The sequence below is a fragment of the Gymnoscopelus braueri genome (assembly GCF_963280865.1).
Source record: "Gymnoscopelus braueri genome assembly, chromosome: 13".
Taxonomy (NCBI): domain Eukaryota; kingdom Metazoa; phylum Chordata; class Actinopteri; order Myctophiformes; family Myctophidae; genus Gymnoscopelus; species Gymnoscopelus braueri.
Window position 1 is genome coordinate 35,266,716 of NC_137615.1, and position 57,286 is coordinate 35,324,001.

A 57,286-nucleotide genomic window follows, 5' to 3' on the forward strand; every position below is an offset into this window, starting at 1 on the left:
TTAACCAATTTCACAATATTTGCCAGGGATCTGTTTATGATTGTTGTATCAGAACGGCACAATATGTTTATATGAGTTCCACTCCAGGACAATGGCACTGGCCAAAGAAGCTACATGCAGCTCATTGTGACTGAGGTCCCTGCTCCTCTCCGTGGTCACTAAAGAGCCAAAAGATGGCAGAGAATCAGGCAACTGTGTCAGAATTCAGACACTAGACTCAAGCACAGGAATGAGCAGGCAAGATTTGTGGGGCAAAACAAGGTTACTAGACAAGAGGCTGAGTATAAAGGAACAGGCCACAGAACAGGAGCAGGATTCACAGAAACATTATCAGAAGGCTACACAAACAGGCTGGAAGAAACAGGCTTTTGGAAACAGACTTTTGGACCTACACTAGGTCCAATCGTCTGTTTCCAAAAGGAAACATATAGGTGTATCTATACGCTACAGTATGATTGGAAAATCAGTCAGATTGAACAAGGTGCACTCGTTTCCACCGACGGAGGCGTGCAGTCTGAAGGGGACTTGAACCACGAGAGGCACCGCAGAGTGAGCTTAGGCGAGCGAGTCGCCATGCAGAGCGTTGCGAAGTCACCTTCAGCTGGCTCAGCACCATCCGAGTTATGTCCCGATAGGGACAGAATCGTAAATCATCGTCCCCCCCAGTCTCGATACCTCCGTGACATCATTTCTCATTTTGACGGACGGACGGTTGGATGGACGGACCGGGAGGGGGAGAAAACGAGCCCTTCTTTTTCAATCTGACTGGTTTTCCAATCATACTGTAACATCATGGTCAGTATCATGGTCAGTATCATGGTCAGTATCATGGTCAATATCATGGTCAGTATCATGTCAGTATCATGTCAGTATTAGGTCATCATGGCCAGTATCATGGTCAGTATCATGTCAGTATTATGTCAGTATCATGTCAGTATCATGTCAGTATCATGGTCAGTATCATGTCAGTATTATGTCAGTATCATGTCAGTATCATGTCAGTATCATGTTCTGGTCAGTATCGTGTTCAGTATCATGTCAGTATCATGTCAGTATCATGGTCAGTATCATGTCAGTATTATGTCAGTATCATGTCAGTATCATGGTCTGGTCAGTATCATGTCAGCATCATGTCAGCATCATGGTCAGTATCATGGTCAGTATCATGGTCAGTATCATGTCAGTATCATGTCAGTATCATGGTCAGTATCATGGTCAGTATCATGTCAGTATCATGTCATTATCATGGTCAGTATCATGTCAGTATCATGGTCAGTATCATGTCAGTATCATGGTCAGTACCATGGTCAGTATCATGGGGGCTGAAGTGGGATTAGAGGCCAAATGTTGTGGACTACAGGAGCCCCCCTCCCCTTCAACAGGATTGCAGTGGACAGAGTGAGCAGCTGCAAGTTCCATGGGCTCAGATCAGAGAGAACCTGGGCTAGTCACACCATGTGGGAACCGTCGTCAAGATGACAAGACAATGGCTCTTTTTCCTCTGCAGGCTGAAGAGGTTTGGCATGGACTCCAGAATACTGTGCAACTTCTACAGGTGCCTCACCGACAAAAATAAGGAGGAAAAAAAATCTTTGAATTTGCCTCTGGGGGCCACCGCCCGATTCCCCGCGTATATATTCTCCTTCAGCCCTCCTCTTCCGGTGAACGTGTTGCTCCTTTGTTTTCATTCCCAATAGAGCGCCGAAGTCTGACGTAATTTACACATCCTTGGTTTGTCTACCTGGTTCGCGGTTTTCCACCCCCATTCTGAATCCCATAGTCGTATTTAACATCGCGTCAAATAAGAACTGTGTTCCAAAAATAAACAAATAACCCCGGCGGTTTTACTCTTATGGATATGTACAACTGACGGTGAGAAAACGATAATGTTACTTCCGCCGAATTAGTTAAATTTTCGCCAGAAACAGACTGTATCAAATATAAGTGACTGACTATCATAAACGATACAGAACCTCCTCCCTGACAATATCGCCGAGACAGTTTGTTTATTTTTGGACCACAATTCTTATATGAGACGATTCTATGATGACCCAATGTTACTCTCCATAGCGAAATTACTTTACGAACCTGGGGATGAGCGAGTGATGTCAGGACTTCTGTACTCTATAACAACAAATGAGGCGCAGTTTACGGAGCTAGTTCAGGCCAGGCAACTCAAGGGATTGTGCTAACCGATCAGGTGACTAAGTCACATGCACTCTTCTCCTGGTCGGTGGGTTATAAGTAATGCTCTGCCTACCTGTTCAGTCTGGTTGCGCTCTTCTGCTGCGATGACGTGCCGACGCTGATGCTGCTCTGCTGCTGAGATCCTGCCGGATCTGCTGCCCTTGCTTGCCTACGTATGCTGCTGACCATGAATAGTCTCATCCCACCGCCTCCCCGGCATCCACCTGTAGGCTCTGTTTCTAGATCCCCATGGGGGTCTTTATTCATTCCCTGTAAATGCTATTTGGCATGTAACATTTATGAAAATGTTATTCTTACAGGAGTGAATGGATTCAGATTCTGACGCCAAACTATGCTTCTTTATGCTTCCTATATCTATGCTCAAGCTTGCTCAATAAATATATATTCTAATCCAATCCAAGAGTTGTCTGACTGAACTCTACACATTGTAATGGTAAGTTGCTGACAGATTCAGGAGCTCTGAATCTGTCTTGAGAGATTACAGGTGCCTCATCACTGCCTGGTATGGAAATGCTCCACCCATTAGTGCAAGGCCCTACAGAGGTTGTTTAAAGCAGTGCAGCCCATCACCATGGACTCAGCTGCCAGCCATGAAGGACCTCTACACCCAGAGGAGTTGAGTGAAGGCCAAGAGGATCAACAGGGACCACAGTCACCCCAGCAAAGGACTGCTCACTCTGTTCATGTTACTGGAAAATTGGGGCCTGGTGTACAGTAGCAGGCTCAGGGACGGCTTCTATCCCTAGGCCATAAGACTCCTGAATTCAGAACAGTGACGTTGCTGATGTGGGATGTACGGACACCATTGCACAACATACTAGCACAGCACACGTGCATCCACAGTATTCAGTGATCAAGATTATACTGCACTGTTCACTTTACCGTCACTACTGCAACCATCGTGGGACTTGAGTTTAACATAATATGGTATGCTAAGCAAACACGTTTGCTAAAATAACAAAGGGTGAAGGGGCAGTTTTATATATTAGGGCGCATGTTGTTTTTACCATCTCAGCCAGCAAGAAAAGTTCACCGTATGGTACAGTACAGTACATACATATCTATTATGGATACACACTATGAATCAGGCTGTCGTTCCTTGCTCTTTAGAAGTGCGATGACGAGGGTTTGTCACACGCAACCTGGGCCACGGGGAGTCACAAGGAAGGAAGAGAGGATGGGTGTCAGATTTTAATGAGGTGCTATGTTATGCATAGGAAGGTGAGCCAAAGGATGAGTGCACCTTAGGGATGAACTCTATAATCAGAGTTACCATGCCTTATGCCTGTTGATACAGGACATCATAAGACATTATGATATGAAGATATATTAGACAATATTATAAACTCCTATAATGAATTATGCATACACCGTAGTAGTATAATGCGTTACAAATATATCTTTAATCGTTATCCGCATTCTTTGTCTCTGAATGTGCTCACAGGGGACAATAAGTATCTGTCTGTCTGTCTGTCTGTCTGTCTGTCTGTCTGTCTGTCTGTCTACTATCTATCAATCATAGATATGGGCTTCATAGAAAGTGTTACATTTTATTTTCTGCTTGCCCCTGGAGGTACATGTGCCCTAGTTTGAGAATTGCGAGGTCAGAGGGAGGTGAGCCTGGTTTTGTTTTTGTTACGTGTAATGCCACAGTAAAATCCTCAGTGTTATTTTAACTCTGAGATTTTGACCCTTTCGGGTCCACTTAGTTACATTCATGCACTCTCAGAGTTACACATGGATCAATTAACACTGAAGATTTTACAGTGAACAGTTAAAATAAGGTTATATTAGGAGGTATAATGAACAAGCTTACTGGTATAAACTTGAACATGCTGAAATTCTAAAGTGCTAATCTGACTGTGCCTAATGTTGTTGTTTTCTTGTGTATAAATCGCTAAGATGACACATATCATTCTAATACATCATCTGTACTTATGTAACATCTGCAATGATGAGGATGCAATTAGATAGCACGTCAAGAACATTGAAAATGCCCATCATCATACCATTATTAACAACTCACACATTTTTCACAAGTCAACCTGTTCCAAGGCAGCTTTTTAGCTGCTATTGACTGTTTGTAGCAGCTGAGAAACTGCTAGCAGTGGTCAAAAACATTCATATCTAACAGTTTTATAGTGCTTTGCTTTTAAGTAAAATTGTGTGAAATCCTGAGTGAAAATGTATGTGTCCAGAAGGTAGAAAATGACGGGTATGACAGGACATTTTAAATACTATTTTCAGGCCGCTAGACGGCCTTCAAATCTAGTCCTGTACTGCGTTGATCAGAGCAATGGTCACCGCGTTATGCCTATTTGAAATGTTAGACACTGCTGTTCAGTGCTGTAACAGTGCTGTAGTGGCCTATACAGTCTGTGTGCAATTGGTCAAAAGCCATAAACCCCTGAACAGCATTTGTGCCACGTTTGGTGCAGATTGGAAAAACAGTGTGCCTGGGGATCCCGGAACCCTCATGTGGCCCAGGGGCCACATCTAATGGCAGACCCCTGACCAGAGTCTGTGCCAAGTTTGGTGTGGATTGGAGCAACGGTGAACCTGTGGCGCCCAGGGGCCTCAGGGGCCGCCTTGGGGCCCCTGGGGGCCACACTTGTCCCCTGGTGTGGCTATTCTGATGAAAGACCCCTGACTAGTGTCTGTGCCAAATTTGGTGCAGATCAGACTGAGCAACGGTGCGCCTCGCAAGTCTGCATGTTACGTTTGTGACATCCGCCGTCCACCCACCCTGTCTAGGCAATTTTAATATAAGGTTAAGTAGGAAAGGAGCGATTTGGCAATCAATCAAAAGCTAAACCTATTAAATGTAATTTTGTTTTAGATAGATGAGTGCAGGCAGAATCTCTCTTTTCCAAGCACCTTAAAACCATTACCATAATTATTGGCTGTGTGGGAGATTCCATATATTTATTTATAGCCTAAATGTTACAGTAAAATGGGAGGTCAACTTAGAGCTCCAGTGTTTCACAGTCCGTAAAATAGATGAGACCATATCCCTCCACGTCAAATCATTATGAGGGTATTTAGTGCAGTGGTTCTCAAACGTTTCCATGTCAAGGAATTGATAACTGTTTGGCCGCGGACCCCCATCCGAAAAGGTTTTGTACCAGGGACCCCCAGAAGAGAAGATTTACTTAAACATTTTCCATGTCGATATGTACAAGGCTACAAGCTCCCAGCGTGGCACGAAGTAATGCGCTGTGAGCTTGTAGATCTGCTATTTTTGAATAGCCAACATATAAATGGATAAAGTGGTTAAAATGATTGTGATGCTATATCAAATACTTTTGCAGGGGACCCCCTGGAACCCCGTACCCCACTTTGAGAACCACATGCAGGCAATAATGTAACCAATGACCACGTCAAGAGCCACTACATAATTAAATACACCTTTTACAGAATAAATACAGTTCATTTGTCAGTTTTAATTAACTCTTGCTTACATTTACATTGAGTTTGAGTAGAAATATAACAGCTTGTTGCTCCCTCTAGTGGCCCTTCTTGGAAGTTGAATGATTATCTATTATTTTACACACACACACACACACACCCACCCACACACACACACACACACACGCACGCACGCACGCACACACACACACACACACACACACACACACACACACACACACACACGCACACACGCACACACGCACACACACACTGCAAAGTTTAAAGCTTAATCACGCTTGAGCAGTGGAAAGGCATGGAGTTTCAATGGATCATGGACACTCAATCATGTGTAACATCTGTATTAATAGCCGATAGTGCATAGGGTGTGCAGTTTGGGACTCTAAAATCTATACCCGTTACACAATCTGATTCATATGTTTACTATCGATAAACATACAATACAAATAAGCTAAAATGCTCATTTTAAAACACAGCCTCTTCAAATAGAACCGGCCATACAGGTCTATTAGCTTGACAGTTTTATCCATCCAGAACATTCCAACATCTGAATCAGAAAAACTCAAACATCACTCTTTGTTGGATAGATAGGCCCTCCTTCAAGCTCTGGAAGACAAACAGGGAGCAAATGACAGACGATCAAGGTGAGATAACTGTCATTTTATTTGTTATAGTGAAAGGCTAATCAACTTTTCACATACTTATAATAATGAAAAGTGTTACCATATATATTGCAACATTGCCTAATGCTGATTTCCATTCCCCCCTCCATTCCACTAAATAGCATATTACTTATTCATTTCTCAGTCTTTATCTCTATAGTTAATCCAGTTGTTCTGTGGATGATGCTCAAGGCGTTGGAATGAAATTACATATCCTTCAGTGAAATTATTTAAAGGTAGGGTAAGAGATATTTTTTTGTTAAAATAAGTGTTAAACATCTCTATATTCTGATAGTACTCATTGCTATAGACTAGAGTGTTTGTTCAGTAGCAGGAGTCTCCTGGTCTCTCCAGTGCTTTGGTAAACAGAAAACACATTTTCACCAATTTTATCCAGTCAGGAGAGAGAACTCACACAGCATAAACAAGTGAATTTGGAAGTGATGACAACAAAGAAATAAGCAGACAAAATTGGAACTGGAACACTATAAAATGTAACCTGATAATTGGGTACTCTCTCCTGGTTGGCTGATATGTTGCAACCCACCTGAAAATGTATTTTCTCTTTATTAAAGAGCTGAAGAGACATGGAGACCCCTCTTACTGAACAAACACTCTATAGCCATGATTACTATCAGAATATAGTGCTTTTAACCTTTTTTTTTCACAAAAAAATATCACTTACCCTACCTTTAATGTAGCAAGCTTTACCTTCTATGGGTGAAAGGTATTTTCTTTGCAATATCAACATGGCCTCTGGTTGTTGCCATGTCATCTTCTAGAAAGCAGCAGCAGAGAGGGAAGAAAAAATATGCAATAATTATAGTCCTCCATGTTTCCGTACTACTGCACAGTAGTTTAGAGCAGTGGTTTTTTCAAGTCAAGGACCCCCAAATTGTAATGTGTTCGGCCGCGGACCCCCATCTGAAAATGTTGTGTGCCAGGGATCCCCAGAAGAGAAGATTTATGTAAAAATATTTTTCAGACATTTTCAAAAATAGCAGATGTACAAGCTCGTCCTGGCATAAAATATTTTCTGATGGGGGTCCGCAGATAAAATGCATATTAATATGGGGGTCCTTGACATGAAAAGGTTTGAGAACCACTGATATAGGGGACTTTTTCAACTGTTCCCATGATCCTCTGAATATTAATAATAATAAAAAACTAACTAAACTAACTTGTTGAGCAGCATCGTCGTCCATGCTGTGAAGAGAGCAGGTTGCATACTGAGAATCTTCACTGAGGTTACTGCTGTCATGTTGGGCTGTGTCGTGGCTGTTGGCACATAGTGCTTCCAGCCTGTCCATAGCATAGGTCTTGTCCTGTGGAATATACCAGCCACATACACGGTTAACAATAATGTTGGTAGTAGTACACAAATATTGTATTGCAATGAATGCACTGAGGGCCGCACGCTCAAGTTTCTCCTTGGCTACGTTTTACCAAAGCGTGCACCATTTATATCGTCTCTGTCGGGTGGAAACCTTTTCAGGATTCAAATTCAAAAGCATCAAAAGTAGCAGATCTACGAGCTCAAAGGCCGGGTTTTGAGATTGCGGATCTGCTACTTTTGATGCTTTTGTGTGACGCTGTAGTGTGATCAAGTAGGGCGTTACTTTACGAAAAGACACAAGTTAGAAAATGGAGATAGGAGGTTTCTGCCTGACAGCAACGATATCATGCACTGACAACATAATCAGAATCAGAATTTAATGTTATTGCCACACCACAGACAGTATTACATTCAGAAAGAAGAAAAGAAGAGGGGAGCACAGGGCAACATAAGAGTTGTAAAGTGTATAACTTAACTTTGTCCATAATATACTATATAGCTACATGAAGAGTATAAAGTATACACTTTATACTTTATACTCTTCATGTAGCTATATTATCATATTACTATATTATGTTGCCCCCGTGCTCCCCCCTTTTCTTCTTGCTGAATGTAACAAAAACTATGGAGCTTAAACAAAAACTAATTTCAAGGTTGTTGTTTTTTTACTCTCAGTGGTTGTGATTTTGGTATTTGGAGGCATTATTAAATCTCTGAAATTCCCAGCTTTTAGTTTCATACCCTCCACCGCCAGGACACACACACACACACACACACACACACACACACACACACACACACACACACACACACACACACACACACACACACACACACACACACACACACACACACACACACACACACACACACACACACACACACACACACACACACACACACACACAAACATGTTTTCAGCTTACCATGACAGCTGTTTTTAAGTCCTCCCTCAGTGAGAGGGCCTCCTGATTGAGGCACTGCAGTTCTGCTTCTTTAAGCCTCAGAAACACCTGTGACACAACGTAGGTGCAAACAAAAGTCAACCACTTTAAACCCTATATGGTTGACCGGAGTCCCCCAGGGCTCTATACTAGGGTCTTTTCTGTTTTCTGTTATTGTGGGGAAAGCTTTCGCTGACAATAGCTGATCGACAAGCTCACAACGCATTGCAATGCATTGTGAGCTTGTCGATCTGCTATTTTCTGCCTAAGCTTTTCCCACAATACGGATGCTGGGGTTTTAGTGGATAACAGGTGAGAAGAGATATATGGCTACGCCCACCAGGGTGCACCTTTTTGATAGGCCAATATGGACCAGTTTTGTTCCTAATATATCTATTAACACATCTGCCAAATATGGCGCTTGTATCAAAAATGAACGATTGGTCTGATATTTTGAGCTATGCCGCCCCACTATAATGTTTAGCACCCATAAAATTGATCAGTCTTCTGCATTCTTTCTGAATAGATGGTGAAGTTGTGCTGAACGCTTACCCCAGTGATGTCACTGGGGTCAAATCTGTGCATGTAAAAACTCTTACACATGCTGTTTTTTGCTGCTACTTTCGGTGGCAGTGACACTGTCAGAAAATATGAATCCTTTTGATGTAACAGCGCCAGCGGCCACAGAGCGTATTGGCATGCCAAGCCAATGCTTGCCTGAACAATGTATCACAGGAATTGTAGGAACACAGAGGAAGGTTGAAACGGACAGTATTGATTGTAAAGACTGATAACCATCAACAATTATTTGAAATGCACATCAACAGCCTGATAGCGTCCCTTTAAGACACTAACCTCCATCTCATAGAGCTTTGCTTGAGTTGTTGCCTCAGGCTGTTTCCCCTTTGGAGAGCAGCGCATGTGGGATATCTCCTGTACCACTTTGTCAGTCATTTCCTGAGGGCAGGACAGGGATAAACTTGGATAAAACAAAGTGGTATTTGGAAAAATGTAATCAAAAATACTTCATTTAGCTGCAACAAGATTCCTGGTGAGCCATAGGGTAAATGATTGAGTATTAAATTAATTTATTTCTGCAGCTTTTTGGGCAGGAAGGGGTGAAAAAGTATAGTTTTTACCTGCGTTAACTTAATTCTATTGGAATTCTATTCCACTACATCTCAGAGTTTACTTTTTACTCCAACTCCACTACAATTAGGTGACAGCTTTAGTTACTAGTTACTAGTTGCTTAGTATATTTTGTATATTAGTATATTTTGATGCCAATACCTTTGTACTTTTAGTCAAGTAAAATGTTGAATACAGGCCTTTCACTTGTGACAGTATTTTTATGTTATTAGTTATTAGTTATTAGTATGTTAGTAGGGGTATTGCTACTTTTTTTAACTTTAATCAGAGTAGTTCTTCCATCACTGATGATTAACCCTGTGAAGTTGTGAGAGATGGCCCAGATTGCCAGCATGACTGAAAATGGCAGTCCCAGTTCCTCAAGTATTGCAGTGGTGGTTTAACTAGTCGCAATACCTTGCTGTGTCTTTCATAGGATTAGAGGAATTATATTAAAGGTACAGAAAGTAATTTGTATTTGTTGTTAAAGCCTCACTATATAACTTTTTTTTAATGAATAAAATGTAATTTAGTCCATTCTGTATGGTAGAGATTGCTAATAGAATATAACTTATACAATTGGGGTGGTTGTATTTTGTCTCCCTGCTCTTCTATTCAGACATTTAGATCATGTCAAAGGTCACGTCTCACCTAGACACAGATTCTAATACAATTCTTTTTGTATTTTCTGTTTATTTAAGAGCTGGAGAGACAGGGAGACCCCTGCTACTGAACAAACACTTCATTGCAATGATTACTATCAGAATAGAGATTTAACATTTCAAAATTTTTTGTTAACCAAAACAATATCACAGTATTTATTTTGCACAGGGTACTATTAGTAAGTAGTGTACCTGTTTGTCTTTCATCCACTGGTTTTCCTGTTGACACTGTGAGAAGGCCTGCCTCTCTGCTTCCAGCTGCTGACTCATGTGAGCGTTCTCCAGGCATTTCTGAGTGTGCTGCACCGACAGCGTCTCAAGCTCCTTTCGTAACAGCTGGATCTCCTTCCTGCAGTGACATCCAAGCAGTGGTGGAAAGTAACTAAGTACATTTACTTAAGTAAGTACTGTACTTCAGTAGAGTTTTGAGGTATTTGTACTTTACTTGAGTATTTCCAATTTCCAATACTTTTACTTCTACTCCACTACAAATATTGTACTTTTACTCCACTACAATTATTTGAAAGCTTTAGTTACTAGTTACTTAGCAGATTTGGATTATTATTACAAAACATACAAACATTAACCACTTCAGGCCTATATACATTTCGGCCATTGCCGATCTACAAGCTCACAATGCGTCGCATCGCGACGCATTGTGAGCTTGTAGATCTGCTATTTTAAAAATACTTTTAGACATTTTAGACATTTGAAAACTTGTGAAATGGGACATTCTGCATAATGAGTCTTTCTACTTTTGGTACTTTAAGTACATTTCGATACCAATACTTTTGTACTTTTACTCAAGTAAAAGTGAATTCCGGACTTTTACTTGTAACAGAGTATTTCTACATTGCAGTATTGATACTTTTACTTAAGTAAAACATTTGAGTACTTTTTCCACCACTGCATCCAAGACAGAGGTTCTCAAAGTGGAGTCTGGCGACTCCGCTTTGACAGAAAAAAAGCGGTCCAAGTACAGTTGTAACTCAGGTCTGTTTCACTAAGAATAGAGGGTTTAAGTTGTTAATCACTTTATTAGCCACATCTTTGTCGTACGGCGAATAGCGAAGATATCCAATCTACAAGCTCCCGTGTTGCATTGCTATTTTAGCAAATTTGTTTTGAAGTTTTTGACATTTTTAGAAAATGTCTGCAAATCTTTACCTATAATGACACGCCCAAAATAGGGACACCAGGGTGGAAGTGGTTAATTAAGCAATATTACACGAGAGGGTGTGCTTTACCGTCATTATTGGCACGCCAGTGATGCGGTCAGGAACGAGGCGAAGCCGAGTTCCGCAAGCACCACTGAAGTGCCAATAATGTAGGTAAAGCACACCCTCGAGTGTAATATTGCGATTATACAACAGTTACCAACAAAACACATCCAAATGTATTCATATTGTGGGGCAATTCATAATAAAAATGTTTCCCTGTAAAGAGAAGAGTTTTTAAATAGTCCCTGTAGCAGCGCTTTGAGGCACCGTCTCATCAACACAGCTGAGCTATCAATGCTTGCGCAGTGGAATGAATTCCAGTAGGCTATAGGGCATAGCAGTGGCGGCCATTTTCTGGTTCCACTTCAAAATACTCAATGCATTTTTCCCATTGACATTTCCAAAAATATTTATATCAATTAATTTAAGCCTAGAATCAAGCCATCCAGGGTCCTGGTGAATCATGACCATAAAACATTTTTTTCTGTGATTTTATTTTATTTTATATTTAATTATATGATATACTATATTTAATAAATACCCTTTGTTTTGCCGTTTTCAAAAAAGTTTTTTCACAGAATCAAACGTCTTATGGTCATGATCTACAAGCTGACAACGCGTCGCGATGGCGACGCGTTGTGAACTTGTAGATCGGCTATTTTGGCCGTGCGATACCTGGCTACGCGTTGTGAACTTGTAGATCGGCTATTTTCGCCGTGCTGTTTGTTTTCGTCTGTTTGTTTTCCTACCGTGGGACAGCGTGACATCACAGCACAGCTGTGCCATATGGTCTAATCAGGTGCGGACTGCAGTGCGGAGTGATTTATTAATGTGATTAGGCCCGTGCTATCATGCTGGTTTGAAGCACGGCTAGATAGCTATTTCAACCAATCAGATTGCTTGGTCGGAACTACCTGTTGTATAATAGTGATTCATTAACAGAAACCTTTATGGAAAAATCAGTTTAGATTAATCAGAAAGATGTTTATGAGGGAACGCAAATTGTCAGAGCGTCTAAACCAGTGGTTATCAACCTGTAGGTTGGGACCCCCAGGGGGGTCCCCATATGATTTTATTTTTTGGGGGGGTCCCCAGATGACAGTGAAGTGACAATTAAAGGACCTTGGTCCTTTAAGACCTTTTTAATACCTAAAATAAATTACCATTACAGCATCAAAAGTAATCAACAAACTATACAGTACTATAAAAACTGCATGATCAAACATTGGCCAATTTGTCAAGTAATATAAGAAAGAGGCAAAACATTTGAAAATAGCCGATCTACAAGCTCACAACGCCTCGCAACGTGAGGCGTTGTGAGCTTGTAGATCTGCTATTTTCACAATATTTACCGGGGGGGTCCCCAGTTCAAATATGATTATTTTGGGGGGTCACGGCCTGAAAAGGTTGAGAACCAGCATTGCAATTAATGAGCTCATATTAATTTACTATATTCAGTTCTCAAATTCCCTTACTGATATTCAGTGTGGAGTTGTGATATGTCAGCACTCCCCGCAACATGTTGAGGCCAGCAGCTTCTTCTCTCCAGCTCCTCTTTATGAGCCTTTCTCATCGCCACGATCGCTGTAAACAAAACATCTAATTAACATGTGCTTTCAGGGAAGGTGGGCAGGGGTCCCTGCTGTAGATAGCTTGGCTTAATTAATGGGGGTGACTAGTTCAAGGTCAAGGGTCATGAAATCAGCAATACCTTCTTCAAACTAAGAACAAAAAGGGTCTGATCGGGTGCTGCGCGTCGCACCACATGTTTTACCGGCTGAAGTGCTTTGTACAGAAGTGGTCCCGAGGGGTCCTTCAGGGCTACATCATGGGGTCTTGAGGGCTAAATGATTGAGTGAGGAACCAAATGGACTGTCGGTAACTCTGAGAGTCACAGACCTAACCCTAACCCTGATCCATTTGGTTCCATTTGTTCACACTCAAGAGTTATGTTTGAGAGCCACTGTTGTAGAGTACCTGTCACGGTGGCAGCGGTCTCCTCCTTCAACAGGTGGTCTTTCTGCCGCAGGAGTGCGGCCACCTCTCTCTGATGCTGCTGTTTCAGGTCACATACCAGCTTCCTATGCATTTCCTCCATAGCACTGAAACCTTGTTCACAGGATGCCTGCACATTCAAGCGTGAAGGAACATTCACATTTCTAGTGATAATCAAACCTAACTTATACTTAGTTGTGTGCGGTTGTCCCACCCCAAAAAATAGCAGATCTACAAGCTTACAAGCTTAAGCGTGACGTGTTGTGTGCCACTGCCTGTAGCATGTGTGCCTGTGATACTTGTGGCACTTAAGTATCTTAGTTACAAATACAGTACACCTCATAAGACATTATTTTTAAAAGGACAAAATTATCTCCTAGAGATACTATACTACTGTATTATCCAACTGCTAATGTGGCTTTGTCAGGGAAAAGGTATCTGCGTTACCTTCAACTTTTCAAAGTCTCTCTGGTAAGCCTCTCTCATAGCAACTGGATCTCTTTCCATGGTTCTGTACCCTGGCTCTTCTTTTGTTGATTTGACTTTCACATCCAGCCTGTTCATTTGTCCCTCTTTTGTCTCCCTGGATGAAAGTTGGTCGTCCCATCCCACCATTTTTAGTTCATCTGGTGCCAAGGCTGAATTTAGAGTCAGTTCTGATGGGGAAGTGGTATTTTCAGTGGAAGGAGCTGCGTCCAAGCCTGCTTTGTTCGGTGTATCTCTGTAATTGCCGGCAGACTTGGCATAGTAGCTGTGCAAGTGTTTCATCTCATCTTCGTGGATCAACTGCAGTTCCCTTATCTTCTCTTGGAACTCCATCTCCAGCGTCTGCATTCTTTCTTCATGGCGGTCTTCAATTTTCTGCATGTCTTCTAGTAGTCGTTTGTTCCCAGTCGCAGCAGCCATTATGTTCTGTTCTGCACAGTCTAGCTGTTCTCTGAGGATATTGTTGTCTTGCTGGAGCTGTGATATGGTGTTACTAAAGGCCTGCTGCTCATCAGTACGCACAATATTATTTTGTTGGCATAAGTCCTTCAGTCGGTCACACATCACCTTAATTCGCTGCAACTCCTGCTCAAAATCCAGGTACAGCCTGTCTGACATATAGATCAGCTTGGCCTGGTCCTCCACCCACTTCAAGTTTATTGCAGATTCCCAGCGATAGTCTTCACTATTCTTTGTGTCTGGTCCACCACAATCACATATGTCCTGGTGGAGTCGATGTAACACTTTGGCCCTTCTTTGCAACTTGGATATAAGTCTATTTAACCAGTCATGGTCTCTCACTGCCTCCACCCGGTTAACAGACTGGCCCTCGTCAACCTGCTTCCCATCCTGCTCCAAGTCTCTGCCATCTTGCTGCATTTGCCCCTCACACAGGGCCAGTTCTGGGGATCTAATGCCCACTAGACCCTTAGGTACGTAGAATACATCACCACCTTTCAAAGCGCCTTGCCAGAGATGTGTCATCACTTGGTCCTTTACTGGAAGGTCACCCAGAGACGTGCACTCATGTAGCCGTTGTAATGTTAAAGCAGCATAAATGAGCTCTGCTTCCGCACAGACCCTACCGATCGTACTTTCCACAGATTCGCCATTGCCACCATCTGTTTCACCCTGTTGGATGCGTTTCTTTATTTCTAAGGCTATTCTTTGTGAGATTATGCTTTTGTACTGTTGTGGCAAATCCCCCTCAGCTTCTCTTGACACTAACTGTAGATGGCCTATTGCACATGGACTCTGAAGGACAGACACCATTTTCTCCACTAGTCCTGCTTCTCTCAATAATGTTCTGCCAATACCCATTATATCCTCTGATGCATCGATTTCTACCTCAGTCTCAGGTAATTTATCATTCATCGCAGTGCAAGTGTATTGGCATTCCTGTTGCTGGTGTTCGGCGTCTTTCTCCCCTTGTCGGAGACACGCAGCAGCAGAGGCTAACTGTTTATCAAACTCAACAGCCGTATCTGTGTACATGCCGCTTTGTCCAGGGTTCTTGAGGAGTGGTTGAAGCCTTTCCCTGCAGGCCTCAACGCTTTCCAGCGCAAATTGAATTCTGTCAAGCAACACTTTGAAGCGATACTCGGTCTCCTGGGCAAAGCGTTTGCTCTGTTTAGCCTGGTTGTGAAGCAGAAGGCTGAGGTGCTGGGCGGTTGCTCGGCTCTGAGTGAGCTGGGAGCAGAGGTGTGGGTCTTGGCAGCCGACGTGACTCTGGTGTTCCTCCAGATTCTGTGTGACATCTCGTAGCTTCTCCTCTGTCACGTTCAATTTGGTCTCAAGGACTCGAATCACAGACATGAACTTCTCCGGGTCATCTCTTGCGCTCATGACGTGCCGGTATGACGGGTCGAGGGAGTGAGACCGGGTTCTTGCACGCTGCGTGTGAGAACCGTTTCCGTCTAGTTGTGCGACATCTACGTTGCTCAAGCTGCTGGACAGCTGTTTGGTGTGTGTAACCGTAAGCAGCGTGTCATTTACCTCTAGAGGAGGTTTAGTTGACTGCTGTTGTCCATTGTCATGCTGAACAGGCTCAGAAGAAGACAACCTCTCTAGCTGAGAAGAGGCACAGGTGCATACTTTCAACACATCACTCAGTTTCTCCTCTGTCTCCTCAAGACTATTCCCTAATATTTCCATCTTCAACAAAACTTCACTGAGCTCTTGCTCCTTCATGTCAAAGAGTCTCTCGTAGCCCTCCCGTATGTCCTGTGCATCAGCCTGGCTGCTTTTTACCTGTCCCAAAGCCAGCTGCAGTTCCTCACACACTCTCTCATATGAATGCTCCATGTTGTAGTAGTCTGTCTCCTCTGTTTTAAAGCGGTTCTGCAGCCGGCTCATCTCCCCGTCCGCCTCGGCCAACTGGTTCTGGAGCTCTTGGCAGCGACGGTTAATCTGCTCTCTGTCCTCTTGTAGCCTCTGCACAGAAGACACCGTGCAAGCTAGCTCCTCTTGAAGCTGTAGTTGAGCCTCATCGACTTGCCTGGCCCATGACTGATCCTTATTTAGGCTTTCCACCTGTTGCTCCGCCCTTTCCAGCCTGTCCCGCAGGTCCTGTGCGTGGCGCTCAGCCTGAGCCACGCTAGCTGCCATGCTCCTCCGTTCTCGCTCCTGGCTTTCTTGGAGAAGGACCAGGTGCTTCTGCAAGCGATCCTCTTTCTCGGCCTGTGCCTCCTCATTCGCGCGGAGCTGAGTGGACACCTCCTGAAGACATTCACGCAGGCCATCGGCCTCCTTCTGGAGGGTTTGGTAGTCCTGAGCTGCCTGTTGCTGCTGCTGTAACAAGCAGTTCTCGGTGTCCCTTCTCTGTTCTTCGCTGAGGTGCAGCTGGGAGCGGAGTGAGGCCATGGACCGCTGCCACTCCTCTCGCTGCTCCTGGAAGCATCGACGGTCTTGTTCTAGGTGGGCTTGTGCGAGTGCTGTGGCATCTCCTGTGACCAGTAAGTGTGCCTGCTGAGCTAGGAGGTCCACCCTCCGCCGTAGTTCAGCGTCTCTGGCTTCCTCCTGGCTCCTCCTCTGAGCCTCCAGCTCAAAGCGCAGGTCATGATTAATCTTCTGCAGTCGCTTCATCGCAATGGCTTGAGCTGTTGCGTTGGAGGTTGAAAGAAGGCCATTCTAAAGGACAACAATGAGGTTTTATTAACTCAAAAGGTACATTTTATAGGTTTGAGTTATAAAAGTCCCACTTATTGATATATTAAGCCAGTGGTAGTCAAACATTTTCATGGTTCATTTTCCTTTTCAAATTATTATTAATGTGTATTTGGCCGTGGACCCCATCTGAAAATATTTTGTGTTAGAAACCTCCATACAAGATTTGTGTTTTTTTCCCCCCTAAATGTTCCAATGACTTTATTTTCAAATAGCCGACAGTATAGGGTTAAAAGTGCATTTAGTTTATGCAAAGAAATACAGTATGAACTGTAAAATTATGATTTATATTGCACTCAAGCAAGAGCTCCAAATAATCTTAACAAATACTTAGATGATGGAAGCATAAGCTGACATCCACTGCTAAACATACTATTACTGATTGATATTTATATTGATTTTGGCGAGTACAATCTGGCCTCTACCTGTAAATTATGTCCCTCCTTTGAATGATATTCTCTTTCTTGTTGTAGCTGAGCCTGCAGACTCCTGTTAAACTGCTGGAGCCGAGACAGCTCCCTCTGCATTTGCTCCAGCTATAGAAATGAAGGGGAAAATGTTGACCATTGGAAACAGTGACAAACTGAAACCTAGCAAGATACACGCTTCAAATATACAGTAACACATATAAGGCATAAACATACATATTATTATATCTCTCTGCGTTTATGTGTACTGCATACCAGGGGGTAATGTTTTGGCACTTTTCCACTGCATGGTACTGGGCTGGCTGAACTCAACTCATCTCTTAGACCTAAGGCCGATTATACAAAATGCCTTCTAAATCAGTAGCTCTCTAACTTTTTCATGCAAAGTTCCCCCAAGTTGATGTGTTTGGCCGCAGACCCCCGTCTGAAAACCACTGGATTAGTTGATAATTTTCCATTTTACACATTAACACAAACACATGCCCACATATGCATTCATGCAGGTGTGCATGAATACACAATCTCACCTCTTTGCCAGTGTGCTCTTCCCTTGCTTTCTTGTGCTCAGGCTCAGCCTGCACTGTGTCTTGTGGCTCCAGTGTGGATGTGGAGCTGTCACCCCCAATTCCTTCTTCATACTGGGACCGTGCCAGACCCCGTGGTGATGCATCAGTCACACCTGATGGAATGAAGGAAAGAAAACATTTAAAAAACACTCTATCGAGTCATGTTGATATGCATAGTACCACTCACTGTATGTCATTTTAATTTATGACCCATTTTAATATCAATATATGATCATATTGCAGCTTTGTTTTTGATAGGTTCTTGATCGTAATCTTAAACCCCCTTGCTGTTAATCACACACAGATAAAGAATTTTACACGTGACACATGAGATCTCTTTTACTCGACGAGGATTGTGACCACCATGTAACTCACTTCACAAGGTCCAAAATCACAATGGCGCACTCCCCTCCGTCCAAGCACTTTATTAGAAAAGGGGAGGGGACAGAGGAGTACAGAGGAGTGGAAACTTACTAACTGATAAGGACTGTCAGACATATTACACATTGGATTAATACATTGTAGGATATTCAATTAAATGAATACAATCAAAGAAAGAACTTATATACACATTATATATATCTTTATAGCTGCATCTAAATGCTGTAAACCGATCCTGTCATTTCCTGCTTTTGTTCATTTAATTAATACTCCTAAAAACATCAATCACATTTTTCTTGCTTTCACATTTTCAAAATGGATATCATACCAGGATTTTTATTAATCAAACCAACAACTCAAACATTTGCCTCTTCGCTTCCAGTGGCCTTGGGACTAACTTTCTATGTCACTCTCAAATAGGGCTTGAAAGGAATACACACTCTCGTGTGGAGTGGAGCACTTGGGACAAATATCGTCATCAGTCTAAGACAACGCCGCATGTCTGCACGACCTTCTCATTGACCATACACTAATGGTCTTGCTTTGCGTCACTAACATTCTTGGAATTAATGTCATCTGAAATAAAAAAAACACCACATGTCCTTTTTATCAGAAACGCAGACCCCTTCACTCGCAGCAGTCAAAAGGTCAAGAGTCCATCTATTCTGGACGGCCATTAACGACGCTGACTCAAACTCACGGTTTTGGGCCTCTGGTCATTGTAGCATTGAGGAACAGGCTACGTCTATAGTTAATTGTCTCTACACGTAACATAAGCTTTCCCACTCCAAGATGGGGAAAGAGAGACAAACCAACCTTATTGGCACGGGATTACCAGTGAGATTGTATTTTTCTTACAACCTCCAATTCTTAGTTGATCTAAACAAACACGGGGGAGTCAGCATTAATGTCTGTTGACAATTGTGTTCGTTGATCTGACCCTTCTTCACAGAGCCAGCGTGGACATAACAAAGGTTAGGCTTCCGAGTGACATACAGGCTTAACAGTGCTATTTAGGGCGTATTTCAACTGATGGTACGGTTTACACGGCAAATAGCTGCTGTTAGTTCAAAGTCATTTTCTCCCAAGGCTCACCAGCGATATTGGATTTCGAGGCATGTCACTTCTCATGACCAGTTGTGTGAAGCAGACATATTTATGTGTGCAAACATAAACATTCACATTTTAGTCTTAGCGATTTGATTAGCGTAAAAATATACCCAGCATTTAGATTTAGACGGTGAGAAACATTTTCGTCAACACTCCTCGATTTACGAGTAACTTTAATAATACAAATATATAATACACTCATAGAAAATTAAAAAACTCACAAAAATACCAGGGGTGCAATTCTAGGTGTAATAGGAATGTGGATGGGGAATATTCTAATGGGAGTCTTCTCCAGGTTTGGGTCTGACCTGAGCTCTATCCGCTCGGCCCCACCCGCTGCTGGCTTTTTCACTCCTATTACTTAAATATCTGATAATGTTCGCACCAATTTACAGTGGCCTTTTGTGGATCCAAATAACACGTTTCACAGCAATTGTGTTGGTGACCAGGACTCGGAACGGACCCTCTCAGCGCAGAGTTGGTCCTGGTCCTGTCGCTTGATGATCTTTATCACGGCATGCAGATCACCAGTGCTTCAGTCCCTGTAGGGAGAGAGAAAAGACTAGACAGATAATTTGCACTTTGGACTATTTTCATGTAAAGCTCCACTAATGTGATGCATTATGGCTATGGCCGTTTTGACACATCTGTACTTCAATCTAGTTTTACAGTATCATCACTTTTCAATAAGTGGAAATAATAGTCTTACATATGGCCTTTCGTTACCTTTTCATTGTCTAAAAACATGTACAAAACTGTTTAGCATAATTTTGAAAATTATAAGTGTGAAAATGCTGCTTAATTATATATTATATGTGTACCATCCCTCCTGTTTGAGATATGACCTATGGTCATGACTCAACTTCAGATCCTAAGTGTGAAATGGTCTGTGACACTGGAGCCAGACATAACAAATGAAAACTCCCTTGGGAAGCGCGACTAGGTTCCTTGGCTATTTTGTCTGCTAGGCGTTTCCCAAGCGCAAAAATAAACAAAGTAGAAATGTATCTTCACTATCAGTGTAGATTCAGACAGTAACAACGAACTAGTGAGATGGGGTTGAGAACATAATAAAAAATTTACACAGGTTCCAGGTCTTAATGGGTTAAGAAACGTTGTACCTTGCTCTTTCAACAAGACATAAATCATTAAAAAAACTTCTTTAACTTCAGCAGTTTGGATAAAGGACTTAGTATAATCAGGAAGGGCCAACACAGAGGCCCAAAATGTGCATCATCTGTCTTAACTTAACAAAAACGTCTTCTGCTTACGCAATTCAAACTATATGGGGCATACTGCAAGGAGCTCTCTCTTATTCTTGGGTTTTGGTGCTTGTATCTAAGCTGCTCTTCTATCTGAATGTAAACAGTGGCCTGCTACTCTTCCCCCATACTTTCACATGTGGGAGATTCTACTACTAAATCAACACAAGAGATAACTTGAGACGAAACCTGACAACGTGGCCTTAACATTTAGCTATTTCCCTTGAGAAAATGGCTGGACTATTAACAAACTGATACTTAAATGAGTAGAAATACTTAAACAATGAGTACAGATACTTTAAAGTTCCCAAACTGAGTAAAAATACTTTAAATGAGTAGTTTGCCTCTGGGTCTCCTTTTTCTCTCTTTCTTGGCTTGACTTCACTGACACACACACGCACACGCATGCACGCACACACACACAGAGGCAGGCTCACTGGAGCGCATACACACACACTCTCCAGTACTCAGTCTCTGTCTCTCTGTCTCTTTTTCTCTCACGCACACATGTGAACACACACACACACATGCGCACACATGCGCACACACAGACAGTCAGACAGACACACATACAATCTGCACATTACAGATGTCAGACTCATGCATCACTTCTATAATATATATATTCTCACTCCTCTCACACACACAGTACCTGACACTCTCCAACGTAAGTGACGTCATTCCACATGCTCCAAACACACACACACACACAGACAAATTCCCTCTTTCTTCCTCTTCTCTCTCACCCATTTAAACATCACTCCTTTACATGTCGTTGTGCACCACGACATGGAAATTTGAAATGTTTAAATGATTACTGCATCTATTTGGGGCATTCATACAGATCACAAAAAATGCACAATCCACTCTCTCATTTACACATCTTTTAGACAAAACAAAACATGTTTTTCTTACTACAAAACTCTCTCTCTCTCGCTGTCGCTCTAATGCGCACAGCCTCCTACCTTCTTCTCTTCTCTAATCATCCCAGCCTGACATATTGCATGACTCGCAAAGAGCCAGTCCGAAGAGAAGATGGCCCTTACGACCACATATACAACATGAGTTGGGGGCCCTTGTTTGGCCTTTCTCTTTCCTCGTATCATCCCATCCATGTACTGTTGTGCTTGATATACAATCAGCCACAAAATGGCCTAAACGACCACACCTAAAACATGATCTGGGGGCCCTTGTCTGGCCTCTCTTCTTGCCCTGCTTTGGCTTCACTCCTTCGTTGGTAACATCGACTACAATCACTTGTTTCACAGGAGCACCTGTATCTTCTTTTTCCTTCTCCATATTAGCAGTCAATTACTATTATGTGGGTGAAAACTTAAATATGTGTGGTTATTATAATGTTCTGTTCAATGTGTAGAAATTATTTTAATCACTGTAAATATCTTGTTCTTATCCTAACTAAGTGTATTTCAACGTTTCTAGGCACTGCTGTATACTGGTCAAAAACTTTATCACACCCAAATTCACCACGTCCACCACGTGTAGACGTGCCCCAGGGAATCACGCACTTATCACTCACTTATCACATCCAAACCATACACCGTACACCCCTGAGATTGTTATGGGGGTTATACTAGATATATAGAATAAATATAGACAAGGCAGTTTACACGACTAGATTTCCCCGGAGGGGGCTGTCAGACCCACTGGCTTTCAACCACCGTGACAAACACACACTCAACTTGTACCAGTATACTCTTGCAGCTAATAAAATGCAGTGGCTTTCGCCACTACAACACAACTATAACTGTAGTTGCTTATCTATGCACAACTACAACACACTTGTCAATATTACACCTTAGTAATAACAACAATATGTCCACACCAGGACCACTTACGTGTTTCTTATAGGCGTGTGATCACGTTCAGATTTCGGCAGTCGTTCGTCGAAGAGAAGATTTCGGACTTGCTTGGGACACCGGCCTGGTGCGAATTTACACCCCAGGGCTTTGCAGGACCCTCTCAGATCTCTGGCTATCGATAGACTTGCGATGCGTCCTCTTCTCCTCTTCCAGAAACGACGTAGAAATCCGACACGAAGGACCAGTGAAATGATAGGTTCTTGATCGTAATCTTAAACCCCCTTGCTGTTAATCACACACAGATAAAGAATTTTACACGTGACACATGAGATCTCTTTTACTCGACGAGGATTGTGACCACCATGTAACTCACTTCACAAGGTCCAAAATCACAATGGCGCACTCCCCTCCGTCCAAGCACTTTATTAGAAAAGGGGAGGGGACAGAGGAGTACAGAGGAGTGGAAACTTACTAACTGATAAGGACTGTCAGACATATTACACATTGGATTAATACATTGTAGGATATTCAATTAAATGAATACAATCAAAGAAAGAACTTATATACACATTATATATATCTTTATAGCTGCATCTAAATGCTGTAAACCGATCCTGTCAGTTTTGCTGTCCCATAAAACCACAAGACATAACGACAGCTCAAACAATACATTTAAATGTGAGTTTTTATTTACATTTACATTACATTTTTTTATTTCTGTTCATGTTGCTTGGGGAAACAACAAGTACTCTGACATTTAACCTCCTTTTATTTCATTCTGTTCATTAACACATACTGTACCTGTCTGAGGAGGTCCAATGACAAGGGGGCGCTGATGTGAGAGGCTCCTCCCACAGTTTTGCCCCTCCTCCTCCTCCTCCTCCCGATTCAGCAGGTCCCCGAGAGACTGCGAGGACGATGAGAAAGGCAGAGAGGACGCTAGTGATGCCACAGGAGACAAGGAATCTGGTGACATCTCAGAGCTGCCATTGGTGCTGCCGCTCTGCCCTCTCCCTGGCTCCTGATTCTTTTTCTGTTGACGCGTGGCTTCTGTCCAGTCCACTGTTTTGTACCACACCTCTGTGTTGCTTTTCCTACGGGCTGTGTTTCCTACAGCCCCAACCGTCTGGGACTCTGACCGTTGGGACTTCAACGGAGTCCGTGGTTCTGGAATGGAGCTGCGAGAAAAAGCAGGATAGAGGAAATGTGGGGAATCTGTTATAACCCATTAAGATCTGAGGTCCGATTCCACAAATGCCTTCTAAACCAGTAGTGCTTTCAATATTTAAGAAATGTTCAAAAATAGCAGATGTACAAGCTCGCAGCGCGGCACAAAGTTACGCATTGTGAGCTTGTACATCTACTATTGTGTGTGTGTGTGTGTGTGTGTGTGTGTGTGTGTGTGTGTGTGTGTGTGTGTGTGTGTGTGTGTGTGTGTGTGTGTGTGTGTGTGTGTGTGTGTGTGTGTGTGTGTGTGTGTGTGTGTGTGTGTGAACAAAATGATATTTGGTCCGATCTGTATGGTAGAGAATGTAAATCCCTACCATGTCTCTACCCTGTCCAGTACTGTATAGCTTATCCATATATGATGATGACATATAAGTCACAGGCATAGCATAATCTTTGTTCTATGGCATTTAACCGTGCAAAACCGTACAAGAAAACGTACAAAAACATACAATATTTCATATGTTTTTCACTTGAAACTTGAAAAAGGAACATTTAAAACTCCCATGCCTGGTGACATCAGGGGTGAGAGTTGGCCTCACATTCTTCAGTACTGCCTGGACCCAGCTATGTTTGATGCCAGCGGTCATCGCACAGAGGCTGTACACTCCCTCTTTAGTCTGTGAAAAATAAATGACACACTCACTGTTTTTGTAATGAGAGATGGGACTGTGAGGGTCAAGAGGATGAACAACATTCAACACAGTTCTCTAGTCGGAATCAAACGTTGGGAATGTTGCAATTACGCGATCAACACACTGGTCAGGTACCAGCATGGCCATTATTGAGATAAGGGCTGCAGGATGGACTAGATGGGGTTTGTCTGTGGCCTATATTGATAAATTAGAACAGAATTACCTGTCTATAATCCTTCCCTCATTCAGTTCAGTTACATACAGGCTGTATGTACAACATGCAGGGTCGTTGTAAGGCACTGTTTCCCAAACAGTGCATGGGTTTGGGTCGCGAAACCATTTTTATAGGTCGCGAGTAAATATCCCCTTTTTTTAGTTTCCAACATTTAAAAAATATATATTTAAATATTATTATTATAATTGTTATTATTTAAATAGATTTGAAAAACTAAAAACAAAAATCAATTAAAAACAATTAGATTTTTCAAAAGTATTTCATAAATAAAATCAAGAAATCAAATAATTTCCATAAATACATTTAAAAACAACTTTTTAGAAGTAATGAAAATAGCAGATCTACAAGCTCACAACGCGACGCGAAGCGACACGTTGTGAGCTTGTAGATCTGCTATTTTCACTAGTTTGGGTCCCGGGCAAACATCTAATTTCTCTTTTGGGTCTCGAGCTAAAAAGCTTGGGAACCACTGTTGTAAGGAATACTTAGCCCCATTAAATGATATGATAGCAGACCCCTTATAACATACTAATAATAACATTAATACATTGGGTACCCATGTAGCCGGTGGGGCATTACCTTATCACTTTTAATAGCTTGGTCCTGACTAAATCCCATATTGTCAGCATTTAAAAGGTGATCACTGGCAATCATCTGAATCTACTATGATATACTATTTGTGAACTGTTTCCAATAATATTACAAACCTGATAACTTTCTTATAATTACTGAACTGAATTGAGAAGATTATCAGTAAAATGGAACTTGACAATAATAATAGTTCTTGAACTCACATGCATTTGAAAACCATAGTTCTTCTCAGCTGGGTAGTCTGTGATGTCATAACACGTGGACACGTTTATCTCACCGACTATGTCCTCTGCCTGAAACACAAAGTGGTAAATATCCAGTGTTGGAAGAAGTACACAGATGTTTTTACTACCACAATATTATAGGAACAATGTATTACAAACAAAAGGCCTGTATTCAATTTGTATTTGACTTACACTTACGTACAAAAGTATTGGCATCAAAATATATGAGTATCAAAGTAAAAGCAAAGCAAAGATTGACTAAATTCAAATGTTTGAATTTAGGTAAAGTGTATCACACACCTCCTCAGCACCTGAATCTCTGTAGAACCTCAGGCTTTGGTCAGTCAGGACAAACCAGTGTTTCTGCCACTACAGTATAGGGAGCATAGTCAAAGGAGAGAACATAATAATGCATGTTTGCTTCAATGAGACTAGATTAAATCTGTCATCATAACAAAAACAGACATTCATGATATTAATCCCTCTTGCTGTACACAGAGTCAAGGCCATGTTCACCTGTCCAACTGTATCCTTTTGCATCATCCATCCTTTCTTAAAGTTGAGTAGGTCAGGCTGGGGAGGAAGCAAATGATACAATTGCAACAGTTAACATTTTAAGTCCACATTCAAATGACCAACATCTGTTATTGCTTTTAGTGTTGTTGCTGATAATGTAATGTATTGTCTGTCATTATGGTTCATTAATTTGAGTACAATGGACCACAATGGAAACAAGGCACAAACCTGCTCATTGGGAGCAGTTAGGGTTTAAGTGTCTTGCTCAAGGACACTTTGACACTAACTAAGGGGAAGCCGCAGGATTGAACCGGGAACCTGCAGGCTGTCACTAATTGACAGTCTCGTGATGACAGCCCATACTTCACAGTCAGAAACTTTCTGTGCTCTTTAGATGCCTCAATTAAAGAATATTGAAAAACAAGACATCAGAAAACATGTCTTCTTTTATTTTCCTGAACTGATTATTTTAAAAGGTCACAACCATTCTAAGATAGTGTTTGTTCATACGCTTGTCCACCGGGCTCTCATTGACTTGGACGCATTCCATCAAACGTCCGGCTCCAGTTTCCCATCAAGAAAGGATCTAGAAAGTGACGTTTATCTATTTTCCTTCTTTACGTAGCCTTGATGGTAATGACTAATGAGGAGGGGAGGACTGGGAGACATCAGGCACAGAGTGCTGCAATGCTGAGACCAGAGACAGTTCTTGGCACAGAAATAATGGCAGAACTCCTGCTGAAGTCTCTTTCTGAACAGATTTTCTTGGGGTTTTGCTGTTTTGCCCCATTTAGTCATTGCCACTTACACTATTGCAGTCCCTGTAACTGTTGAACCCGGCCTCTGTTGCCTTTAACCCATTAAGACCAGAGGCCCGATTCTACAAATGCCTTCTAAATCAGTAGTTCTCAAACTTTTTCGTGCCAAGGACCCCCTAAATTGATTCTGGGGGTCCCTGGCACAAAACATTTTCAGATGGGGGGTCCGCGGCCAAATACATATCATTTTGTAGAATTGGCCTCAGGTCTTAATGGGTTAGTTAAAAGTGCATCTTGAGAATAGAAGTACCTGTGTCTTCAGTCGGTTGCAGTGCTGATTGGCAGCATCAGAACTCATTCCAGATGAGGACGGTGGCTCCAAAGCGGTACTACTACTACTTTCCATCTTTGTAGCATTATCAACATCACACATGCCTCTGATCGTATCCCTGGTTATCCCACACAAATAGAAAATACAACAATAGGTTGATTATTATTGCAGAACAACAAATGTGTGAACTTGACAATGTGCTATTTTCAATATTTTTAAAACTCTTTGCCTATAAGGAAATGCGCAAAATATGGACACCAAGTGGTTAATTCTTTACATTCAATACTTCTATATAGATACGTAGATGGACGGACAGACAGACAGACAGACAGACAGACAGACAGACAGACAGACAGACAGACAGACAGACAGACAGACAGACAGACAGACAGACAGACAGACAGACAGACAGAAGCCATATTCATCCAGAACCTGGTCACACTCACATTCATTCATTCTCTGGTTTAGTGCAGATGAAGGAATTTTGGAAAGAAAAAGACAATTGGGTGCTGCTAATCAGTGTTTGGTTGAGTGTGCTGTTACTGTTTTCCTAAGCCTTTTGAAGCACAGACAACAGAGACCCTGCCACTACTGTCATTCCTGGCAAACAAACAGTCAAAACAAAATGAACAAACATGCACGTAAGCAAATTATACACTATGACATGAACTGCTCATAGAACCACGTTTCCAAGTCCAAGACACAAACCACATGGACACTTTCAATTACTGCTCTTACCTTCTGTGCTGGAGCGCTGATCAAGAGAGCAGCATCTTGTGAACGGAGGAGCGGCAGAGAGCAAGGAGGTATGGAGTGGAGAGGAGACTGTTCAGTCTAGCTGTGAGACACGCTGGTCTGCTTCCTTCATGGACAACACAACGGTGCTGCCGGCTGATGTTGCCCCTGGTCCAGTTCCTACCAGCCGTGCTGTCAGTGGCATCCAAATCACCACTTCTGACAGTCGCCTTGTGCTGAGACAAGCTTTTAGAACTGCTGCTGCTACCACCAGCTTGTTTACATCCACTATTTACATCTGCCACAGATGGACACAGTTCCTTCTGGATCAGGAGAGAGAGAGAGAGAGAGAGAGAGAGAGAGAGAGAGAGAGAGAGAGAGAGAGAGAGAGAGAGAGAGAGAGAGAGAAAGTAATAATAATGCACAGAGGCAAGCACTTACACACGCAAATCAGTCTATAACAATTAGCAAGAGAATAGATGTGACAAAAATACTTGCATATTATGTTATGTCTCAAATATCTCATCCACCTATGCAATTGCATACTCTTTCACACGTGCAATCCTCTCACTCCTAAAGAGTACCTTTTAATCCATACAAGATCTCTTAATTTGCTTAAGTGCCATCTGACTAATGCTATGTGGTCACATGCCACACACACACACACACACACACACACACACACACACACACACACACACACACACACACCGCACACGCACACGCACACGCACACACACACACAGGGTGGAGAGTAAATAATCGTGAGTACTGCAACCTCATCAACCACACAGAGACAATCAATGACAGGATAAATCTCAGGTTGAACCACAGGACAGAGAAATCAATTAGCTCTACCAGGCTGCAAAGTCCTGACTTAGCTGCTTGTGCAAGATGTGAGCTGCATCTATAGTTGACCAAAAGCCTGTGAATGCAAAATAAATTACACCAAATGCTCACACTTTTCCCAACAAAGAAATTGTGTAAATGATGTATGAACACTGCATTTCTGAAAGCAGACAGTCAAATCCAATACCACACCACCCAGCTTCTTTGTTCTCAACATTGTACAGTTCAACTCAATATTTGTCATACATGTACTGTATACAGATACACATATACACATATACATACGCACACGCACACGCACGCACACGCACACGCACACGCACACATACACATATACATATACATATACATACAGTATACATATACATATACATATACATATACATATACATATACATATACATATACATATACATATACATATACATATACATATACATATACATATACATACTGTATACATATACATATACATATACATATACATATACATATACATATACATATACATACAGTATACATATACATATACATATACATATACATATACATATACATATACATATACATATACATATACATATACATATACATATACATATACATACTGTATACATATACATATACATATCCGGGGGACCAAACCTTTCAGTCACAAACACGCTCCTCTGACCTTTAGGCCACCGCTGCCCCCCTGATGTAATGCACATAAGCTCAAAAATAAGTAGAGTACAAGGTCAGGGCTGCCTAGGCTTAGGGTCAAAGCCCCCCAGTGACCTCAAGCCAATTTCACTGCACAACCTCACTAACTGCCATAAGAACATTCGTTTTAGGATCCTTGTGACATTCTGAGAATTTAATCCTGAGGAGATGTTCCCTAATCCTCAGGATGTTTCTGTTTTCTTTCCCTGAGCGTGGCTTATCAACTTTGAAGTTCACCTTGAGAACTTGTGAATAAATGTATTCACCTTGTGAATAAATGGTAAAAAATAAACAGAATCTAAAACAATTAAAAATATATGTCTATACTGGTTATTTTCACAATTCATCATACAACCATACAATGAAGTAGGGACTCACGTGGTTAAAATGTTAAGCGGAATGCATATTCTCACAACCTTGTCTTATAGAACGATGCGGAAAAAATATAAAGACGCATAACCATAAACTCACGATTGTTGGACGTAGCCTGTACATCTATATGGTGTACAGTATGGTAGCCTTGTTGCCCTTATTCTGTGTCGTTTTGTTAATCCTGGAATTTACCACGGCAAACTTTTCCTCCTGATACCTGTTTTGGAGAAAAGAACAAATTAAATAATCAGCATGTAGGCAGAGTATTTTCCTTACACAGGGTGTGAGTCCCGACAAACACAACCATTATTCCTACTGGTGGTGTAGCAGAGGAGGAAACACTACAATTATTTAAACACGTTGGTTACTAGTTACTTTACAGATTTTGAATATTACTACAAAACATACATTAACCACTTCAACACTTTATATACTTAGGCTATTTGAAAATATTTTTATACATTTGGAATTGGACATTCTGCAAAATGAGTACTTTTACTTTCAGTACTTATTTTAATGCGAATACTTTTGTACTTTTACTACGTACATTTTAAATACCAGACTTTTACTTGTAACAGAGTATTTTTTACAATGTTGTATTGATACTTTTACTTAAGTAAAACATTTGAGTACTTTTTCCACCAATGCTATTACCTTTGGCTATTGGATGCTTATTTTAAGTGCTAGATAACTTGAGTGGAACACTTTGATAGTACATAGGCCTGCACATCTAAAACCTCTCAATTTGAAAGGATAGCACAACACAGCATAGGATAGCACTGTGTACCAGAACATACTACAAGAATGACTGTAGACAGTTTTAGGGTTTCAGGGTTAGGGTTATATATTGAGAGCAGGGGTGGAAAGAAAATGGTTGTGCCGTGTCTGCAATGCATGCACATTCAGTAAAGTTGTCATTTATACGTCCAGTGTCATAACAATTACAAGAAAGATACAAACGCATACAAATGCAATTTTACATGTAGGAATTTAGCAGACACTCGATTCACAATGCAAGTCTAGAACTGTAATTGCATGGGACACAAGCACTGCACTACTAGCAACAATCATGACATTCACAGTTCATTCATAGCTTCTGAATTGATATACTAAATTGATATACTATGGGATAATTTTTTACAAGTACCTTTTTGATAGATACTTTAAAGCATGTGCTGGTTTCATCCATCTGATCCAATCAATTGTATACACTTTTAAAAGCAGACAGTGGTGCATTCAGTATGACACAGTGCACAGACCATCACCTCTTGTTTTCTGAAGCATATAGCTCCATCAGGACTCCATTACCTCCAGTTCTGTTTTTAGATGTTGGTCTCAAAAAGCTGTTCAGATGTCTTCCTCTGTAATCCACTGACTGAAACCACAGCTATGTGCAAGAAAACATGATCAGTAGAAACCTAGATAATGTTACCCATATTACGTTTTATCACAAGACATCTGTAAAAACCTGTAAGAACTCTGGCAAAACAAGGCAGACCAAAAATCCAACCATCCATATACTACAGTATGCTTACACACGAGACCTGTGTAACAACATGTTGTTGAAGAAGACACACACACACACACACACACACACACACACACACACACACACACACACACACACACACACACACACACACACACACACACACACACACACACACACACACACACACACACACACACACACACACACACACACCTAATAATCCCATACAGAGTTAACACAGCCTATTAGTGTTTTGCAGTATCAGGTCAACAGCTCAACAAGATTATCACATTCGGGGACCCTATTTTGAACTTGACACATTCCTCCCACTGTCTTCAAATGTTAACATTTTGGAAAAACACGATTTCACACAAACTGCTCTCCATTTTAACCACTTAGGCCATATTTGTCTCCGCCAGGCCGAAAGGCATGGCGAGAGAGTATGTTTTCCACCCCGTCCGTCCGTCCGTGTGTCCGTCCGTGTGTGTGTCCGTCCGTCCGTCTGTGACCAGCTAATCTCCGGCACCGTTGTCTTGATCGCAGCGAAACTGTGCACACACACTCCCTGGATGCCAATTCAGAACCTTTGCCCCAAATTTTTCTCATGGGCCTTTTATAGCGCCACCAGGAGGCCGATTTGTGCAAAACATATTTTTTGACAGTACTCCTACAGATTTTGTCCAAAAATCACGCAAATCAGTACACAGTATCTCTATAGTCATTAAACAAAAGAGCCTTTCAGATTTCTCATATTCCATCCTGTTTGTCTAAAAATGTCTTCCAAAGTTTGCAGGAGTGCTCCGTTTTGAACAAAATGCCTCAAATCATGTACACAGCATGCAATTTCCATGAAATTTTCCACGCACATTCCCATTAGGCCGAGGAAGAACTACCATTTGAAATTTTTCAAATCAGCCTCATGGTGGCGCTATAACAGCCCAATTCGTGTTTTTACCTATAATAGTACCGATCTGTGTAAAACTTTGTATGCACACTCCCTAGAGGTCAAGGAAAAACCTTTGCCCTGCATTTTTTACATCTGCCTTTTATAGTGCCCTTTTATAGGAGGCCGACTTATGTAAAACACATTATTTTATACTACTCCTTTGTATCCAAATTTCACGCAAATCGGTACACACAATCTCTATAGTCATGTGATCACGACGGATGTGTTTGATTTTTCATATTCCATTCTGATTGGCTAAGATTGACATCTAAAGTTTGCATTATTGGCTTGTTTTGAACAAAATTCCACAAATCATGAAGGCACCGTCCAATTGCGCTCAAACTTTGCACGCACATTCACACTATGTTGAGGAACAAATGCCACCCTTTTAACATTGGCCTGTTATAGCGCCACCAACAGGTCTAATTTAGCGAAACACATGTTTTTAACAAAATGCCTCAAATCATGAATGCAGTCAGTGTCCGATTGTCGTGCAAAGCTTAAGAAGAAATGGCACCCTTTTCACGTTGGCGGCCTATTATAGCGGCACCAGGAGGCCACAATAGCCTACCTGACCTGGCGGAGACCTGTGCTCCGAGGAGCACTTTTTCTAGTTTATATATATATATTTTTTTAAACATATTTTCTGTTTGCTACAGAGATGGAGAGAATAATAAACATTTGGTCTCCTTCACCAATCACAGCAGTAATGGCCATAAGCCCAGGGCCGGATTACCCATAGGCCGTTGGGGGCGAGTGCCCTGGGGCACCAGCCAATGGGGACACCCAAAAAAAAAAAAAAAAAAACTTTTTTTTTTTTTTTAATAAGAATTAAATAACATAACCTTAACATAACCCTAACCCTAAAACCGAAATAAAGTAACCAAAAACCGAAAAGAAACTAACAAAATCCGCCAATTTTTCGCACGATTTCGCGCGCGGGGGGCACCTCAACTTGAGGTCGCCCTGGGGCACCACATAGTGCTAATCCGGCCCTGCATAAGCCAATAGAAATGTCCATACTTGTCTATAATTCAGTCAGTTACAATGATACAGTCTGGGCCCGTATGGACATTTCTATGCTTATGGCCACGTGACGTCACCTCACAGTTTATTTGCTTGAAGGCATGGGCATGGAGCGTTTCGCTTCGCTGGTGAATCTAGACTGGGCTAAATTCACTTTGCGGATTGCAGATCCGGTCTAGAGCAGATACGGAAACGGTTCTACAAGTGTGAGGGGAATTTACCGGATATAGTAGGCGGGGTGGGCTCTTCTAGACCGGATTAGAGCACTGAGCAGTGAATAGAAGCCAAGCCTGGTTTCAAATCCGACCATCCGACGAGGCTGCCTGTGTCTGTCTGTCGCGCTGCTCCGAAAGTAGCCGATCTGCAAGCTTGCGGGGGAGAAGCGTCGTGGGCTTGTAGGTCGACTATCTTCCGCGCACGAGACCGTCATACGACGAAGTATAGAAATGTGGCTTTACGAGCCAGCCTCGGTGTTGCCAATTGCCATGTCCGCTTATTATAAGCGACGTTGGGCTTATTTTTCTGTGTTGCTTGTAAATATTGGTAGTTGCAGCGGGTTGCAGTTTTTTTGGGGCGTGTTTCTAGTGCTTATTTGGGCTTGTTTCACACATTTTAAATTATTTTAACCAGTGGCTCTCAAATATTTTCATGTCTTGAACCCCCAAATTAATATGTATTGTCCCTAACCCCCATCTGAAAATGTTTTGCCAGTGAGCCGATTTGTGTCGTTAGAATGTTTCAAAAATCTTCCAAATATTCAACATTTTAAATTCAAGATTTTTTTTTAAATACCAGACACAAATACACACAATATCTCTCAACACAGCGTGTTGTGAGCTTGTAGATCTGATATCAATGTAGCTCTGAATCATAGCCTCCTTCATAGAACTCCTTCAAGGCTATGAATCAAAGTTACGTTCAATGTATAGTATAGGTTTAAAGTGCAGGTTTAAAAATGGCCTAGCAATTGCTTCTTTTGGGCTTGTTTTCATAGACCTGGTTGCTTATTTCTCTCACATAATCTGGCAACCCTGCTTACAGCAACACAACATTAACAAACGCTTTAGGAGTGAAGCAGCAGCAGCAACAACACGACAACTCTGTAACGCAGCTATTATGGCCCAGGCTGTACCAGCAGTAAACGTCCTTGAAGTCAACAACTCTCCCATCCACGTGGAACACGACAAGAAACGGCGGCAGTTTGTTATAAGACTGAACGGTACGTTCAACAATGACATGATGATGTTAATAATGTAATGTCTGCAGGCTAGCCTTGTGTATATACAGTGCTAGCTACTGTGTTGGGATACAAACAAAGAAGAAAATACTAAGGAGTGGTCTGTGACGTTAAAGGGGATGTGCGGCATTAGCCCTGAAACATGACTGTCATGGATGAACTTCAACCTGGTGTTTGCACTTTCTCCTTTTTTGGCCCGTCCATCTACATAAACGTTCAGATTTCAAATATAAAGTGCTTACCCCATGGCCACGGATGTTACAATTCTGTTCGGGACCTCAGAAGTACCCGTATCTTCCGTATTGATCAATAAAAAGCATTTCAATCCGATCGGTGTTCATTTTCTCCGTATTTTTGCCATATGCTTTCAGCTACGCGACCCCATCGGTTGGGAGGTGTATTGCACTCTGTTACGTTACAACTCTGAGAAAATGACCATTGATCAGATTAAAATGCTTTTTATTCAACAATACGGTAGATACGGGTACTTTTGAGGGCCCGTACATAATTTGAACATTCGTGGCCATGGGGTAAGCACTTAATATTTGAAATCTGAACGTTTATGTAGATGTACGGGCCGTAAATGAAAAAAGTGCAAACACCAGGTTGAAGTTAATCCATGACGTGTGATCCTTGGCTAGTGCGGCATGTAGTCGCAGGCAGACTGTCCAGACACTTGAACATTCGACGAAGTGTCGATTGACAAAAACGACTCGTTTAAACTACTACCCTTGTTTCAGTTGGTATGACCATTTTGTGTCGAAGGAAACAAGGGTCGTGCGACTTTTTCTCGACTTTGAAGCACTTCCGTGTTCCATTACTTTACGTTTATCTGTGACGTTGCGGACGTGTCCTTGGTATTCACTTAAACGTTCCTACGCTAGCCTGGCTAGGTGCTAACTTTGTCGTCTATCCCCTTGTTGAGAACTTTATTTCAAACACCAACGTGTCATTGAGTCAATGTAGGCATCAGGAGGCCATGTATTTGGTCAGATTAGTAACTATATCACTGTCATAATGCGTCACCCCTCAAATAACGTTAGGCAGTGGTGTAAAGTACCTAAGTATTGATTGATTGATGTACTTTATTTAGTAAGACATGAGAGCATCAGTACATGGAAGTACAAATTCACAATACAAGGTCTACTAAACTGGGAGACTCATTAAGCACTGAGCTTGTTTAAGATGAGATACCCATGCACACAAATCATGATGAAGTAAATGTACGAGTAAGAGTATATGTACTCAAGTACTGTACTTAAGTAACATTTTGAGGTATTTTTTACTTTACTGGAGTATTTCCAATTGTCAGTACTTTTACTTCTACTCCACCACATCTCAGAGGCAAATAATGTACTTTTACTCCACTATATATACTATATATATAGAAAATTAGTTACCAGTTACTTTGCAGTTACATTATTATATTTAAAACCTACATCCTACATTAACCACTTTATCCCTATTGTATACGTGGCTATTTGAAAATAGCCTTGCATTGTGTGCTTGTAGATCTGCTATTTTCAAACATTTTTAGTACTTTTACTTTTGGTACTTTAAGCATATTTTGATGCCAAATGCCAATACTTTTGTACTTTTACTCAAGTAACATTTTGAACACAGGCCTTTTACTTGTAACAGTATTTTTTATATTGTGGTATTGCTACTTTTACTTCAGTAAAATATCTGAGTACAGTTTCTTCCACCACTGACATTAAAGTACTCTGCTTTGATGTCCATTTCCTTTATTCCTAAAAACCCACACCCTCTAACTTCCTTTTATCTCAGGCATTAAATATAATCCTGAACAACATCAGTTATTCTTAATTTAGTAATGAGATTACACTGTCAGAGTTAAATTGACTCCATGTACGAGACCTGGCCTGTCATTGTCATCATTCGTTACCCAACACCCAAGTCATAATAACTTTTAATTTCTCTGCATTTCAAATATCACCCTTATGCACCAGGTAATGCAACTGTTATTTTATTTATTCAACATTTGTTGGCAAGACAGTTCAAAGCGCTAGACCAGTGGTTCACATGATTTTGGGGGGGTCCCCAGATGACAGTGAATTGACAATTTAACGACTTTTAGACTTTTTTTTAAATAACAAATAAAAAGACCATTACTGCATCAAAAGTGATCAACAAACTATACTATAAAAACTGGTCAAACATTGGCCAAATTGTCAAATGACATAAGAAAGAGGCAACAATTGTGAAAATAGCAGATCTACAAGCTCGTTGCGAGACGTTGTGAGCTTGTAGATCGGCTATTTTCACTATTTATCTGTGGAACCGAGTTAAACTAAATGTAACGCCTACAATTCCAAGTGCTTATCGGGGTTTTGATTGATTGATTGTATTAGGCAAAAGAATGTAAAACAACACAGTTACATTTATAATACTTTTGTCTAAAAGGTCTGACCAAAAAAGTCCTTGCGGACTTGTTTCCGTTGGGGTCCTTGAATAAATTTCATAGACATATATAGGAGCGGGTAAACTGGGGGGTCCCCAGTTTAAATACGATTATTTTGGGTGATCGCGCCCTGTAAAGGTTGAGAACCACTGTGCTGGACAACCATACGTTTCAGATTACTTGCCATGCCAGTGGTTCACTGGGACCAATGGCCTCTTAATTATAATTCTACGCCCTTTACAAACTGTTTGGGTGGGATGCTCCATTGTGTCCCGTTACTTCATGCCTACTTTGCCTAGACCTTTGGTTTGCTGGCTCAGCTAGACGGTGAGATCATCTCAGAGAGTAGCCATTGAGTAAAGCCTGGTAGACACAAGGCTGATTAGAACGAACGGAGAGATAAGACATCACAATTCTTTCGGCTTCATAATAAGTACCATTTGCCAGTGCCATGGGGGAAAGTTTGTTGAAGACACTGACCCATGCTGTACTTAGCATGAACCAGGAATTGCTGATGCAACATTAAGTGGTTACGATCTGTTGGTTAGGTTACACTCTTCTTTTCAATGTCTGCTGGCTTTGTGTTTCGCTGAGCCAGACCACAGGCAGAGAATGAGTTGGGACCTCAGTGAGGTGTGGACAGCTATATGGGCAGTTGGGCACAATACAGACAATTCATTGTATCAACTCCGCAAGTAGACCAAAAACGAAGGGAGATGGAGGAAAGCTTGAGGCTAGAATACAGCAGACTGAGATCCACTGTTTTTTTAGCACGGTGTTCCCACCCCGCTCCTCATGCTCTCCTGGCTAACAGTGGTCATTGTTGGGAGAGAAATAAGCAACCAGGTCTATGAAAACGAGCCCAAAAGAAGCGACTAACCCATGAGCACTGTAAACCTATATACATCGGCTATTTGAAAATAGCCGATCTACAAGCTCACAACGCGTCGCAACGTGCTGTGAGCTTGTAAGATCTGCTATTTTCAAAAGAAATTTTGGGGGAAAATGTGAAATACTTTTGAAACATTTTAACAACACAAATCTGGTACGGGAGTCTCTGGCTCAAAATGTTTTCAGATGGGGATACGCGGACAATTACATATTAATTTGCGGGTCCTTGACATGGAAATGTTTGAGAACCGCTGGTTTAAACGACATTAGGAAGCAAGCCCAAATAAGCAACCCGCAACTACCAATTTTACGACTTTACAGATGAACAAGCCCAAAGTCGCTTATAATAAGCGAACATGGCAACACTGATTGCGGCACTGAGGAGCACAGTGGCTGCGTTAAGTACTCCTCTCCTCTGCCCACCCCCCCGGTCAGTGTCTTCTTAACAAAGCATGTCTGGTACAGACTCTGCCACCATTGCAAAATAATCCAATCATTACCATGTATATTGCATGGGAACATCATATCACAACCCTGAACAGCAGGCACATTGCATTGACATATCATGATTGGACATGCTATGGGGACACAGCTGTCAATCATCATAATCATCAGTTGCTCCTGTTCTCCGTAGAGTTGTTCCGATACCGATACCAGTATCGGAAAAGCTGCCTACACTGCCTAAAATGCTGGTATCGGCGAGTATGCCAGTCTATGCCATTCCGATACCACGTTATTTATCACATGATGATATTTCATTTACAGTCATATTTTGATTAGCCTCGGAAACCCATGCCTTTTTTTTGTTACAAAAGAAAAAAAGTCTGGGGGAACCATGCAGGAACGGTGGTTTCTAAACCTTGTTATATCCTAACCAATCAGAGTGCAGAACGGCGTCGCTCTAAATTTGGTGACGTCAGCGTGTTCCGTGCACAGGCCGGGGGGGAGGGGAGGCGGGGACATAGATTGGTGAAGCAATAGGAAGCGGCGCTGGAATCCAACCGCCTGGGTTTGGATCCGCCCTTCAAGACCATCGATAGGGCTCGCTCTTTCAGGCTATATTTTGATTGCTTCAGTTGATTGTTTATAACCGTTTTATACTCTTACTGTACTATTTACATTATTATTTTACTTACTTGTAGCTGCACTTTAAAAAAAAATTGTATTTAATTTGATTTATCAGTGGTTCTCAAACCTTTTAATTTCAAGGACCCCCATAACTCTGAGAGTCACAGACCTTTAACTCATTCAGTGCCACTCGACGTCTAAGACGTCCGTTGTATCATAAGCCCTGTGCCACTGGACGTCTAAGACGTTTTTTTGGAAAAAAAATGTTCAGAACCCAAGATATCATGATTTGAAAATGTTCTGCTCCATCACTTCTTTTTAAATTTTTACTGAAAAAGGCTGTATCTCGGCTCCTAAGCACTTTTTTTTTACAATGAATTTAGGCTCTGGCAAAACTGCCAGAAATAAGTCAGGCACTGAATGAGTTAAGGGTCCACTTGGAACCCCCTCAAGGAACCCAGCTGGTCCCTGGACCTCACTTTGAGAACCACTGTCCTAGATTTATTTAAATTACACACTGGTATCGGATCGGTACTCGGTATCGACCGATACACAAGTAATCAGTCGACCGTTCTACAAGCTCACAATGTGTCGATGTAGATCGGCTATTTGAACTATTTTAAAATGTTTTTCAAAATAGTAAAAAAAATCACACCAGTGTGAAGAGAGTGGTGCCTTTCATGAGTTCATTTCGTTAGTTACTTTTTACAGACTTTGATGACTTCAAAGTATTTTTACTAATTTTAAGTACTTTAAAATGTTTTTATTGATTTTTACGTGTTTTTACTCATTTTAACATCTTTTAAGTATTTTTACTCATTTAAAGTATTTTTACTCTTTAAGTATTTTTACTCATTAAGTATTTTTACTCAAAAGTGTGTGTTGTGTGTGAGTGTGTGTGTGTGTGTGTGTGTGTGTGTATAATTAGTGTAACTGGTTGCATCTTTGTGTTGCAATCAGCCGCAGCTGTTGAGGCTGTGCTCAAACATACAGAGAGGCCGTGCTCATACACACAGACAGACACACAGACAGACACACAGACACACAGACAGACACACACCAGGACAAAGTCACTCCTTGGAGAGGCCGTGCTCATACACACAGACAGACACACAGACAGACACACAGACAGACACACAGACAGACACACACCAGGACAAAGTCACTCCTTGGAGTGGCTAGCACCACTCAAAAATACACAACAAGTTAAGGTATAAGGGGTCAGGTCAACCCCCTGTCTGGGGGCTAACAAGGATCGCCTGATGCTGAGAAGATTTATAAAATTATGTTGAACTTTGGTACAACATTGGGTTGTATGCTGCAGCTACATGGCCATGATATAAGTCCAAGTTGTCAATCGTCTTCATCATTTGCACCTGTGCTCTGTGAGTGAGGGACATGTTTTTTGTCTTTCTCCATTTATTGTCATACTATATAAAAAATGTTTTTGTTTTGTTGTTCCTTGAAAGCATATGTGGTCAAACGGTAATGGCCTCTGATAGAGATGCGAGCACGGAGCAACAGCTGACCAAATAAGATTAATTGCCAAGTTTCAAGATTATAAGCTAATTGTGAATCCCAGAGACCCAGACAAAACAGGTCTCAAAATCACTCTTTTAACACACAAACAAACAAATTCAAACAAAGCAGATTCTGCCAATATATAAAAACAAGGCCTGTGTAAGTGAAACATGTCTCATCGAACCAGATGGGATCAAATCACAGTATAAACGAAATATGAGTGTTAACACAACACCATACTGTTTGTTTCTGTCCATAGGATCACATGACCGTGCAGTACTTCTGTACGAGTATGTGGGCAAGAAGACTGTGGACTTGCAGCACACTGAAGTTCCAGATGCTTACAGAGGGAGAGGTATTGCCAAGCATCTGGCTAAGGTAGGACCTATAAACGCTTTCTGTGGAAGTTGAATTTGACAAGATGAAACTTATAAGTCACTGTACGGAAATTATGGAGTCACGGAGAAGAGCGCGGCCCGCTGAAGCCAGACTCATAAAACACTCATGGCTACTTGTAAAAGTGTGATCTAGTTCCTGCAGTCAGAATGGGAAATTCTGCAGTCAAATTACACAGAGTTTTCAACTGGGTGCAATATTTTTATTCACACAGACATCAGACGCTTAACATTGTATACAAGACTTCAAGCATGAGATACAGGATATATTAAATGGGTTGGACCTTAATGTGGGGAACGATCGAGTGGACACGTACCATGGTGATCACTGTATTACCTGGGGAAAATAATGGTTAAAATAAATTTTTAATTCAAAAGCAGCAGAAAATACGGCACCTGGAATTGCCTATGTTGTTAAGCTTTGAGGCTGTTTGAAGACATGTTTGTAAGTTTATCCAAGTGCACCTTTGGTACCATGCTGTTAATTGTGCTTGCTGATTAAAACATGTCTACTATTGTTGGTCTGCTAAAGTGTATTACCTTTTGTTTAATAAGGATTAATCCTGGATTAATCAGGTACTGACCCAGTACAAGACAATTGGAGAACTGGCGAGCATTAGCAGAATGCCAATGAACAATGTTGAAATTATTCTCATCCATTTATTCCACCACAACAAGTTAAAGGGTGTCATTTGAATTAAACACCTGAATGTTTACTTTTCACGGTTTTCTATAGATTAAAGTTAGGGTAAGTGATATTTTTTGGTTAAAACACAAAGCACTATATTGTGATAGTAATCATTGCCTATATTGTGATAGTAATCGTTGTGATAGATAAATAGTAAATATATTACTTCAATTTTATGGTGATTGTATGGGGCATCATAGACTGGCCACATGAAGTCTGAGATTCACATGGAAGTCATGCTGTCATTAGACCACATCTTGTTTACCAAAAGGTGATGTGACAAAATTGCAGATTACTGATTGGTCATAGAGAATCATCACTAGCGTCATTGCGTCAGGATGGATTCCTTTGTAACTGCAGTGTGGACGTTCCCAAATATTGAAAACAAACCTTTAAATTGGCGTAAAATCAATACAACCAAATCAATATTGAGCAACTGCATGACCAATTTCTTTCCTAAAATCTTATCAGAAACTGGATTGCATAGGAGAAATAGAGATAGTTTCCAGACAAGTCGCCATTGTTTTTTAGCGCTCTCCTACCCAGCTGGTTGGACATCACTAAGATGACCTTGAAGGGGTACTATCTGCAGTTTAAAACCAAGTACGTGGTGCCAAAAAGCAAGTAGAGTTGAACCGTTACCATGCCATGGAAAATAATTAGGTTTCATAGCAAAAGCTGTTTATATTGCAACGCAAAAAAAAAAAAAGGTATTGAATTTATTTATGTTTATATTTATTTTGTATTTTATTGTTTTCTGTTTGTAGGCAGCCATGGATTTTGTGGTGGAAGAGGACCTGAAAGCCCACTTGACATGCTGGTACATTCAGAAATATGTCAAAGAGAATCCTCAGCCTCAGTACTTTGACCATATATATCAATGACCCCACAAGACACTGTTCTGAGAAGGGGTTGCGTGTGCGGGAACAGACTCCTAAGGGAAAATAATGTCTATGTGCTTTGAGGTTGGAGAGAGACTTGACAGCCGAAGGACCTTCCAAGCTTTGCTAGACACTACGTTGTGTGGCTCCAGAGAGAGATTTGCACATGGCAAAACTTCTGTCACGTGAATGCACGGGTGAACAGTGGGTGACGTTCATAAACGGCAAGATACACAGACTCGCCACATTCGGGAAGTGAATCATGATACAGTAGTTGATCGTTCACATCCTTCAGGAGCACGAGTAAAAGAACCCAACCCAAAGCTCAAGCCTATTACATCAGTGGTTCTCAAACCTTTTTATTTTATTTCATGGAACCCATAACGGATTTGTACACTCAGAGTTACAGAACTGTAAGGGAGTATTTGGAACGCCCTCGACTCGAGGAACCCTGAGGGTCCCTGGACCCCACTTTAAGAACCACTGTATTACATCATTAAAAAAAAATTAAAAAACATAACATGGAGGATAGATGATAGATAGGCCTATGTCATGTACTACAGAAGCAAGGCATGGCCATGTAATTGAACATATGGGGAAATAAGTGATAGACAAGTATGACAAATTGAATTTTTGATGTTTTGGATCAAACCAAGAGTGGCTTCACTCATCATGGCTAATTGAGAATTTGATTTGCCATTTTGTGGACATGCAGGTGATGCCATTTGCTTTAGATTTTTCTTTTTCTTTTACCCCCTTCCATACTTTGCCTGTCTTTTTTAGTTCACTTGACATAGGTCTGAAAAGATAACTAACTCAGTAGTAAATGTCATGTGCAGCACTGGATCTTGAATATAATGGGCTGATAGAATTTAAAGGGAATGTTTCATCAGGCTTTGCAATTCAAAAGAGATGTTCCGTTTAGGCAATATTTGTGTCACAGTGAGATAGGTAAAAAAGTATTCTGGGATCTTTTAGCTACTGTATAAGTAAATGCAAGTTAACCAAGGTATTCCCCCCCCCCACAGGTGATTGATTTAATTAGTAGGCATTTACTTTCCAAACTTGCTATTAAATTATCTCTATATACGTACTTGTTTAACAATTTGGTTTAACATCACATGTAAAAAAAACAGCCAGCTGCATTCTATTTATTTTTCCACTAACCATTTGCATGAAGCATCTTTAAGTTAAGATTGTCTTTAAATTGCACTTAAGATTTCCTGAAAAGTAGGCAGTGCAAAAGGTTTTGTGCAAAAGGGTGTTTGATGAAGTTCAGCAAAAAAACAACTAAGAACAAAGGAGATAAGTGGTCTCAGAGTGTGGCTCATGTGTCTCTTGAATAATTCTTGCTCATGGCAATCTCCCTTTTTGAAGGGAATAACACCTCAGGTTTTGCGACACTGCCTTGCATGGTAGAGATGGACATACAGACTATTCAGTTAAAGTGATGTTACATTATGACCATTGGTCCATGATCTAAGTACAACAATCACTGTGTTGATGTGTCTGTGCTCCTTGAACAATAAAAGTAGAAATTCAATTCATTCTCATTGAAGGGCGAAACGGGTCTCAACATCACGCTTTTAGCACAAACAAAGCAGATTCTGCAGTTGTGTGAGTGTATATATAATTTTAAACCTTTTTCACCATACAATAGTTGAATCACTACTTCTAGTTCATTGACCACAGAAAGCAGAAGCAACATAACGGTAATGACTTAAATCATGGCAAAGGTTCATCATCACTTCAAAGTGCCATTTACACCAGTTCATGGATACTGGTGGTTATGGATGTATAAATAAAATTTGAGTTTGTGCTCAGCTATGGCAAGGGCCAAAATGTACTCATTGCCATTATATTATTGGCTAGCTCAAAATATCTTGTTTATTCTTTACTTTTGTTTTACTAAATAAATAACTCACTCAAACACTCATTGCAGGTGGTTTCATCACTTAAATGAACAGTATTTGTAATTACGGTGTCAAATATTGATTGGTTTACAGGTTGCAAAAAAGTAATATTGGGTATTTCAAAGGATACTCATGGGTGCTGGGCTAAAAGTACTTTAATATTTAAGAGGTAGAGCCCGCACACCAAACTAAAGACCTCTTTATTTGAAAAATGAAGGTCAGTTTAACATGCACACCTTTAGTCATTCTTAAAATGCTGGGCCCCCACTGTGTGTGTGCCACCCCCACAAGCAAAGACTCATCACCCTTAACCCAGCAAGACCTGAGGCCGATTCCACAAATGTCTTATTTCTTTCTGAAAAATATATTACTAAAGGCCTATGCTACAATATTTTCATGTCAAGGAGCCCAAAATGATATGCATTTGGCTGCCGATCCCGACCCGTTCAAAGATTTGCTTTTCTCGATTTTTCAAAAATAGCAGATCTACACGCTCATAGCGTGTAGATCTTTTTGAACAGCCAAAGTATAAAATAATGTTTTTTAACTCCAATCTAAAATGACACCGATGCATTCCCGGTTTTAATGCGTTAAAGTGCACTACATGGGTTGCCATTTACTGGGTGTTTTGAAAGTACGAAGAATATACAGAATACGCAAGCCATTTTTTAAATAATTTCTTTGTTTTTCCACTAGAATAATGGCCTATCTAGGTCTGTGGGTTGTCACCTGCTTAGGACATTCATTTCACCTCGACCAAAATGCACTATAGTACAATACAGTACCACATAACATGATACAATACTGTATATCATGGATACACTTACACAGGAGCAACCTGCACCGGAGAGGATTTGCAAATGCAGACAAATGAGTTTACTTGAGCAGGGAAACTATACTTCTTAACTGAAACTAAAAGTGAGGTAAAAGAAAGGCTTTCACAGAAAGTGTCATTTCATTGTATTCGTTTTATTGTTAATTTATCAATCTGTTCTTCTGAAAACATTAGAAACACTTTGTCTTTTGAGATACTGGAACCTGTTCCTTGCACTGGTTTTCATACCAGACAAATTTGTATTTGTGTCAGTCGTTTTGCCAATTTTCAAATTCAAGCGCCTTAATGTCAGGCTTCTTGCATTAATATACACATGATTCATTGTCTGAAGGAGAGTTCCCTTTACATGAGAAGGGTCAGGGCGGGCTATCTAATAACACTGGCTATTGAGTACATTGTCATGTATGTTATACAGTATGACTATGTTAAGGTATCAGGATTATAGTCTTGAAGGGATTGGAGTTAAAAGTTAAATAATATTTAGTAAATACAGCCAGTTTTGAGTGTGTTAGGTAGTGGATTATTTTCACTTTTGAATGGTCTCTTCAAAACCACTAGGATCCTGTTGAATTAATTCAACTGTGTTAAACCCTGTTACCCTGACTGTTATGTAGCAAAATGACTCCTGATCAACATCTCAATATGCTGGTGGATTTGCTGGTAGATTACCAACTGCCTCACAGATTATGCAGCTGGGACAGTTAACAACGTATCCCAGTCAACAATCTGATATACTACTGCCTTCTCCGCTTCCAAGACCAGCTCCAGTGCCCTGTACCCACCGCCGAGAAGGTCAATCTATACTCTGTTGCATGAGACTAGGGCTAAGATGAGACAGGACAGGCCAGGGACGATCTGAGTCTCTCTCTCTCTCTCTCTCTCTCTGTGAGGGACAGTATACTGGCATATTACGACAAATATCACATAGCTTCCAACAATTTCAACAGGTAGTCTTATAGTAAAACACTACTCAATTTGTCTACTGTTGTTTTTTCACAAGTCACAATATGGCTACATGTTTCCATTGTAATATTAAAACGTATACAGTATATTCAGTTGAACCCTGTGGATAGGGGACATTGTGATAGTCAAAGCAAGCCAAGACATGTTGCATGGCTGTTGCAGAGATCAAACTTCTGACCTCACAGGTATCTGGGTCTCTCAAGCCAACCTGTCAAATTCTTTTCCCCTTCTCCCTGTGTATTTGAAACATTCCTCTCCTCTCTCTGATCCTGTGTGGAAATATGTTTATTTGTATGAGGGAGGTGTAACCAAAAGGACCTGTAAGGTTTAAAGACTTACACATGGATTTGGATACATGAACAATGAGGATTTGACTGTTTACTTGATATCTATGATGCATTGCATCACATTTTTTCACTTGGTTATTGTCAGTAAACAACACCATCCTGCCACAAAGTATGTAAGGCTGTGGTTTTCATGCAGTGTCTCCCATCAAATGTCAGCCCTGAAACCTTTCCATAAACTATTCCATAATTTTTAAAGCCTATTGGATTATTAACCACTTTCAACCTAGTGTTGTCATTATAGGTGAACTATTTCACCTGTAATGCGGGGGGGGGGGTGTTGAGGGCTCTTGGAGGTTTCTTGAGCGGAAGCCAGTGAAGGTTGGAGGACTGCTGTGTTGTGGTCTTTGCAGTGGGTGCAGGTGTAATGCGAGCAGATGAGTGCTGAACATGTTGGAGTTGCAGTAGTCAAGCCAGGCTTTTGTGATCAGACTCTTCTCCTCCTTAGTCCATGATCTGGAAACAGAAAAACAAGACAAAGAGCATGTATTTATTCATCTAATCTAATCTAGACCATTAGTCCAAAAATAATAAAAAATGTTGTGTCACCGCAGATATCACAAATCACATGTTTTTCCAAGACTATTGTGGCAATTCAGTTATGCTAATGATTTGTTCTGCGTACAGCAGTTTGTTCTCACACCTTTTCACGTATTTGGCCATGGAACCCCATCTGAAAATGTTTTGTGACAGAGACCCCCATACACGATTTGTGTTGTTAAAATGTTTTACAGAGAAAAAAGATTCCAAATGTTTCATACTTTTTGAAAATAAGGTCCCCTCTCTTTTGTCACAGTTCATTTGCACATACATATTATTTGTCCTCAGCATTTAACCCATCCTATTTATTAGGAGCAGTTTGCCAGGGAGCAGGTAGGGGTTAAGTGCCTTGCTCATGGACACTATGACACATAGAGCGGAGCCGGGGGTCATACCAGGGGCCTTCTGATTCTCAGGCAACCTCTCAACCCATTCAGCTATGGCTGCCCTATTTCATTAGCAGCAAAGTGTGTGCGTGTGCGTGTGCGTGTGCGTGCGTGCATGAGGAGCATTTGCTCTAACAAAGTATAGGCCTACAGTAGAGTCACTGCTGTACCCTGGTATCTGGGTGATGCTGCTGCTGCAGGGTGAGCTATGGGTAGCCTATAGTAATGGATTTCTTAGCCCCCACCCAAAATCACCACGAGTCGCTGCTGATTATTTCAATGAACTTGTGCGTGTGCGCTCGCGCGCGTGTGTGTGTGTGTCTGGAGAGTGGTACTGGTAGCACAGACATGCATATGAACATCGCCCTTTAATAGTCATCATTTCCCAGTAGAAAAAAAAGTAAGCCTTTTGTTTTTTATTCTTATATCTGTGCTAAACTCCTATTTTAACATTGTAACCACCACACATCAATGGAATGTTCTGAAATGTCTCTCAGTATCGTGAGATCATGCCTGCTGACTTGTTTGCCCTGAAGAAGGCCACTCCCCCGTTCTGAACCAACGACTTTGACTTCACCACCCAGAACTCTGTAACCCTCCTCTCTAGCCTGGCACAACTCAACAACCCTTTGAGAAACCACTTAATTCATTATTAGTTATTTATTGATTAATTGATTAGTTATATTTTCTTTAAAATAATGTATGGGGAGCATGAATGAATATTCATTCGTGGAGAGGACTAAAGAAATACCTTCGTTTTCAACAAAGCATTACACCTATAATGGTTTTACCATCTTAGGCCTTATGCCCTCTTGCGATTTAAAATGTCTTAGCATTTAGTGTCTTAGTATTGTTTTATGCAATAAAAGCACCTTGAGATTTGTGTCAAATGTAAAGTACACTACAAACAAAATGTGTTATCACAATGTGTAAATGTGTCATTTTTGGCGAGACACCATACCACGCGTATAGGGTGGTTGTTTGTTGTTTTTGTGGAGCTGGTGGCACTTGCTAGAGCCGTACAGGGATGGATGCAGGGGCTTGCAGGCAGCACTCGTGTGAAAAGACGGGTTCATCCAAACTTAATTACTTTTAGTGGTTCTCAAACTTTTAACTTTCAAGGACCCCCATAACTCATAGTGTGCAAATAGAACCAAATGGACCCTTTTGGTTCCATTTGTATACTTTCAGAGTTACATGTAAGGGTCCATTTGGAACCCCCGCAAAAAAACCTAGAGAGTCCCACTCTCTGGACCCCACTTTGAGAACCACTGACATAATTATCTACACAGGTGTGCAAGAAAGCAATAGAAAGTAAGTGTGTGACATGCAATGTCTTCAAGCAAATATAAACCAACCAACTTCAGTGTTGCACTGAAACAAACACACGCACGCGCACACACACACACACACACACACACACACACACGTTTGTATTACTATAGCATACTTGTGGGGAAATCAAAATTTTTATAGCCGTGCTTCCATGCATCATTTTTTACACCTTTTGTCATTTTTAACCATAACCCTAAAGCCTACAAGCTCACAATGCTTCACACTGTGAGCTTGTAGATCTGCTATTTTTGGTGTACGACTCCAGCACACACAGATGAGAAAGGATGACCTTGACCACCATTAGCCAATGAGGCCTCCTGCTAGGGAAAGAAAGCAGCACACAAAGATAGGAGCAATGGCGCCGCCCTGGGGGAGTGCAAATAATATCATGTAGTACTGCAGTCTACTCTCTCTCCTGTCACAAAGCAGAGAGCTGCATGTGTGGGATGACGGCATCAAAGCCTCAGACATCAAACACGAAGCATTCTGCTTCCTTTTTGCATTAGGACCACGGACCCCCATAACTCTGAGAGTTACAAACCAGTAAGGTTCCATTTGGTTCCTAACTATCAATCATTTAGCTGGGGACCCCCTGGAACCTGCTCAAGGACCCCTGGGGGTCCCTGTACCCCACTTCGAGAACCACTGCCTTAAGAAAAAAAAGATCCTCTGTGGAGCTTATATATCTGCTTATTTTTTTATAATATATATTTTTTAAAGATATTTTCTGGGGCTTTTTCTGCCTTTATTGATAGGAAAGTAGACTGACAGGAAATGAGGAGAGATATGGGGGGTGACACGCAGCAAAGGTCGTCGGGATCGGGAGTTGAACCCACGACACGCTGCGGCTGTCCGGCTGGATTACCAGCCTAGGTGTCCAGACGCCAACCGTCTGGGCCAGATCTGCTTATTTTTTATATTTTTTTGAAAATCACTGCCCTGACATGCCCAAAATTTGAACAGTATGAAAGTGGTTAAAACATAAAAGCGCAATAATCTTAGTTCTAAGGTGCTTGTGTTCACTTGTTCAAATAAACCCCTTCCTGCACAATAAGATCAGCACAATAAGTCCATCTTCCCTATGACACCCTGGTCAACGCTCCTCTTCTGGTTCCCAGGCTGTGGGATGACCTTTAACCCCCCCCCCCCCGCCCCCCCCCAGTCTGTAAACTCACCTCAGACTCCACCTCACCCCCTAGCACTCCTCATTCATTGTATCACTTCTTTAGTTCTTGTTCTTGTTGCCTATTTTGATAGATGCTACTAGTTTACTATGCAGATGTATGTTGGTTACCTGTTCTTCACATACAGTATGATATGTGCTATTTAGATAGCATGTTGTTTGGACAGAGGTCAAGGTTTAATATTTACCCAGTAGCCTAGATACTTTGTGTAGCACTTAATTATTTTCTTTGCACTCTATTTACTTCCATTCACTACCATTTTAACCCTGGCATTCTTTAACTAGGGTTAATCCATTTACTATGATCTGGCACTTTGTAAGATGCTCTGGATAAGAGTCTGCTAAAATGCCTAAATAAGAAAATAGCAAATACCATAAAAATTTTAATGTACAAATGTTAATGCACAAAAAAGAAATGCATCATCACACATTATTCTCACACACACACACACACACACACACACACACACACACACACACACACACACACACACACACACACACACACACACACACACACACACACACACACACACACACACACACACACACACACACACACACACACCCCTATAGCCCCAGTATGTGCACACATACTACACACCACAATCAGAGCACTCAGAGCTCTGCGGTGTGTTGGTTCCAACCGCCAACATCCCACTCAGCATGGTGACTACCTACAGGCGATTCGACCGTTGGGGGCGCAGTTCCTCCTCTGTCCACCAGAAGGCGGTGTGGTGCTGGTGCTGGAGAAGAGAGCTGGGATTTGGAGGCCAGCACTGTGGTGGTGCTGCTGCTGCTGCTGGGGCATGTAGTTCTTGGCTGTGGGGCTGAGCAGCATTGTGGGGCCGCCCGCCTCTTCATCTTCAGAGAACAGGGCCTTCTCCTCTGGGCCATTCCAATACTAAAATGTCTGCCTCCTCGCTTCCTCCGTCCTCTGTCCTCCAGCATGGCGGTATTACGGTGAAATTGGTGACCTGCCGAAATATGTGACAATAGAGATCACATGACATCAGTGTCCGAACATAAATCATTGCATTTTTTTTTGCAAACTGCTAATAAAGTATTCAATCAATCAATCGATCAATCAATCAATCAGTTATGTGAAGTCCACAAGATGGTCACATATTTAGGCAGATCACCAATTTCACCGTAACATCGCCATGCTGGAGGACAGAGGACGGAGGAAGCGAGGAGGCAGAAATTTGAGTACTGGAATTTGGCTCGTCTTCAGCCAGAGGAAACACATGCAGTGCCCAGGGAGAGAGAGGAGGCTGCAAGGACACAGAAAATATACATATGATCAGCACAATGATCATAAGGTTCTCAAACTTTTTTTGTGTCAAGGAGTCAAGGACCCCCAAATTGATATACAGTATATCTGGCCACGGACCCCCATCTGAAAAGGTTTTGTGCCAGGGACCCCCCAGAAGAGAAGACAACATTTTGATATTTTGCAGATGTAAGCGCGGCACAAAGTGACACGCTGTGAGCTTGTAGATCAGCTATTTTTGAACATATTAATGGATAAAGGTGTTAAAATGATTGTGATGCTATATTATCTACTCTTGCCCCCCCCCTCCCCCCAAGGACCCCTGGGGGACACCACTTTGAGAACCACTGCCATAAAATTTGCTTTGTCTTGCTAGAAGGAAAAAGTAGCTGTCAGCTTGATAAGCAAACATCCCAGAGCACTGAGGTTTACATCAACCAGGGCCTGGAGAGTAGAGGGTGTCAAACAGCAGGCAGCAGTGTTTGACATTGACAACACCGTATTCTTACATGAAGCACAGACTATTTGTTCCATCTTAATGTTTCAGATACATCATGACAAGAGAACAAGAACAACACATCTCAGACTTTCAACATTGGCACACGTTCAACATGTTCCATACCTGTGTTTGTGTGTAAAGCAGAGCTTGTAGATCTAATATTTTCAGAAAATCTTGAAAGATTGAGACAAATTCTGAATATATATATATTTTTAAACATTTTAACAACACAAATCTTGTATGTGGGTCCCTGGCACAAACATATTTTCAGATGGGGTCGGTCCGCAGACAAATGCACTATCAATCGGGGGTCCTAGACCTGCAAACGTTTGAGAACCACTGTCAGAGGCAAGGGGCTTTGGGTTACAGCACACGCATGGCACTATACCAGCAGTGGTGTAAGTAACTACAAGTACATTTATTCAAGTACTGTACTTAAGTACAATTTTGAGGTATTTCTTGCTTTACTGGAGTATTACCAATTTTCAATCATTTTACTTCTACTCCACTAGCTACATCTCGGAGGCAAATATTATTGTACTTTTACTCCACTACAATTATTCGAAAACTTGAGTTAGTTACTTTGTAGATTTTGATCATTATTACAAAACATGATACATTAGCCACTTCAGCCCTATATACATTTCAGTCATTTGAAAATAGCCGATCTACAAGCTCACAATGTGTCGCGATGTGACACATTGTGAGCTTGTAGATCTGCTATTTTCAAAAGATATTTTATTCATTTAAAAACTTGGATGTTCTGCATAATGAGTACTTTCTACTTTTGGTACTTTAATTACATTTTGATACCAATACTTTTGTACTTTTACTCAAGTAAATTTTGGATTATTATATTACAGTATTTCTACATTGCAGTATTGATACTTTTACTCAAGTACAAAATGTGAGTACTTTTTCCACCACTGTATACTAGGCTACGTGCAACGTGACACGACACAAGAACTCGAGAGGTTTGCACAGGACACAGTATGGGTGAGTGAGTTACCTATCTACGGTATCGTACCTTCAATTTATAGTGTGTATGTGTGTGTGTGTGTGTGTGTGTGTGTGTGTGTGTGTGTGTGTGTGTGTGTGTGTAAACTAAAGGGACACGACAAGGTTTCTATACGTCATGCATACGTCATGCATCAAATTTGCTTGCATAAATTGCATAGTTTACTTTGTCTAATATGTGCTCCATAATTTTGTCATTTTGTGCAGGTCTTCGTCTCCGACCGATGACATATTTTCTTCACGCGAGAGTGATTCCGTATATACATTTTTTATTGTACTTCTGCCACAAATGTAGTCTGACCTCTCCATAATATCACCTATTATAAAAAAAAATATAAAAAAAACACGTAAGGAGTGCGACGTACGCTGGCTGGCATACGTGCATCATGGGTAATGTAGTGCGGAGGTTCTCTGCAGTAGCGCATTAAATTGTATGCTTAAAAAAAATGTTATTATTTAATCTGTCTTCTAATTGATTGAATTGACTGAGTTTCTTGATATGATGTGCTTGCCCATAAGTCGGCTGTTTTTCTTTCTTTTCTTTATTTACTCAATACTTATTTATTCATATCTCTGATGCACATTGTATGGTTTAAGTAGGCCCTGGTACCTTTTTATGAGTCAGTGTGTGAAAATAAATGAAATAAAACATGAAATGAAAACTTTAGTTACTGTTACTTTAGATTTAGATTATTATTACTAATCATACATTAACCACTTAAAAGCTCTATATATATTTCGGCTATTTGAAAATAGCAGATCTACAAGCTCACATTGAGTCGCGATGCCACACATTGTGAGCTTGTAGATTGGCTATTTTCAAAAGATTTTACTACATTTAAAAAGTTGAAATGGGACATTCTGCATAGTACTTCTACTTTCGGTGCTGTAAGTATATTTTGATCCCAATACTTTTGTACTTTTACTCAAGTCAATTTTGAATTCCGGACTTTTACTTGTAGCAGAGTATTTCTACATTGCATTATTGGTACTTTTTACATAAGAAATAAATGTAAGTTATTTTTCCACCGCTTCAATAAACGACATTACCCACAGTGCACCAGGGCAGTAATACGTCAGCCGCAATCAGTGTTGTATTCTCCAACATGGCGTCGCTGGGAAGGAGGCGCGGTGTCCCAGTAAACAGGGAGAGGTCAGTTACATTTACATCCTGTACCATTCAACCAACTTATTTTAAAAGTGCTACTTTTTGTCGTCGATGTCACAACGTGGTGCTCTCCTATAGCGCGCATATTGTTCGGGTTTGACGTCTTTACAACCACACAAATGACTGGAATTCTCCCTTCTATTAGCTAACGTTAGCTGCAGGGTTGCCATGTCCGCTTATTATAAGCGACGTTGGGCTTCTTTTTCTCTTAAGGTTGCTTGTAGATGTGGGTGGTTGCGTTTTTTTGCCTTGTTTCTAAAGTGTACTTGTTTATTTGGGCTTATTTCTTAAATGTTGTTTAAACCAGTGGCGCTAAAATATGTTCAAGTCAAGTACCCCCCCAAATGAATACAAATTGTCTGCAGACCTCCATCTGAAAATATTTTATTTCAGGGACATACAAGATTTATTTTGTATAAAATGTTTCAAAATAATCCAGTTTTCTTCAGGATTATTTTGAAAATAGCGCGACACGCTGTGAGCTTGTAGATCGGCTATTTTCAAATAGCCGACGTAAAGGTTTAAAGGTCTCATGTGGCCTAGTCGTTTCTTCTGGGCTTGTTGTCATAGACCCGGATTCCTTATTTTCTCTCGCACAATCTGGCAACACTGCTAATGTGTGCACGGCTAACGTTAGCTTGTGAAAGTGTCTCGATGTGTGCTCGTGATGTTTGTCTTTTAACACTCTGTCCGACTCAACTATGGCAGAGTTATCCCCAGCCTCGCATTGATCTGATGAATGTGTGTTTTATTCCATGTCCCACACCTCGGTGAATTAGTCTGATTTGGCTAGCTGTGTTTGTTGACCTGGTCTTATAACAAAATGGTATCTAACTTACAGTGGTGGAAAAAGCACTCACATTTTTTTTTTACTTATGTAAAAGTAACGATACCGCAGTGTAGAAACACACTGTTACAAGTAGAAGACCGGAATTCAAATTCAATACCAAAGTATTGCCATCAAAATGTACATGAAGTACCAAAAGTAGAAAGTGCTCATTATGCAGAATGTCCCATTTCTCAAGTTTTTAAAATGCATGAAAATCTTTTTAAAATAGCAGATCTACAAGCTCTCATTGTGAGCCAACTCGACAAACTTTAGTTATGTTTCTCTTATAAACGGTCCCAATTCCTTGGCTGTTGTATCTCTGTGTACCTTTTTAACATTCATATGTACATTAAGTCCTGAAATGGCAAGTAAACGTGGGCTCTGGGTTTGCCTGCCATGACAGAAAACCACTTTCCTGTCGTATCTGATGATAAATAAAATATCTTGGATTTCATAGATGCATATACAAAACACTGGGCTTAACTTTAAGTAACTTTAGTAAATAAATAAATATGTATTCCTAAGTCAATCAATGTTAAAATTGGAACAGGTTTTCAGTATAAAACACGTTTTTAAGTCTGTAATTGAAAATAAACACCTAAGCTTAAATATTTACCATAATCACACATTAATTAACCAATGTAATTGTTAATTCCAACTTTGGTTGCTGTTTGGCTATGTTCCTTTTGAAGCATTAAATGACTTTAAAACACATATGGTTAATGAAGGATGGATAGAGTTGCTGACAGATGTTAGTCATGAATATATTTGGTGTGTGACTATGAATATGCATGGTTTGATATGCAGACATACACAGGAACCATGATTATCCCAAAGGTGTATGGTGAATTTGGGGTCGACAAACTTTGTGCTGAATGCACATTTCTTGTAAGTTTCTTCTGATATTAATGCTTTTCCCCCCACTATTCCATCTGTCTTTTCCTGTACAGGGGAGTGATGGCGGCAACAGATTGCTACATAGTGCATGAAATCTACAATGGGGAGAATGCACAGGACCAGTTTGAGTATGAGCTGGAGCAGGCGTTGGAGGCCCAGTACAAATACATTGTGATTGAGCCCACGCGCATTGGCGATGAGACGGCCCGCTGGGTCGCTGTGGGCAACTGCCTTCACAAGACGGCAGTGTTGTCGGGCGCTGCCTGCCTCCTTACACCGCTATCATTACCGCCTGAGTACACGCGCTACGTGGCGTTGCCTGCTGGCGCCCTGAGCGTGGCCTGCGCTGCCTTGTACGGCATTTCCTGGCAGTTTGACCCGTGCTGCAAGTACCAGGTGGAATACGACAGCCAAAAACTCTCGCGGCTGCCCCTGCATACGCTCACCTCTTCCTCGCCCGTGGTATTGGTGCGCAGGGATGACGTCCACAGAAAGAGACTCCACAACACAATAGCACTGGCCGCCCTGGCCTATTGCGCCAAGAAGATCTACGAACTCTATGCGGTATGATCGCGCTCTGAAGAGGATTTAAGAACCAACAGAAAAAATGGAAAACGAAACAAACAAAAAAAAGAAAATTACAAAAAAAAGAACCACCCACCCCCAGAAGTGAGCCAAGTGGAAGCTGTTATCAGGGTCAGGGGTCAGCTCCACATGTGTGGTGGCACTTCCATTTTGAACTTTGATTGATCAGAGGGATATAGCTAAAACTAGAAGGAATTGTTTTTCTTTTCCATTTTCTTTACTCGTGTCGCCAGCACACTTATCTCCATATTACCCTTGCGCCTCCTTCCCTGCGCCCTCCACCTCCTGCATCCTTAATACACCCCAAGCCAGTGCACAAGGGTATAGAAGCAGTTCCTGTGGACTGAATCAGTGTTGCGGTTGAAATGGACAGACATGTTTTTGCGTATACGCGAGCTCTTTTCCCTATCCTCGTAGTTTTACTGTACTCCCTTTCTTGCTGATCAGTACGCCATCTTTTCATTAAACATTAGGATATTTCAAACTCACCCTTCTGTATATAATTTTTAAAAATGTTTTTTCATTAAAGCAATTCCACACAATATGCTGAACAGATCAAATTAGGGGTCGACTGATGTTTTTCTCAGTGCCGATATGATTTAAGTTTATTTAATTACAATATTCTAAATGTCAGTGTTTAAAAAGTTACAATGACACAAAACGTAATTTAAATGAACCTATGTTAAATAAAATTACTTGTCAAACATGCAGCTTTTGAACTAAATTAAATGAAATAACAAAGTGCATGGAGTACCCAGCAGGCAATACACTGGATGACTGGATGCATAAGGGAACGGATGCGTCTAGTAAAGGGTGATTTTTTTTGTTTTGATTTTTTTTTTGTTATTGACCATCAGATCTGCCCAAACAGCTGATGGTACGGAAAAGATAAAATATCAGAGGCGATGGCGGATCGACCCCTAGATCAAATAACAGCACCTTCTGTGGGAGTGTCTTGTGTACACAGACTTGATT

At 41.2% G+C, this 57,286-nt stretch overlaps 2 protein-coding genes across 2 annotated transcripts; both read left to right on the forward strand.

The window, feature by feature from the left end:
• The first annotated feature begins 34,513 nt into the window (after positions 1-34,513).
• natd1 (protein NATD1) lies at positions 34,514-44,480 on the forward strand. The gene is made up of 3 exons (XM_080446723.1): positions 34,514-34,660; positions 40,840-40,958; positions 42,431-44,480. The coding sequence occupies exons 1-3, from the start codon at positions 34,558-34,560 to the stop codon at positions 42,545-42,547; spliced, it is 339 nt and encodes a 112-aa protein (XP_080302849.1). The 5' UTR covers positions 34,514-34,557; the 3' UTR covers positions 42,548-44,480.
• Positions 44,481-53,913: 9,433 nt separating this feature from the next.
• Positions 53,914-57,017, forward strand: tmem11 (transmembrane protein 11). Its single transcript, XM_080446435.1, has 2 exons — positions 53,914-53,985; positions 55,780-57,017. Exons 1-2 carry the CDS (start codon positions 53,939-53,941, stop codon positions 56,294-56,296), a joined length of 564 nt encoding a protein of 187 aa, XP_080302561.1. The 5' UTR covers positions 53,914-53,938; the 3' UTR covers positions 56,297-57,017.
• The last annotated feature ends 269 nt before the right edge of the window (positions 57,018-57,286 follow it).

Excerpts from the sequence above, each read along its gene's own strand:
- natd1 (XM_080446723.1), top strand. The coding sequence starts at position 34,558 with ATGGCCCAGGCTGTACCAGCAGTAAACGTCCTTGAAGTCAACAACTCT. Across the intron at positions 34,661-40,839 it reads GTTTGTTATAAGACTGAACG|GATCACATGACCGTGCAGTA; the intron begins GTACGTTCAACA and ends TTCTGTCCATAG. Across the intron at positions 40,959-42,430 it reads TTGCCAAGCATCTGGCTAAG|GCAGCCATGGATTTTGTGGT; the intron begins GTAGGACCTATA and ends TTCTGTTTGTAG.
- tmem11 (XM_080446435.1), top strand. The coding sequence starts at position 53,939 with ATGGCGTCGCTGGGAAGGAGGCGCGGTGTCCCAGTAAACAGGGAGAG. Across the intron at positions 53,986-55,779 it reads GTCCCAGTAAACAGGGAGAG|GGGAGTGATGGCGGCAACAG; the intron begins GTCAGTTACATT and ends TTTCCTGTACAG.